We start from the raw sequence: 61,675 nt of genomic DNA, 5'->3' as shown, positions 1-61,675 counted from the left end.
CATTTGGATTGCTCCAGTAGGTATTGATCGGCTTAGGAGCTTGTCCTTGAGGAGGTTGAGGGTGATGCACAATCCACATAGGACGGGGAGGTTGAGCTCCCGGCGCCCGAGGTGAAAGAGGAGAAGGCCCCAAACGTGGACGTGAGGAGCTACCGCCCGCAGAGGTAGGAGCAGGACGCTTGTTCTTTGCTTCAAGATTCTTCATCTTGTGCTCAGCTCTAATGACAATATTCACCAAGTCATTGAAATCTTCAAACTTGGTAGTGGAAAGCTTGTCTTGTAACTCCTCAGAGAACCCATCATACAAACGTTCTTGTTTCTTGGCATCTGTGACCACTTCTTCAGGTGCATACTGGGAAAGGGTATTAAAGGAATTGACATATGCATCACATTATGACTTCCTTGAGTAAGATTCAGAAATTCCTTCTTCTTAATGTCCATTATACCCTTGGGGATATGGAAAGAGCGAAAAGCTGTGCGGAACTCTTCCCATGTGAAACGGTGATCTGCAGGGTGAGAAGCCTTAAAGTTCCGCCACCAAGCCCCAGGGGCATCATGCAGTTGATGAGCAGCAAATAAAACCTTCTCATATGGCTCACACTCAATGAGACCCAGTTTCTCTTCAATGACATTGAGCCAGAAAGCCGCATCAAGAGGATCCTTAGAGCCACGAAAGATGGGCGGGTTGGTGCGGAAGAAATCCCCAAACCTGTTCACTTGAGGCTCAGCTCTTGGGCCATGATTGCCGGCATTGCCCATTTGATTGACTATGGTCGCCATAAGTTCAGTTTGCCGGGCCAGGACGTCCACGAGGCTTGGGTGAACGGGAGAATTAGGAAGGGGAACCTCGTTGTTGCGGTTGGTATTGCCACCCGAACCATTAGCACCATCCCTTTTAGTTCCCGAACGCAACACCATCCTGTTAATAAACAAAACGGTTAGCGGTCAGGAATGAAAGTTAGAGAATGATACTCAAAGGCAGGGTGGAAAGACAATGTGTAGATAAAAATCTAACACATAACCAACACTGAAGTAGCCATTCTAAGAGAAAAACAAACAGATTTGGTCCACTAAGATTAATAAGATCCAACTAGGCAAGATCTTAACAACAGCACACTCGATTGATGCAGCACGGAATTGGAGACCAGAAGAGATAGTATGCATGCATGCAAGGTATGAATGCACATGACGTCTCCTCACATCGTGAGCACGCCTTAACGTCCTAGCACTCCCTTACGACCCGAAACAACCGCATTGCCCAGCAGCACTACAACCCACCTACTAGCACTTAGGACAATGGGTGATTCCCACCCTCTCAACCCCGGTAAAAGACTCAAAAGGTTTCCAGCAGGTGAAAGAGTGTTCCTACGCTCCCGCTACTTATGAAGACAAGAGGGGTTAAGCATATCTTAATTAAACAAGTGAAACAATAAGGGAGAGTTAGCTCTAAGACAAAGAAAGAAGGGTAGCAATTTACTTTAAGTTCAAATTTTTAACAAAAGTAAATCTTAATGCAAGTGATCCAATTTTATTTTTACCCACACCCTACTAAGCAAATTTTAGGTTCACTTTATGGAAACCTCAGCTCTGATACCCGTTGTGAGAACCGCCCAATTTGATACTATTTTAAACGAACCGCCGGTCATTATCATCCAGATGGAAGCTAACACGTGCTGGCCGGAGAGCGTGCCACGTGTTATCCCCCATCTATAGACACGAATAACCGACACGTCATCCGTCCAAAATAACATCAAATCCGGTAGTCCCGGTATGTACTCCAACATAAGTCCAGGATCCAGCATATGCACATACCGTTTACAATCAGATATGTCGCCACAGAACCATAAAGAGCAATTTTACACACTTAATATTACAAGTTCGATATAGGTGGGTTTCAAGCTTCACTTACAAGCCTTGGGCTCACGAAAGTCATATTAAACAGAAACTTAAAGTTTATTGCAATAACATGCTCTCACGGAGCTCGACTACGATAAAGACATACTAAGGTAATGATGCCTTGCTCAAGGACATCATCACAACCACAACGACCTACTCCTCCCCCGCATCTGGATCGGCGGGGTAGAAGTGGCCGAACACCACTTCCGACTCACCTGCAACTAGGTCTAGAAGCAACCTGAGTACAAAGGTACTCCGCAAGACTTACGCGATTAAATAAACAAGGATCATGCAAGGCTCAAGTAAAAGCTTTTAAAGGTAAGTAATTATTATATAAGCATGAGCTTCCTAGAATATCTCCTAGCAAAATTAATTAGTGTTGCCCGAAACCCCCAAATAATTTTAGTTGATTAAAAGAGTAACATAACATTCATTAGATCATTGACAAGACATGAATCCAAAACCAACAATACCGAAACTCTCTAAGAGGAATTCGGCGAACCAAGAGCTTGCTCATATCCGAGAGCGCGGCAATTCGAATTGTTTATAACCTTGCAAGGGTGTACTACTTTACCCACAAGACGCAAGGATCATGCGACTCACCCAACCCGCTAAAGTTGGATAAGGGGGGTACTCGCGTCAACCGTTCCCAACAAGGCTCAACCGTTGAGGGTACGCCCAGCTTGCGCGTGGAGACTTAGTTCCACCGAGGACATCTCTAAATTTCCTACACATAGTTCCACTCGGGGACCCGCTAAGCCTCCCTGCATAGCCCTTGGCCACGTATCTGGGACCGGGCCCCAATGGTTAAGTCAAAGAAGGTAATTGGCTCATTCGTACCATTATATTGGATATGTGGTAGCACAGAAAGGTGCTCAAGGCCGATGGCATCCACTCGGTCCTTAATCGATCCAAGCGAACTATGCCCATGTGACTTCATTCTCTAGGCCCTACTATTCCGCTCGAATCTCGGTACTACCACTTCACTAACAACCAAACCCAACCAGTGCAATCAAGGGTAATCGGTAAATGTGATACTCCAGCTGTTCTTTCTAGTAAGCAAGATGAGTATTCTAAGCAGAGCTAAGCATCTAGTCAAGTTAAGTAATTATCTGACTAACTAGTGACAAGGACATGGATAAACCAATCAAGGAAGGACAATGCATTAAAGTGGGTACAAGAATGCAATACGTACATAATTTATATACCCAACATTACTCGATGAGATAACTAAACTAATCAAATTAAATAGGTGCAAGGAATTATGTTTAGCTGCTTGCCTTGGTTAACTTCAGTCTCGACCACGAATGGGACTCCGGGTTCAGGCTCAACGGACTCGGTGGGCTCCACGGGTTCGACCTCCGACAGTTCGATCACTATAATGCATGAATGCGATGCAAGAATTAAGAAATGAACTAAACAACAAGCATAAATCATGGAATAAATTGAGCATGCAGAGAAAATTACAAGGAACTCTACAGCAAAAGCATTTTCCTATAATTAATCATAAATATATTAGTTTTCAGCAGTTCAAAACAAGATAAATCAGAAAAGACATGCAAACTTATCTAAACAAATCCAAGAAAATTATCTTAGATACTAGGCATGAAAACAAAGCTAATAAAACTGGTTTTACTATTTTCTCACTTTCTAACAAAAAGTTCTATATTAAACCATTTTCAGACAAAGCATAAGAAAACAAGCTAAAAATTTGATAAACAGCAAGGAAGCATGTGAACAAGTTGCACCACTGAAAACTACACCTCACAAGGAGTCTAACAAAATTTAGTTTTAAATTTTTAGAGCAATACTCAAATAACTAAGCATTAAGCTCACTTTTGCAAAACAAAACTATAGATAAATTTACAGCAAAGTAACATACAAAACAATATTTTTCCTTAGTAGATCAGAGCGATACGAACCCAACAAAATAAGTTTCATATTTTTCTGAGCTACACAAGAATTTCTATGGATTTTGCAAGATTGCAGACAAGTAAAACCTAAGAAAACCCTAGCCAAAATGCTAAACGCACCCCGCAGAGCCGGCCCAGAGGCCGACAACCGGGGTCCACGGGCCAGCGGCCCACCCAGGCCGGGTCAAGGCAATGCCGGCCTTGACCGCGGCGTGGGCGCAGCCACGGCGCGCGTGGCGCGTCGCGCGAGGCGACGGCGGCACCGGCGTGGCAGGGCCGGAGAGGGGCCAGGGGCACGCGCACAGCGTGGAGGGGACGGCGGCGATCCTTACCGGCGGCGGCGCAGGCGGGGAGCGGCGACGAGGCGGCGTCCCGGCGGCGCTGGGCGGCGGCGGGCGGAGAGCTCCGCCGGGGAGGCCCTGCGGGAGGGGAGGGAGCCGGCTGAGGAGGAGAAAGGGTCGAGGGAAAGGGGATGATGCTCCCTAAGCGAGGAATCGAGGAGAGGGTGACCGAGGGCGGCGAATCACGGCCGGCAGCGGAGCTCCAGGGGACGGTGTCAATGGCGGCCGGCGGCTCTGCTCTGCTCGAAGAAGAAGAGGTGGAGAAGGGGGAACGTGTGAGAGAGAGGAGGATAAGGCCGGCAACGGCAGCGCGGATAAGGACGCGCGAGGGAGGGCACGCGCGGCACGGCATCCAAGGATGGCCGGCGTGTGGCGTTGACGAGGCTGTGCGCGGTCGCGGAATGGGCGCGGCGTGCAGTGAACAGGGATGGCCGACACGCGGCTCGAGGATGGCCGACGGCAAGGCTGACGCGTGGCATGCCGCGATGCGTGCGCCGGCGTTCGACATCGGTGTCGTGACACACGCTTAGTTGCAAGATAAAATAAAGGGTGTTGGGTGCTCCATTGTAGGATAGAATAAAGGAAGCACTAAGACAAAACGAACATTTATCAATGTTTAATTGGTTGGTTAATTAGGTGAAGAAAGTATTCATTCATTAATTGGAGGATTCATGTATAGAATATTCGGACTAAGTTTTGGCAAGAAGCTCAAACTAGTAATGGGGAAAAGATGATAAAGTTTAAGACAAAAGTATAGAAAGAATGTCAAAAAGGGATTAATTTAGTAAATGTTTGGCATAAACCCTGAAGGAGGTGTCTGTTCTGTTATCATCATGGTCACGAATTTGTGCTTCCTCAAAACTAATTCTTTGTGCTTCTCTCTTTTTTCCCTTCTTTTTGCAGTGAGTTTTATCTTGATGTCAATTGATCACGGCATATATTGCTTTTTCTCCCAAAACTTAAAACCACCCCAAGCGAAAATATTGTTAGAAATGCATCATAGAATGTACAAGAAAAAATCAATAATTATATATGAATATACAAAGGCGAGCCCAAAAGAGGGCTTGACATGCCTCCACTAAGATTCTAGATTCCAGTGGGCTCAGGCTCAATCACATGAGTTGTCAGTTTTCTCGAATATCATCATCATGTAAAGTAGTAACATAAATCCTGGCTCCCACAGAAAAAAAAAGAGAGAGATAGAAGAAAACTGCTCCACAAGCCTAGTGGGGGCTCTGTCTCATTTGCATCTTTGTGTGGATTGTGAATAGTGTGGGAGAAGTGTGGCCACCGTAAACGATTTTATCAAATGAAAAACACAAAAGAACATGTTTTGCATTCCTTGTTTCAATTGGCGATTTTTTTTATCAAATATATGTAAATCATATACTCCCTCCGATCCCAAATATAGCTAGGTGCCTGGGTCCATCTTTGTCTTTGTGCTAAATTAAATCAAAGTTTTCCCATTGTCGGAATCAAATATAAAATTTTATATAGATTGAAAGCCAACAACTCATCAGATTTGTATTATAGAAAATTGTTAAAAAAATCTTTCACAATATATATGCGATTCATTTCATTTTAGGCAATATATGTACTTGATGACTAATGTTTGAGATTAGAGGAAGTAGCTAATTAAGGCTAGTCTTAGTGGGGTTTCATGAGGAGTTTCATGGGCATTAAATGTCATGCTATATAAGCAAATTTGCTATCATTATGAGGAGAGATGAGGAAGAATTTCATGGAATGCTAGGGGAGTTTCATCACCCATTTAGCATGTTTATCTAATTTTCAATCTTGATCATTGTGCTATGGAACTATGGAACGAGAGTACGAGACTGACCTAACAGCGTACAGCCACGCTCGTGATCAGTGTCTGGTCTTTTTCCTCACGAGTTTCTGCGTATTTCTGTATAGCTACTGGGAGTAGCTGGCACCGTCCGTCTAATTTGCACGTGCTTCCATTACTGCTCTTAATGGCCACTGCGGCCGACCGGCCGACTGACAGAGTACCTGCGCGCATGGACGACGACAGGCCACGCCGGCGTGCAGACCACGGGCACAGGAAGCAGTCGTGCACGGCGCCGCGCTGCGGGCTGCGGCTGACAGCAGGCGCGCGCAGCGAGCACCAGGTCACGCCGGCCGGTGTGAAACCTCAGACCAAAAGATCGCCGCGGCCGCAAATGTTGAAAAGGCGCCGCGACGACGTACGAGCCAGGCGGCGCCGGAATCAAAGCCGGGCGGCCGGAAGCTTTGAACAAAGCTCCAGTGAGGAGCGCGGCTGATCGAGACCGGTCGATGTTGGTGAGGCCGTGAGGGGGACGTGCCATGGCGGCGACACGGAGAGTTCAGGCGGCCTAGCAATACGGCGCCGACCAAGCTAGTACCATAGCTAGCACTGGGCACTGGCAGCAAGGAAAATTGTGCGTGGCCGCGCGCAGTCCTGTCCGCCGGCGCCGGCTAGCTGCTTTCGACTGAATACTGATCGCTGATGATGGCCGGCCCCGCCCTGAGAGCCGAAAGCTTTGAAGCTTGCATTACGAGACCCTGGACCACTGGCAACCTGCCATGAATGCATCTAAATTACATAGGAGTGATCGATGGTTAGATGAGCGAAGTGATCAATTACCGAACCTAGCTAGCTAATAACCTGGTACAAGTGCCAAAAAAGCTCGCCATGCCGGCGGCCTGTCCATGCCAATGCGCTTGTGGTGACCGGACGGGCCCCCTGCGGCTCCACGTCGACGTGAACCGGCCACTTTGGTCGGGGGTGTGGTCGTGTGGACGGGTGGTAACAGTCTAACAGATCATGGTTCCAATAATTTCTTCATAATCTTTCAAAAAATAATCTCTTCGCAATTCAATTTAACGTTACACATTTTAGTTTAAAATTATATAAAATTAGACCTCGTACCTTATCCGGCTCTTAGGTTATCTAAATTAAATTCTAAGATCATTTACCATCTCTCTACTGGTCGGTCAGTTCCGGCTACGCCTGCTAATGGGGTTGAACCCGTCCCAAATCCGCCACTATCCATATTTCAAGAGCCCTAACTACCACCCGCCCCGACCCACCCCGTCCGCCCAATGCCCCAACCCGTCCCAACCCGAAGTCACGACGAAAGATGATATACGACTTACGCGCCGATCTACCACCATAGTGCCCCAACCCGTCCGAGCTTGTCTGTGTCGTCAACCCAATCTGTTCCAACTCGTTTCATAGTGTCATTCATTTCCACCCATCCAATAGTACCCGTATTAAAATCAACCCAAAAAACCCGTCAAACCCCGCTCTATTAGCGGGAGTAGTTCCGGCAGGAATCTGGATCTCCGTTCGGCGCACGCCGTCCGTCCGACGACCAGACCGCCGGCCGGCGACGAACCGCCAGCTAGCTTTGATTTGCGCAAGAAATAAAAGCATCCGTCATCTATCATGCGGGCGTTCCGATCCGGCCGCCGAAAAGTATGTGGAACGAACGCTTAGGCTCTGTTTAGATCTTTACAGGTTTTTGCAAAAAAACCGTAAATACATTAAAGTGAAACGGAATTTTACTAATTTGAAGTATTAAATGAAGTCTATTTACAAAACTTTTTGCATGAATGGGCTGTAAATCGCGAGACGATTCTAATGAACCCACGTAATTTTGCCGGAATAATTCACGAAAGAGTTGGGAGTATCTCAAGTCTCAGAGCAAGGCTTATAACCCAGCCCGTTGCGGGCTGGGAATAGGCCACGGCATGCATCGGTGGCAGCGGTGGCAGTGGACCCATTACCAATTAATGCTATCTGTGGGTGCAGCAGTCCGCATGCAGAGAGAGCAGCTGCGACACAGTTCTCTTCGCCGGTTTGAAGCCGGCTGGGAACGGAGCGCCGGCTGTCTTCTTTTTTCTTCTCTCTCCGCCAGCGAGAACTTTTCTGCTGACATGGATTCCTCCCAACCGGTGAATAGTCCTCATAATACTTGCTCTCAACAAGCATGTCACTGTCGTGCGAATCTATGGCTCTATATCTATGCAGGTAGGGTCAGCTATATCTAGATTAAGGATGATAGGGGTATGGAGGAAGCAAGACTTCAAGAGGCTACTGCGGCCCTGGTCCCGAAAGCTCTTTGTACGTAGATATGTACTAGCAGCGGCGGGGGCATGAAGGTAAAAAAAAAAGGAGGGGATTTGCGAAATGTTAACCAACATGCAATTAGGGAAGATATATAAAAAAAAAGCTAAATATCTTAAATTTTTGAAAATTATAGCTCATCAACTCATCCTTGTGCGCTGAATTATCTATGCTACTTAGGATAGACTGGCTGCAACACATTAGGTCTTCAGAAAATTTCTATACTTGAGAAGGCCGGAGCGTGAAATGTATTTATGTGAATAGCACACGGAGTCACGTGCCTCCGGGGCCCACATGGAAGGGGGAGAGATCACAATCAGCGCGCTCTGAAGAGACAGGCCACAGGCGGGCTGCTGCTGCACGCGCCCCCCCAGCGGGCCAGCCCGCCAGCGAGCTGGGTGGCCCACACGCCATGCATGCGTAGGAGAAGTAGGCCCATGCATGTGCGGACAGCACAGCACGCTAGTCGCTAGCTTCCGCCCCACTTCACAGAGATACGTGCGTACACTTGGCCACGTCGGCTCCGTCGTACGTGTCGCCCCTAGTCTAGTCCCCCAGCCTACGCCCTACGACGTACTCGTTTTTAGACTCGTACAGTAGTATCAATGGAGAGGAGAGAGAAACTACTAGCTTGGAGAGAGAGAGAGAGAGGTGAAGGAGAGGGAGAGAGACGTGTAGCTATGCTCTTCATTCATCTTGATTTCAAACAGGATGCAACTCTTATTTTTCGAGAAGTCAGATGATTTTAAATTTAGTCAGTTTATACAAAGTAGTATTGATATTTATGTTATAAAATAAGTATCATTATATTAATTATATGATATACTTTAATCCTAACCTATTTGCAAATATAAATGCTAGTTGTTTTTATAAATTTAATTAAAATTAAAATTGTTTAACTACTTAAAAAGTGAGAGAGTTGCCTTCTTTTGAGGACGAAACGAGTTCTATATCGCACATGCAGCACTAAGGTTGCAGAGACGTATCAAACACTAGGTATGATATACACACGCACACGCTACTATCTCGGCGCGGGGTATAATGGGACATTATTATATTGAATAATGTTGAAGGTGGTCAGCGGCCTATACTGGTCACCCACCTATTTATAAATATATATAATTGTTCTTTTAGATAGACCACCACACTACTACAAAACAGGCCTTTGTTCCTGGCCATTTGTCCCGGCAGCCTTTGGGCCCGGGACAATAGGTGGCTTTTGTCCCGGGTCCAACGGCTAGCCGGGCCAGCGGGGGGGACGGGGGCCTTTTGTCCCGGTTGGAGACACCAACCGGGACAAAATGGGAGCTTTTTGTCCCGGTTGGTGGTTCCAACCGGGACAAAAGGCCCACGTAGCCTTTTGTCCCGGTTGGAACCACCAACCGGGACAAAAGTCCCCCCTTTTGTCCCGGTTCGTGCCTCCAACCGGGACAAAAGGCCTTGCGCCCCTTATCCCCTTCCCTCTCCCCCCGCCCGAGCCATTCAGCTCACTTGTTTTCTCTGTTCTTGGCTCGGGATAGAGGAGTTTTGCTCATTTCTTCACCACATTTGTGAAGATCTTTGATTCCCCGTCCATCCATCTGCTCTAAAGGTTTGGGGCTTGTTTTTCTCTTCTTCCTTGGCTTGTATAGCTCATTTCATACTTTAGAAATAGAGAAAATGTGTAGCTAGCTCATTTCTTGGACATTATTTTGCTAGCTAGATTGCATATGTAGGCGTAATTTTCTTTTAGATTTAGATGAGTATATGGATAGTAGAAATTTTTAGAATGAGTGTAGATACTTCATGTGATGTACTTGTATATATGACCATATTGTGGATAGTTGATTTTTTTATTCGTGAATGAATTAATGAAATGAGTATATTATAGAATTTTTTGTATTATGAATGGATTATTTTGACACTCTAGTGATGTATTTAATCAGGCTCACATTGAAACCATCTAGAAGCTAAAAAAATCTTTATTTCGAAACAAGTATACGTCGTTAATCTCCATCCAACGGTGATGGCACTACCTTTCAGGGATACACGATGCGCTATAAGGACGTCGCAAATCGGTTGGTCGCATCACCAGCACTTCCGATTGATAAGAAGACAGCATTTGACGCAGTCAGCATGCCGTTGTTGTACTGAGAGCATATGAACGAGCATGCTGCCTGTGCCAAGTGCTGTGCCTATTAATCGTAAATGTTGGTGCTGCGACTAGCCGATTGGTGACATCCTTGTACCGCACCGTGTCCCCCCGAAAGGCAGTGTCATCACCGCAGGGTTGAGGTTACTGACATATACATTTTCAGAAATAAAGGTTTATAATTTTGTGGAAAATAAAGGTATTTTTCAGTAAAATATGGCTTCAACAGCTGGAGGGAGTGGCGCCGGTGGGGGTGATCGTTGTCCTTCTGGAGAGAAGAGCACAACTCGAGTAGGTCGTCGGTCCAAAAAACCTAGTGCTTTTCATAGGGCAGCGCTCCGTTATTTGGAAAAAGAATATAGAGAATGCATGGCAAGGGGCGAGGAACCTCCGTTTGATCTTGAGGATTTATTGCGGCGTTACGGTTCGTCACCACCAAACTCGGAGGTTTCAGCTCCGCCATCTTATTCTGCGCCAGCAAGAAATCCGTTAGAACATTCTGCGTTCCAACGCAAGGACGGTTGAAAACCTATGTGTTGTTGACCGAATTTTTAAATTTCATGTATAGTACTCCTTTGTTAAGTTCTGTAATGGATTAAGTACCCCTTTTAATTAATCAAGATGTATGATAGATATTGCATATCTTTTAATTATTCATGTTATGTTACATTTAGTTTAATTTAGGTTTGATATATTTTATTTATTCGATACGTGTAAAGAATTCAAATCGATTTATTTAAAATGCAGATGGACCGGCAATGGATGTACAATGCTGACCGACGTTCGAAAGAATTCATTGATGGCCTGCATTATTTTTTGTCTGTGGCTGAGGCAAACAAGCAGAATGGTTTTATGTGCTGCCCGTGTGTTCATTGCAACAATAACAAGGATTACTCATCTTCAAGAATCCTACACAGCCACATTTTCGCAAATGGTTTCATGAAAAAGTATGTTTGTTGGACGAAGCACGGAGAACAGGGGGTTACCATGGAAGACAATGAAGAAGAAGATTTTGACGACCACTTTCCCGGGAATGCTGGAATCAGTGCATTCGATGACGATATTCCCATGGAAGAGCCCGAAGTAGATGTAGCAGAAAATGATCCCAGCGACGATCTGGGGCAAGCATTGCACAATGTGCAGGCAGACTGTGAGAGTGAAACGGAGAGGTTGAAGTTCCAGAAGTTGTTAGAGGACCACCATAAGTTGTTGTACCCAGATTGTCAAAATGGATTTAAGAAACTTGGCACCACCTTGGAGTTGCTGCAATGGAAGGCGACAAATGGTGTATCCGACAAGGGATTTGGTGAATTACTCAAACTTGTTAAAAAATGCTTCCTAAGGACAATGAATTGCCTGCCACAACGTATGAAGCCAAACAACTTGTTTGCCCTTTGGGACTGGAAGTGCAAAAGATACATGCATGCCCCAACGACTGCATCCTCTACCGAGGCGAGTACGAGAATTTGGATGCATGTCCCGTATGCAGTGCATTGCGTTACAAGATTAGAAAAGATGATCCTGGAGATGTCGAGGGAGAGCCTCCCCGGAAGAGAGTTCCTGCGAAGGTCATGTGGTATTTGCCTATAATACCACGTTTGAAGCGTCTGTTTAGAAATAAAGATAATGCTAAGTTGATGCGATGGCACAAAGAGGAACGCAAGAAAGACTCGATGTTGAGACACCCCGCTGATGGGTCGCAGTGGAGAAAAATAGATAGAACGTACCCTAAATTTGATTTGGATGCGAGAAACATAAGGTTCGGTTTGAGTACGGATGGCATGAATCCTTTTGGTGAGATGAGCAGTGGTCATAGCACTTGGCCTGTGACTCTTTGTCTGTACAATCTTCCACCATGGCTCTGCATGAAACGAAAGTTCATCATGATGCCAGTGCTTATCCCGGGTCCAAAGCAGCCCGGAAATGACATTGATGTGTACCTAAGACCATTGGTCGAAGAACTCTTATTGCTCTGGGGCGATGAAGGTGTACGGATGTGGGATGAATACAAACAGGAAAACTTCAACCTACGAGCATTGCTGTTCGTAACGATCAATGACTGGCCTGCTCTTAGTAACTTGTCAGGACATTCGAACAAGGGATACAAAGCATGCACACACTGTTTAGATGATACCGATAATATATGGTTGACTCACTGTAAGAAGGTTGTATACATGGGTCATCGTCGGTTTCTTCCCATCAGGCATGCGGTATGAAAGAAGGGCAAGCATTTCAAAGGCCAAGCGGACCACCGAACAAAACCGATGCACCGTAGTGGTAAAGACGTCTTCAACATGGTAAAAGATCTAGAAGTTGTTTTTGGAAAGGGATCTGGTAGCCAACCTGTTCCGAACGAAAATGGAATGGCGCCCATGTGGAAGAAGAAATCTATATTTTGGGAGCTACCATATTGGGAAGTCTTAGATGTTCGTCATGCAATTGATGTGATGCACCTCACGAAGAATTTTTGCGTCAACCTGATAGCATTCTTGGGAGTGTACGGAAAGACAAAAGATACAGTAGAAGCACGTCAAGAATTGCAACGTATGGAAGAACGAGATGCCTTACATCCATAACAGCGAGATAATGGACGACAATACTTAAGTCCTGCCAGCTATACTCTTAGCAAGGAAGAGAAAGAAACCATGTTTGACTGCTTGAGCAGTATAAAGGTTCCATCTGGATACTCATCCAATATAAAAGGAATCTTAAATTTGGCAGAGAAGAAATTTACAAATCTCAAGTCCCATGACTGCCATGTGCTTATGACCGAACTTCTTCCGGTTGTGCTGCGGGGGATTCTGCCTGATAACGTCCGGTTAACCATCGTGAAGATATGTGCCTTCCTCAACGCAGTTTCTCAGAAGATAATTGACCCGGAGAATTTGATAAAGCTGCAAAACGATGTGGTGCAATGTCTTGTTGGCTTTGAGCTGATATTTCCACCATCTTTCTTCAACATCATGACACATCTTCTAGTGCACCTTGTCAAAGAGATTGATATTCTCGGACCAGTATTTCTACACAACATGTTCCCATTCGAAAGGTTCATGGGGGTACTCAAGAAATGTGTTCGTAATAGAGCTCGTCCAGAAGGAAGCATCGCCAGTGCCTACGGAACTGAGGAGGTCATTGACTTTTGTGTTGACTTTATTGATGACCTTAAACTGATTGGAGTCCCTGAATCGCGATATGAGGGGAGACTATCTGGAAAGGGTACATTAGGAAAGAAATCTTATGTCTGCACAGATGATTTCTCATTCAAGAAAGCGCATTATACGGTTCTTCAACAATCATCCTTGGTTGACCCATATATCGAGGAACACAAGAAAATTCTGCTCTCCAATTTCCCGGAAAAGTCTGAGGCATGGATTACACGTGAGCACATGAACACTTTCTGTAGCTGGTTGCGGAAGCATCTAATGCATAACATGGATATAAGTGAACAACTGTTCTTATTGGCTAGGGGACCATCTTGGAATATCTTAACATACCAAGGGTACGAGATAAATGGAAACACATTTTATACGATAGCCCAAGATAAAAAGAGTACCAACCAAAACAGCGGTGTTCGTATGGATGCCACGGACAATAATGGAAAAAAAGACACATATTACGGCTACATTGAAGAGATATGGGAGCTGGATTACGGTCCCAATTTCAAGGTGCCTCTATTTCGTTGCCAATGGGTTAAGCTATCTGGAGGAGGGGTAACAAAAGATGAGTATGGGATGACAATAGTTGATCTCAACAATCTTGGGTATAGAGACGAGCCATTTGTCCTAGCCCAGGATGTCGCTCAGGTTTTCTACATTAAGGACATGTCCAGCAAGCCAAAGAAGGGGATCAACAAGCAAAAGGATGAGCCTAAGCGACACATAGTTCTATCAGGAAAGAGAAACATCGTTGGAGTGGAGGACAAGACAGACTTTTCAGAAGAATATAATAATTTTGTTGCCATTCCACCTTTCGAAGTAAATGCTGATCCATGCATCCTGCTAGCCAATGATGATGCTCCATACTTGCGCCGTGATCATAATCAAGGGACATTTGTGAAGAGAAAGTCTGTTACCGCTAATCCTTCATGTACTTGAATCATTTTATATTATTGTATAAAAACATAATCGCAATTCGAATACTTTTATTATATATGTACTGTACAATTATATTTTATGTGTTCTTTATATTATTTTATATATTTTTCACTTAATTACTAGACTCAATTATAATTTTCATTCAATAATGGATTACTCAACTAATTTTATTTATTTCATGAAATTACATTCACATTAACACACTATACTCTTTCACTAACACACACAATCTCACTAACACACACTATCTCTCAAACTCACACACACTACTCATTAATATCATGAAATTGCTTAATTTTATCTAAAATTCACTTTTTAAATGTTAATATCGTGATAGAATCCACTTTCTATCGAAAAGCAACAGTTTGAAAAAAAATTTCACCTAATATATTTTTGCATGGTCAAAATAACAAATATGATTTCAAAAAAGTTAGATATTTCATTGACCCAATCACTTGAATGAAAATTAATTATTTTTGTTGCGTGTATCAAGTTTATATAGAGATAAGAAATTTTGTTCCATAATTTTTGGAATCATAATTTTATTAACTGAATTAACAAATGAAAGCCAATTTTAAAAGAGAAGTTAAAAGAAACAAAAACAAACATAACATTAGGCGGGAACGAGGGAAAACGGGCCCCTTTTGTCCCGGGTGGTAGATCCACCCGGGACTAAAGGTGGGCCGCGGGCTGGGAATTTTCCCGGCCCGCCCAAAAACCCCTTTTGTCCCGGGTGAATCCACCACCCGGGACAAAAGGTCCTTTTGTCCCGGGTGGTGGATTCACCCGGGACAAAAGGGGGGGCCTTTTGTCCCGGGTGAAGCCACCACCCGGGACAAAAGGTCATTTTGTCCCGGGTGGTGGCTTCACCCGGGACAAAAGGCCCCCCCATATATTTCCTAGCTCCCTCCCTCCTTCGCCCTTCCTCCCTCCCGCCGTCCGTTCCCCTGCTCCCCCCACCGCTCGAGCTCCCCGAGCACCGCCGCGTCGACGTCGCCGCCCAGAGCCCCGCCGCGCGAGCCCACGTCACCGAGCGCCGTCGTCCCTGCGAGCGCCGCCCCCGGCCTCCACTCCGCGCGCACGCCCTCGTCGGCGGCCTCCACTGCACGCCGCCGCGCCGCCGCCCTGTTGTGTGCGTGGGTATTCTTCTGTTCTTTTACAGATCGGGAGTTCGTTTGATTTGAGTATGAATATAGTGATGTATTTTGACATGGAGAGAGTATAATTAGTATTGCTTTAATTATATGTATTTTGTCCCACAAAGAATGTATTTTTGTAAACAAATCTGCTTCCTGAAGGTTTAGAATTTTAGCAAGGGTACTGATCTATCGACTATGCGTGCAAGGATCAATTTTGTTTTTTTTTAAAGATTCGTGCAGGGATCAATAAGGGAGGAAAGAAAGAAGAGAAAATCATAACACAAGCAGAGAAGAGCTTTCTGTTGAGATTTTCTTTTTAATGTTGGTCTCCTCTCATATATTGTTTGAGCTGATTCTATCGAGTGGACCAACCCCTTAAAACATACTGAGAGTGTAGTTTCTAAATTAAAGAAACGTTGGAGAGAAAAAAATGAATGTGTAGTTCCTAAAAAAAGGTTTTTAGAGTGTATTTTTTTCATATTGTAAAGATATATGTAAATCTATAAAATTTAGGGCGTGTTTAGTTTCCAATTTTTTTTTGGGTTTGGCTACTATAATATTTTCGTTTTTATTTGGTAACTAGTGTCCAATCATGAACTAATTAGGCTCAGAAGATTCAACTCGTTATTTACAGCTAAGCTATGCAATTAGTTATTTTTTAAACTCCATTTAATACTTCATACATGTGTTAAAAATTTGATGTGACGGTGAATCTTAAAGATTTTTGAGAACTAAACATGACCTTACTATTAACACCTTCTTCAGCGGACTAGAAGGCGAGTTGTTTTCATCTCATTCTTGATGTGTCCATTTACATTATTGCCTGGCTGGGCTTCTGGTCCAAACAGTGTTGATAAGCTCTCTGCAGCATGGGATGAGGAGCCTGAGCTGTGCTCATAGCTCGCCCTGAGCCCACGTCCCCCCCGCTCCGCGTTCGCCCCAGTGTGCCTCCGGCCCTCGGCTTTGAGCCCTTCGCCTTCGGCCCTCGGCCCTCCGCCTATCCCTAGCCGCAAATTTCTGGAGTGGATTATTTAGATAATTTTTAAGGGTTTTATTTGTATTCATATTTTAGTTACGATGGACCCGCGACACACAGACGCGGAAGACGAACAGTTCCTGTTGAATATGATTGGCGAAGGTCAAGGAGATGTCGCTGAACAAGCTGATGATGGTAGCAATACCGACATATATTTGAATATGTCCGGTGATGGAATTGAGGCACCATCTATTCAGGATGACGCTGCTGCTGAACAAAGTGCTAATGTACATATCAAAACTATACTTATTTGTAGTGACAATCATATTTTCATCTGAATCTATATGAATACTATGAATGTTTTTTTATAGCCGTCTGGATCATCGTCGCAGCAGAAAAAGACGAAGCGAGGCCCAACAAAAAAACTGGAAGGGCGGTTCATTATAACGGAAGTTGGTCCAGATGGCGAACCGATCGCTCCAGAAGCTGCCGCCAAAAAATTCATAAGACAATCCGGATGTATTGTCAGGGACCACATCCCGATCAGCTTTAGGCTCTGGAAAGCTTCCAATCCAAGCGAGGAACGGGATGCGGTACCCGAAAGAGAAAAAGAATGGTGCTGGCGGGAGCTTAAGAAAAACTTCACGGTTCCAGCTGAATCCGAAGAGATATGCAAGCGCTGGACCCTGAGTAAGATGGCCGAACAACTGCGATCATTCAAGAAAATTTTGACGAAGAAATATATCAAGACCGGGACCACACCCGTATTTACCGGCGAGCTCGAAAAGCTCAGGGGTCACTGGGATGCATTTGTGGAATACAAGTCTTCAGAGCTTGGGCTTCAAAAGGTGCAGAAGGCCAAAGACAACGCCTCGAAGAAAGTGTACCATCACACTCTAGGCCAAGGAGGCTACAAGCTTGCAGTACCCAAATGGGAGAAGATGGAGCAGGATCTGCTTGACAGAGGCATCCGACCTGCGACCATGAACTGGCCTGAAAGGTCAAGGACCTGGTTTTATGGTCACGGGGGAAGCTTGGACCCAATGACTGGTGACTGCATCTATGGGCCAAACATCCAGCGAGCAGCCCAGAGACTACAGGAGGCCATACAAGCAGCGGCCGAGGGAACATTCCAGCCAGATAGAGAGAGGGACGAGCTGACTTACGCTCTTGGGAATCCAGAGCATCCGGGCCGCACAAGAGGCAAAGGCGTGGTTCCGTGGAAGTATGGGTTCAGGGATTACATTGATTCATATAGAAGCCGGCAAAGAAGAAAGAATGATGAGCGGGAGCACCTGCGAAGGCTAGAGGAACGGCTCATGTCACACGATCAAAGACTGGAGGAAGAGGTACAACGCCAAGTGGCCGTAGCAATGAGCCAGCAACAGCAAGCGCAAACGTTGCCTCCAGAGCCTAGTGTCGCAGCCGATCACCTGTCTCAGCGGAAAAGTAGCTGCGCTTCCACAGACGTCGCCGCTGCCGAGCCCACGGGGATCCAGGCCGCAGTTGAAGCGTCGGCCCCGCAGCGATTTCCAGTGGATGAGATCACCCACCGGACACCTTGTGACCTGCAGACTGCCGTTAAGAACTTAATGTTCACTGTTGCGTACGGTACCGCCATGCCAACCGAACCAGGCGACGTGTACCACGGGCAGCAAATTCCACCTAGATACACAAGAGTTGGCGTGGAGCAGGTGTGCCAGGGTTGGGAGACGCTCGAGCTTGATATTCCTGGAGGCGATGGGGAGAGGACACTAGCAGAAGCCATTCATGGCTACATCCTATGGGATAAGCGCTACATTGTCCTAAAGTCGGATGATCAAACACCAAGACCGGCATCTCAGCATGCCTCTCCAAGACCGGCATCTCCGCAAAACTCCCCAAGGGTAGCACTGTCTCGGCAAGGTTCACCGGCACATTCTCCATCACCATCATCTCATGCGCCGATGAACACTCAAGCGTCACCGTCGCCTCCATGGTCACCCCCTCCGCCGCCGGCAAAGAAGCAGAAACGGCCGCCGGCAAAGAAGGTAGCTGCACCGGCTAGGGAGCCTCCAAAGAAGAAGGAAAAGAAGAAGAAAACCAAGGAGGCTCCTATTAAACCCTGGGACATGAGCCTTGAAGAATGCGATCGGATAACTCAAGAAAGAGTTAAAGAGCACTTCAAGCCGAAGCCGAAGCCGGAGCCCGAGAAAGTGATAAATCCGATAGATTTGAAATTTTTTAAGGGAATGTGCGAAGCAAATAAGAGAAAATTCATTCCGAGAGACCCCCCTTCAGACTACGAACGCACAATTATCAAAACTACTGAGAAAAAGAAGAGACAATCAAAGTCGTCGTCGTCCGACGTTCCACAGCTCGGAGCCCAAAAGAAACAATCAATAGAGCCTCTCGTAGTGGGACAGACGACGCAAGAACAAGACTTTGTTACATTTTTGAAAGAATCAAACCTGACGGCCGCTCAGATTGCAGGGGGAGAAGATATTCCAAAGGCCGATGTGGTCGTCAAATGGACGTTTGAGATCGGCAAAACTCTTGTACCCCCCGAAGTAGTGTCTGTGCTTCCAACGCAAATGTATAAGCTGCACCAGCACTACATGCGTGCGATGGCCGATTGCATCTTCATGCAGGGCGCAAAGATTAAAGATGACGATTTCTTACGGGGGGAGGCCATTCTATGGATAAACTGGGAAGAAATTTACCAACTATTCCATCAGGAGGCCCTCGACATCTCTATGGTCGCCTTGTGGGTTCTGTAAGTATTTTACTCTCCTTACGTATTGTTTTGCATGATCTCAACATACTGATCTCTTGATTTATTCGGTATCATGTAGAATGGAGATACATACTTGCAGAAGAAAGGGATACTCTCACCTCGGCTTCATCGACCCAATTACTTGTAATTGGAGGCTTCTACGCGACAATACCGATGAGATATTCCAAATGTTGTTCAAGTACATAAGCGTTTATCACAACAAGCAAATGATATTGTTTCCTTACAACTTTGCGTGAGTGATTCCTTCCGTCTAACTCTTTCTATTCTGTAATCGAATTGTTTAAACCTTAACTACCAAGAACTGCCTCCGTATAATCTTGCAGTGAACACTGGATCCTAATTGTCATAATTCCCGAGAAGAGCCTACTCGTGGTTATGGACTCATTGAGGAGACCTCCAGAACAATACGAAAATCTTCTTAACATGATGAAAAAGTAATTCTACCACTACTCCGTCCATGACCGATAATTTGAATCACTTTGTTACTTGACTATAATTGTTCTAATCATGCACAGGGTTTGGAAAGAATTCGCTAAAAATCATCCAGGCAAATTTGACAAGGAATTGAAGATCAAGACAGATTTTCCGGTACGCGCTTGGATGATTCGTTGCACGATTCATTAGTTTTATTATATATTCATGTAAATACCTGATAATTTCTTCTCTCTTAAAGTGTATGAGGCAGAAACCAGGCACTGTATTGTGCGCATACTATGTATGCGAGAACATCCATGGTCTGGTAGGTCCTCCAAAGGGCTGGACAGATTGGGAGGAGGAAGTAAGTAAAAAAACTTGTTAATATTTGAACTCGTATTTTAATTAGTCGAAATTAATTATCCCCTTTTTCCATAGGTCGGGGAGATGCGCGATAAACTCATACCGGAGGAAAAGGTTATGGCGATTCAAGAACAATTCTCCGGATTTATTGTTGAGCAAGTCCTCGATCCAAAAGGCGAATTCTACTATGATGGAATATCTAATATTGACAATCACAGTAAATATGACAATATACGCGTATATATGTAATTAAGAACGAATATAACTATGTAAATATATATGTGTGTCTATGTATTAAATTTCTATTTATGAGTATGTATGTATGTATTAAATTTCCAAAAGGCAAATTCTACTATGTAATTAAGAACGAATATACCTATGCAAATATGATGGAGTATGTATGTATTATATATATAAGCACTCCAATAATATATATGTGTATATATATATATTTATATAATATTGGTCCTAGACATTTTCATATGTAAAGGAATTCACATGTATAGATATGTGTATACATATATATATAAGTGAATTAATTTATATATGAAAACTATCTAGGACAAATATTATATAAGTAACTATATATATATGTATATATTAGTGGAGATCATACACACTGAATTCCAATACATAAGTTTTATTGAAATGCAAAAGTATAATTGAAATAGAAAAAGAATTGAGAAAAGAAAAACATGAAAAAAAAAAGAGACCTTTTGTCCCGGTTGGTAACACCAACCGGGACAAAAGGGTGCGCCAGCCACGTGGGCGCTGGCTGCACCTTTTGTCCCGGTTGGTGTTACCAACCGGGACAAAAGGTCCTCTTTTGTCCCGGTTGCCACAACCGGGACAAAAGGGCACCCCCTTTTGTCCCGGACAGGCGTTCCCGGTTGGGAAACCGGGACAACAGCGGTTTCCCAACCGGGACAAATCAACGTTTTTGTAGTAGTGCCAGCTATTTATACTTACTAAACAAGCTATATATCTATGATGATGAAGAATTATTACTCGTGACAGGAACTCATCAGCAACTAAGTAAGCAGGTGTTACAAGTTTTTTTTTTGGAAACATGTAATTCGTCGTACATGTGTAATAAAACTCCTCATGAGTATGCGTTTAACCGTGCATGTTTCTGAAAATGACAGTAGTATGGGTCATGATGTCCTTAGATTTTTCTTTTTGAGGAAGAAAGGTCCATGTTCTCATATTAACTACTAGCGCAACGTTCTGGATTAATGGAGAAGCCATGGAAGAAGCATGTATAAACAGAAAAGGGAAATTGGGAAAAGGGAGAAAGGAACAAGAGAAAAACAAAAGGCCATGCACATCGTGGAGGAGAACAAGATTCCTGCGCAAACATTCTGTGCATATGCATATTCCGCAAAAAGAAGGTTCGGCAAAAATTGGTAGTATATGTGAGGAAGTGAGAGAATCAGGGAATGAAATGTATTTATGTGTGGTTTCCTCGAAAGAAAATGACGGTACAAAATTAAAGAGTCCCCTGGTTTATTATTATTATTCTTTATTTTGTGAGAAATTGTATTTTCACATGAGCTATTTTTTTTAAAAAAAACTTCTATGGGGCTGCTCTGTATCAATATGCAAGTCTAAGTTATCGTTCTTATAATGAAGTTTTCCACAAAGGCATTTCCTTGGGGGTTTTTGCCCACACACGCATGGAAATTCTACTGGCATAGTAGCATGAAAATGATAAATAGTGGCACATATATGCAACAAACATATGGTCCCAACTCCTAGAGATATATCATGGCAACAAATTGGTGTTTCATCCATGGCCCATGCATGCCAACGATGTTGCCATCAGCATGCATGGTACCAAGTAATCAACAAGTAGGATCTTATCCATGGACAGTATTCCTGCTATATGCATGCAATGCAAAGATAAAAAAAATATAAACATCAGGCAAAGCCCTTGAAAGGATGATCATGATAATGACGGGTATAACATCTTATCCTGCTAACAATGCATGGTAGCTTTATTCGGACAAAGTTATAACTCTTTTAAAAATTTGAAACAAATAAACATGCATGTCAAAGCACATATATGTGTTAGGCATAATTAGGAGATAGGACTTTACATGAGTTAGGCAGCAGAGAGACCAGACGTGTTGTTCAATCTTGTCTCACGTATGAACTACATTTATCCTCTCAACAAGGGAAGGGCATGATGATCAGATCAGACAGGTTAGGTGCCATTGGCAATTGTGTACGACCGACGCACACGTGTGAGACCATCTATCTCAACCTGGAGCGAGGGAGCACTATAGTGCGCCTAAAAGGCCTGGTACGCATCTTTTTTTTTTCTCCGGGTCGATAAATGATGAGTTGAAATCGATCAAGACGTGAGTCATGCCTAACCCGAAAGCTGGCCGCGTCCTGCTCCGGCTGCCTGACAGGTAGCACACACAGCAGGAACACAAAAGTCACAGGCGGCCCAAAGGAAAAAAGGGTGCTGCCAGGCCAAGAAATGTCAAATTTTGATACTTGCACCCATCATGAAAGCAAAGAAGCAAAAGAAGATCTATCCATCACCACAACATGATAACCATCATCTATCCTTTCCAAAAAAAAAAACCCTTAAAAACATGACTAGTTGGAAGAAATAACCAGAGTGTCAATATGAAACAAGCAAATTCAATTACAAAACGGGACAAAACTCGTAATCAGAACATTTTTTTAAAAAAAAGTTTCTTGTTAGATCAAGACAACATCCTTTTATATGTCATAGATGGTCGTGTGTGTGTGTGTGTGTATATATCTACATCTATTCATTGCTAGCTGGATGTGCATGCATCAAAGTTGTATTGATAGACATACCAATAAAAATACAGTTGTACCAACGAATTATTTGGCATTTAATCGATACACACGATCGACCATATGCTTCTAGAAGCATGGTATGGGTGGTGATGCTAGGTTCCTCTTCCTCCATATGTTCGTATCACATATCACATGTCGGCAGGTTAGCAAAAATCTCGTCACATGCAACTAAATCACAACATACGCATATTTTAATATTTGGCATTTCTGACTTTTGCTAATTATGTCTACGTGGCAAAGGCATGTTCATGGCACTAAGAACATGCATGCACAGTTCTCCAAGAGGATATGTGTAGCTGGAATATATCCCAGAATAAATTTGGTAATAAGAAATGGATATGACTTCAGCGTACTATATGTACAGTATTTAATTTGTGGCAACTAATTTAATTACTTGCAGATAATCATCAAGGCATCTCATGATAAATTAAGGGCTTTCCTTCACTAAACATCTATTAGTTATCAATCTGTTTTTCTCTAGATTCTCATGGCAGTACTTCAAGTGTTATCTTTTTTAGAAAAGGTACATTTGGTTGGGGTTTGGAAGATGCTACGTACTCCATTACGTAACAATACCATGACACATGTAAAATAGGCTTGACAAGGACAGATGCAGGGAACATCCTTCAGAAACAAGGGAATATATGTATAGGGGGAACTAACTGAAAACCGAGAGAGAGAGAACAAATGCCCAATGCAACAACGCATAATTAAAAGAATGATTTTGATGAGAAAAAGTCAAGATCTTTAATACCAGAAGCTACTAATTGGGAATATTCCCTTTTCCCCTTAAAGTAGTAATTTTGATTGATATACCGTGTCTCAAAACAATGTTCCTGAAGTCATCTAGTACGTGTTCATTCATTGGGTTGTGTGGTTTCTTTGTACAATCCACTACGACAGAACATATATACGAGAGAGGTTATAGCAATTCCAACCAATATATGAGCAGAGGAATAAGCTAATCATTTGGAGAGAAGAAAAACAGGTCCTGTATATTGCATCAATAAGATTACTCTCTTCTTGCTTTTGGATTAGTTTGCACAATTAATTAGTTGACACTTGAACAAATTAAAGAGATGATGAGCAACACACCAGTAAACAAGGAAGGTAGCAAGCTCTAGCAGCTAGCTAGCTAGCTCTCTAAAGTAGTGAGGATCCTCCAAGAAATGAACAAAAGAAGATCATGCATTGCGAAAAGAAAAAAAAACAAGAGAAAAATGGCCAAGAAATGCTTGTGCTTCCAGCAAAAATCACCACTGCCACTTACCCCATATTGCATGCATATTCCTCCATATATGCAGCTACTTGGTCTGATCCTCTTGCATTGCAAGTGATGGCAACTTGCATGCATGCATATCCCCCCCGGGCTATGCCAGCTGGATCACGCGTCTTTTTTATTCCTGTGGTGCTCCCCACCGTACGGCCATGCACCGCCACCGGGCGACGACGCCGTGGTCGTGGACGACGGCGTGGACGGAGCAGCGCCCGACGACGACATCGCGGCGGCCGGCGACGGCGGGTCGGGCCGGATGAGCTGCTGCGTGGAGAAGTCCAGGATCTGCGGCGCCGACGAGGGCGAGGGCGAGGGCGAGAACGGCGACGCGGCTCCGAACGGCAGGTTGACGCCGCCGCCGCCGCCGCGGGCCAGCATCATGAGCTGCGCCTGCGCCGCCTGCTGGGCCGCGGTGGCCGCCTCGGCGCTGTCACCGCCGCCGCCCCGGCCGCCGGCCTGCAGCAGCTGCGCGTACTGCATGAGGTCCGGGTACGGCACCACGGTCTGGTGCTGGTGCTGCCGGTGCGGCGGCCGGGGCGGCGGCGGTGACAGCATCACCGCCGCGCCTTGGTGGTGGTGCCGGTCCGGGACGCCGCGGGTGACGAGGAAGCCCAGGTCGGTGCGGCCCTGGACGCGCTCCGGGAAGTTGAGCTTGGCCTTGGTGCCCTTGAACCGGAGCGCCGCCTCGTCGTAGGCGATGGCGGCGTCCTCCGCCGTGTCGAAGGTGCCCAGCCACACCCGCGCCGCCTTCTTGGGGTCCCGGATCTCTGCCGCCCACTTCCCCCACGGCCGCTGCCGCACCCCTCGGTAGTGCCGCCTCCGACCTGCTGCACCCCAACACGATTAATTAGTTGTTTGTTTACTAGCTAGTAATCTGCAAATCACACACACAATCATCAGCTGCTCGATCCGTAGTACGTCGCGTTGCGTCAGAGCTAACGTATTGGTACGCCGCATAAAATATTCCTTGCCAATATAATTCAGCATAGTTATTGGCGTATCTCCGTGCTCGATACTAGAGAGAGAGAGAGAGAGTTCGTCTACTACTTTCTGGAGAGTTCATTAACAAAATTAACCGAGGGATTATGACCAGCTAGCGGGGCAATTAAGCGAGCTGCGTGCTGGTAGTTTACTGGATCCGTGGACGGACGACGTGTCACTGGTTTTGGCAGGTGCGAAGCTTCCAAGTGGCGCAATCGAGCGGAGGCCGCGCGCGTGCCATGCTTTCGCCATCGACGACAGCGGAGGCCGCACAGGACAAGCTAAGGAGGAATGCTAGTAGTAAGCTTGCTTCTTGCATCGATCGATGAGACGGATGGCTACGTACCTTGCTCCTCCTCGGCGGCAGCGGCGGCGTGGTGGTGCGGCGCTGCTTGCTGGTGGTCTCCCTGCTGGTGGCCCGGGGCGCCGCCGGCGGCGTAGAAGGCCTGCGGCGGGAGCTGGTCGGGGGAGGCGCGGATGACGTGCGCTAGCGCGGAGGCCACGGCGGTGGCGTCGTGGTCGGCGCGCGCCGAGTAGTAGTACTGCGCGTACGCCTCCGGCGACGGGCCCGCGGCGCCGGCGGGGGACGACGACGACCCTCCGCCGCCGCTGCCGCTAATAAAGGTCGCTCCTTGCAGCTGCGAGACGTGGTACTGCTCCTCGACATCCAGCTGCTCGAGCTTCGCCGGCGGCGGGGGCGGCGGCTCCTCTTCCTCCTCGTCGGCGGGTAGGGGCCTCTTGCCATGCCTCCGGGGATCCACCTTAGTCAGCTGCCGGTCGATCTGCCGCCGCCGCCTCCCGTCGCTCGGGCTGGATCGATCGATCCGCGCATGCGTCGGGGAGAGCTTGAGCTCTTGGACCTCGGAGCCTCGCGCGCGCTCGTCTCGGCAGCTGCTGGTACAGGAACGTGGCGAGCCAGCTGCTGCTGATAAGAACGCGGGGAGAGAGAGAGAGATGCGGAGAATGTCTTCTCTCTATGTTTATGTTGGCTAGTGAGAGAAAGAGAAAGAGGAAAACAAAGGCACTGTTTGGTTTCTCTATCACAACTATCACACACAATTTTCGAGAAAATAATCTCACACGCATGGAGTACTAAACGAAGTTTATTTGCAAAACCTTTTCACGGATGGGTCTAATTTTTCACGACGAATCTAATGACAGTAATTAATTGATGATTGGCTATAGTGATGCTACAGTACCATCCTCCAAAACGCGCGATCAAAGGCCTCATTAGGTTCGTCTCGCGAAGTAGCGCAGGGTTGTGGAGTTAGTTTTGTAAATTGCCTTTATTTAGTATCCCTAATTATTGGTTAAAATTTTTGTACTACTTGTGCTACTTCAAACCAAACGAGCCCAAAGTTTTTTGCACTTAGCCTATGTGTATATCTATGCGAACTTAGTTCCTTTGCGAAAAGGATAAAAAAAAAGAGTTGTCTTGGGCTTTCTCTAGGAGCATCGCTTTACTTCCGGCCTGTCGAAAAGACAAGATAGTGGCGCCTTCATACCCTCGGCGTACACCAAGTTCACATTGCCGCTGGGTTCGCCAACAATTAACCGAAAAGTGGAAACCATGATAATTTGTAGAGTTTTGTGTGGGATCGAGCATGAAAATTTGTTTTTTTCTTCATTCTTTTGTAGAGAAGAAGGGAGGAGAAATAGTATGGCTTTCATTTATTACCAACATATATATTATTTTCTTCTAAAATTCTAATATACAACGAAATAGTTGTCCGTACAAGTTCTAGAAAAAGTAGATTAAGTATAGACGCAAATGCATACACATGTGCACGCACAATGTACCTCTTATCTACGGACGCCTATCCAGGTTGAAAGTTTTGAGTGACAAAATCATCGTATACACTTCTCACTATCAAGGTACATCGGCTGGCTTTCTCTTAGGAGAGTTGGTGTTGGGTAGTTAAAAACTTTATTTCGGTTGTTTGAGTTCTTAAGTGCTGTGACTTCATTCCTACAGCTCTCTTCGGTTTGTGATGGTTGTTGAACGTTGTATTTTTGGTCTGATTCTACCATTAGGTAGATGAAGCCAGAATTTCAATCCATTATCTAAAAAAAATCAAGGTACATCAACTACCACTCAAAGCATAAATATTGTAAATTTGGGTGTAGACGTTGAGTTGGATACCGTTAGAGTGCGTGGCGAAATCCGGTCCGGCTCGCTACCCACGAGCCGACGCTCTACTAGATCTAGACTCATCGAAGCCAAACCAACCAATGAATCAGACCCTCACCTAGCTAGTCAGTTGGTTGGGCTCCGGATCTAGGCCTGGTAGGGCACCAGCTCGTGGGTATATAGGGAATCAGGTCGGTTTCCGCTGCGCACTCTAACAAATACGCGTCAATAGCTTTTACTAAGAAAATTAACCAGGTTACACTTAGTTTGCACAATAATCCATACACATTCTTCAGATTAATTAACAGAAAATGTATATAGCTTAACTTCTTCTTAGGTGTGGGTCGATGAAATAAAGGAAACCCTATATGGTTTGCAATGACATGCGGCAGGCATCTCAAAATATAAAGGCATATTTTATTTCATCAATACTCCAATCTTTTGACCATTTACTCTATTACTAAGATGCTTTTACATAAAATTGATCTTATTATGTATTCGAAAATTTACATATGAATATGATTTTGTATCACATAAAGTTACTCCCTTCATTCCACAGTTTAAGTCATCTTATTTTGTCATAGATCAAACTTTTATGTCTTGATCAAGTTTATAGAAAATTCCACCAATATCTACAACATCAAACTATTTTATTAAATCTAGAAAATAGTAACAAATATAGGTTAGTGGCCTTTTTAATATTACTTTGATTTTCACAGATTTTGTTTTCTTCGTATGGCAACAGATGAAAATAAATTGTACGCGAAAGTTATAGCTCTTGACGAGACCTAAATATAATTTTGTAATTGATAATATTTTAATTTGAAGTCCTGATACGATCCTACAAGGTCCATAACTCTAGTCTAGATCTGATTATAGCTAGACCGGGGTACGGGTTAGGTCAAAGAAAACTGGTATCTTTTCCATCGGCCCGAGCCTAGCTCCATCCGACTATCAAGCTGAATTTTCAACCCGAGCTCATCAACCCGATACGTGTCGGGTTAGGTTAAATCTTAATTTTTGTGTATAATATTCGGTCAGATTGATTTTTTTGGGATTCATGTGAAAAAGTAAGCTCATGCCCGGCCTGATTTTTGTCACGGGACGAAAATTCCGGTCCAAACCCAGCCCTCATATTAATCGGGGGAAAAAGTCTATATCAACCCCTTACCTATGGGGGTGGACTACATAACCCCCAACCTATGAAACGGTCTATATCACCCCTGAACTTTCCAAAACTGATCAAATTACCCCTAAAATAGTTTTGAAAAATCATAGTAAATCACAGAAAAATCATAAAATGAAAAATCTAATTGTATTGGACTCCAAATGAGTAGATCTACACAGTGAACATATAATATAATATGCTTTAATACATTTTTATATAGCTATGAAGAAAAATATAGATCTAAAGTTATAACAAAAAAATATATTAAAGCATACCATATTATATATTCACTTTGTAGATCTACTCATTTGGAGTCTAACACAATTAAATTTTCTATTTTATGATTTTTTGTGATTTATTATGATTTTTCAAAACTGCTTTAGGGTGTAATTTGACCGGTTTTGGAAAATTCAGGGGGTGATATAAACTGTTTCATAGGTTGGGGGATTATGTAGTCCACCCCTATAAGTGAGGGGGTGATATAGACTTTTTCCTCGGGTCGTATTTTTTTCAGGCAGGTGTTATTCATATGGATTGTAACAAAAGTATAAGTTGAAGGTGCGGTTCGGATTTTCACCACCATTAACATCTCCTTTGTTCACATGTTTTTCACGCGCAGCGTTTTTCTGGGCCATGTGCTATTGCAGTGTGCCAGACATGGATGCTTTAGCAAGCGAGATTCAGATTTCGTGGTGCATCTCATGCGCGAAAACAAGTCTAATAATTCGGCTGTCCTTTTTTTCTTTTTTCCCGATATTTTCAATATCTTACGACAATTGCTGTCGATGGAACAGTTCTGGTTGGACACTTCAGCCATACATGTGGATCGGTCAGAGAGGCGAATAATTAGATCACGACCTGGTAACGAGCCTGCAACCACCGAATGAAAGTTACAAAAAAAAGTTGCCACCTTTTATTTTCAGAATTGGCATGGGATTATATTATGTTAAATTGTGATAAATACATTTTTGGAGGTGCTAATTAGTAACATTGAACTAATTTAAATAGGCTTGGTGGAGATCCTTATGGAGATCCAAAAGTACTAAACTTTAGCACTAGTTCATCCAAACAAAAGTGCTAATAAAAGATGGGCTAAACTTTAGCCAAGGCTCAAATACTTTAGTAAGCTAAGGATATGAGTGCTAGCTAATAGGTGCTACAGTTTAGCCTCAACTTTAGCCCATCCAAACGGACCTAAGTGCAAGAATACGCAGCTAAAAATACATCACCCATGTGACATGGAGGTCCCTAAAAGACAAGAAAAAATATATATACAAATTAACACCGCGCAATTAGCTAAAGTCCTGATCTTCTTCCCCTTCGCTAATACCTGCGGTACCCTAGTGATGAGACACGTTTAAAAAAAAGGAGTGCAGTGTCGTAGTCGGGACGGCGAGTCCTCGTCCTTGTTTGTTCGTTACTCATAGTAAGCATGGACGAAGTCAATAGGCGTACATCGCCGGGAAGCGTATACACTAAACCAAGGTTTCCCAGTCAAATCGAACAATGCTAGCGTTTGTTGTTCTTGGACATAGCACGAACTGCTAGCAAGGTTTACTGTTCAGGTAGCCAGAATTTTTTTTTAAAAAAACGGCTGGTTGCACATGCATGTATCCACGACGGGCACCGAAAGTCCATCGTCTTCTTTGGCCTAACATGCGTCCGCTAGCTACACGCCATGGCGGCCAGGGTCCAAACAGAAAACAGGCCATCGAGTCGACGGCTACTCTTTTGGGTGTGGCGGCTGTCACCATCCTGAGGTCAAACCGGCCGATCGTCGCCGGTCGCCGGAGCTTCGTATTCGCCGTTGACAACCGGCGCGTGACTGTGACAGTGACAGTGACACCGACGCAGAGGCAGAGCTAGCGAAGCAACTGCAGGTTCGTTAGTTCCTGTGGTTGCTGCTCCTTTCTCACGGCTGTACATCGCTGCAGTGCGACCACACATACAAGAACCAAAAGGAAGTACTAGAGGTAGCTGTGGGTGCACGACTTTATCCAGAGGCCACCAGGTTTAAATCTCGGTACACACAGTTAATAGAAAATATTGTAAGATGGCAAAAAAAAAATAGTAATGCTCCCGTTGGGGTTGTGGAAAACTTTGTCTCTCAATCTGTTGGGCTGAAAAAAAAATGCTGATTTCGGTTGATTGAACTACCCTATCAACCTGTGCTCCCGCACGGATTAATTAGAATTAATATAAAGTTAAATCTTATAGCTTGTTACAACTAATTTCAATTTGTATCACACCTCCACGTGTGTTTGATATATATTTAATTAAATCATTTATTTGTGAATTTGTATTCTTATCTCTTCTATCACACACACGAATACAAGATGACACATATCAGGTGGATTTTTATATAAACAATACATAAATAATATACTAATAATGATAGAAATATTAATTTGGAATTTATATTGGTGTATTTTAATACTTTGTTATAATTATATAATTTAGATTCGGATTTAGATGTTACTTTTATATGCAAAATTAAGTGTTATTTGCACTATTTTTTATAATGGCATCGGTGGGTAATTTACACGAAGATTAGAGGGTTACTTTAGATTCTTAATAATGGTAGAGATGGGTAATTTAGTTACATATTTAGGGGGTTACTTCTATTTTCATAATGGCTGAGGTGAGTAATTTATCAGGAAAGATAACAGATTCAATGACTATTATGATCAGAGTTTGTTGAATTGATAACCGGATGTTTCTAATTTTTGTAAGAATTTCTCTATTTTTTAAGTGTCTACCTAGAATGCTAGATGGCTTCACGTGAAGTCTTTAAAGGAGCCTCCAATTAGTAATAGTAAGAGGTTTTTTTTTTGAGAGAGAATAAGCTGAAAGCCGAAAGCAGACTATATTTTCTTGATAAAAGGCTTCAAACAGGGCCTAACCAATGTAAATACAGTATTCCCATGTCAAACCTACAATGGACCAAAGTGAGGAATTCGGAAGCGGGGGAGGACCTTATACTACCTCTCAAACAGCACATCTAGTTAGCTCCGCATTAGATTTTTGCATATGTATGGTTTGAATTGAAGAGAATATGTGAGGAGATAAAAGTTGATTATTTACTCAGTTAGTAGTAAACATTAGTCCGTTCACATGCCTGAACACGCACGGAGTTTGTAATATCCAATTATGTCTTGAAGACCCATGCATGCATGTTGATTAATTCCAAAGCATCTCGTTCGACATGTAAGTGACGTTTAATGCAATGCATGGGTAACCTATGATCAAAGTCGATTCAGTGGTCAACCAACTCTGTTCGTTTGACTATGGCTGGTGGCTAGTGCTAATTAGTTATGAGAGATTAGTATTGCTGAATGGCTAATCGCTTGTGGCTCGTGCTGATTTGGGGTGTGTTTGGTTGGGGTTTTGGCTGTGGCTTTTGCTCCCAAAAGCCAACAGCCCAACCAAAAGGGTTGGCTGTCACCTAAAGTCACAGCCAAAAGCAGCTTTCATCTAGTACAAACTAAAAAGCACCTGGACCCCCTGCTTTTACTGACTTTTGGGTTAAAAATTTACCCACCTGTCACTGGTTATGTAGATACTGGTTCGTTCTATTCCCTTCGTCCGCTCACGTGTGCCCTCTCGCTTTGTCACCGACGAGCCCCAATCACCGGCGGCACCACGGCCTTGCTCGAGCTCGCCTTCTCCGCCGCCGTCTCCACGTGCAGGCCTCCTCCACCGGCCACCGAGTGGGCACGGTGGCCCTGCTCCGCCGCGGGACTGGGCGCGCGGCCGTGCTCGCCGGCCACCACGCGGGCACAGGGGCGCTACTCCGCCGCCACAGGAGCGGGCACGCAGCCTTGCTCGCCGGCCACCGAGCGGGCCTAGGGGGCGCTGCTCCACCACCTCAGGAGCAGGCGCGCGGCCCTGCTCCGCCGCGGGAGCGGGCGCACGGCCCAGCTCGCCGGCCACCGAGTGGCCCAGGGGCGCTGCTCCGCCGCCGCAGGAGCGGGCGTGCGGCCCCACTCCGCCGCCTTAGTCCCTGCTCCCGGCAGCGGCTCGATTCGGCAGCGGCGCAAGTCGATTCGGCAGCGGTGGCCGGCGTGGAGGAACGGTGACGGATCCGGCGTGGAGCAAAAGGGCCACGGCGGCCGGTGTGGAGGAGCGGCGACGGGTTCGACGCCGAGCAAGGGGGAGTCAGGCTTGGCTCGGCTTGTTTGCCAGCTCGAGCTGGCTCTTTTTAGCTTGCGAGCCGGCTTGAAAAAAATGACAGCCATCAGCAATGAACCCGTGAGCCAGAGCCACAACAAGCTTTTCAGCGGCGGTGGTGCAGCAGGAACATGCGGGCGTACTTGGTCTTCATCCATGGCCACGGGGAGGGGTGTTCAGCCGGCCGGGGTCCCGAACAGCCACGCAGCCCCACATCGCCACGGCACTCGCCGTCGTGTACACCAAATCCGGGCAGATCTCCTACGCACGCAGGGTGTTTGACGAGATGCCGCACAAAGGACCTCGTCCTCTTCAACACCATGGTTGCCTGCTATGCTGCGCACGGGCTCGCGCTCCACGCCTGGTCCCTCTTCATCCCCATGCGCAGGTGCTGCCCGGACCTCGCCGGGTACGGGTTCACCTTCATCGCCTACCTACTGCGCCCTCCGCGCCAGTCCGATGATGCCGAGCTGTTGCTCAGGTTGGAGCCTTGGAGGCGCTGGCGCACGGCCTCGTGCTCAGGCTAGGCCACCTCATGGATGTGGTGGTGGGCTAGGGAGGAGTCGAGGGTTGGGCGGGCGTTTGACCGGCGGCCAGTGGGGTGATGGGCGGCGATGGGAAAATCGAGAGGGAGGAGGGAGATTGGGACTCGGGAGGCTGGCAGGCAGGGGGCGACAAGAAATTGGGAGGGAGCAGGGGAATCGTGAGTCACGACGGAGAAACAGGGGCGAGCGGCGGCTGTTGGGCTGATGGGCCAAGTCCTGTTGGGCTGCTTTGGCTCTAGCCGTGGCTCGTTTTGGCTCACGAGCTACTCGCGAGCCGGCTCGAGCTGGATCGTTAACATACCGAGCTAAAATCTTAGCTTGGCTTGGTAACATTTTTAAACAAGCCGAGCCGAGCCGAGCCACTAATAAGCCAAGCCGAGCGAGCTATCGAGCCACGAGTTTTTCGTCCAGCCTTAATGCTATGTAGGCAAAAGTGATGACATGGCATGTAATTTAAGAAGGAAGAGAAGAATAGAGTTTTACGGTGATGAAACTTGGTGTGCACAATTAACAAAAGCCATGAAACTAGAATGAAACTCCATTGAGAGGATTTGAGTTTCATCTACACATATTCATCATAAACTTCTATTGGTTATATGGCATATTTGATCATTACTAACAATCAACAATTAAATTTGACAGTTTATCTATGAAGCTGTGCAATGAAACTATAATTAAGGGAGGTAGTTTTATTCCAGTATCAAATTACATGGCACTCTTGGTAATTGTGCAATGACACTGTGCATTGAGACTAGCCTAAGACTCATCAACAGTTGGTAACCGTGCATATATGATTTCATCTAGATGAAATCCATTTCATCTCTCTCCTCATTAATCTAGTACCACATCATCTAAAATGGTCAAATGACACCCTATTTAATGTGCATAAAACTCTCATGAAGCCACCACTAGGAATGACCTACCCATCTCAGTGCATAGTTTCATGTCATGATTACCAAGACTGAGAATTACGTAACTGTGCCGACTAAGTTTTATCGGGATAAATCTCCTTTTCCATTTCATGAAACTCCCTCTATCTCTCCTTCTCATGTTAGTAAACTTGATAATGTGCTATAGAATTTAATGTCTTTCCATTGAGACTGGCATCCGTATAATGCATATAGGGCCCATGACCAATCTGGATTCAATGGTCCACTATGTCATCCGGCCGTATTGCAAGTCGCCGGAGCTCACACTAATCACTGAGAACCAATGCGTATACGAGACACCGAGAGAGAAAACCAAGAGTTGTATAACGCACCTTATTCACAGCAAGTTTATGAAAAAGACCACTCATCATGTGTGGTCGCTAATGCGAAACATGCCACCTCCACAAGCGACCGCACAAAAATACAACCCAATAAGGGTGCAAAGTCTCCTAGTGTTTGAAGTTAGAAATTGGATCGTCCAAGTCACTCTCCAACATTGGTTAACCTTGCATTGCACCTATCGGAAGATTGGGACAACCAACATCCACATATAAACCACCTCAAGTAATCAATATCCAACGAAAGGACCTATAGCCTATTGGTAACAGGAGTCTCGATAGCGCCTCATGTACTGGCTGCGACTCTCTGTGGGAGTGAATAATTTAGGATTTATCATCGTTGTGCTTTAAGTGGTAGGAGACATTACCGATAGCGAGGCGTCTGTGGTGATTTTGTCAATCTCGAGAATTTATCGGTTCAGTCTTTAAATATACTCATAGGGGATAGAATTGTGCTCCTGCATTCATAGGGATGTGCATACGTGCGTTGTGAGTGTCTGAATTGTACTATGTAATCTTAAAAAAGTAATCAATAGTGGAGGGGATAGAAAGTCTATTTTTTCTTTATCGCTAAAAGAAATATAAACAATGGTGGCCGTTTTTTAAGGTTATTGTTATCGCCATAAATTAACAGAGTAATTAATGGGCCGCAAGCGAGTTGGGCTTAAAGCAGAAATCAAAGAAGGCTTGTGAATCGGCTCCTGCGTGAGCATTTGGGCCATATGGGCTATGTATCCTTAGATTTAGTTCAGATTGAGTTAGAGATAGAGTCTGATATGGACACATTAGTTTAGATTGTTTTCCAAGTCTCTGGACTATAAATATGTACCCTATGATATTTGTAAAAGAAGAACATCATCACGTTTCGAAAACAACAACTCTCGGCGCACCGCCACCCCTAATTCTAGGGTTTCATCCAAGTAAGCGTCATGCTGCCCTGATCGCTTCTTGCGATCAGGGCAGCTTTTTTCTTGCTTTTACCTTGGTATTACTCGTACTGAAGCCTTTTTGATGGCGAGTAGTGCTAGTTATCCTGATTTTCGTAGCATGACTTTTAGTAGATCTACCATGCTTTTGTTGCTTATCATCTACGAACACCACGTCATCTTTGTGCGATCATGTTTTAATCTTATACTAATTCTTGCTGTATGGAATTAGTCGCGTAGAGATGACACCCTGCTTCTTTTTCATCTAGTAGATCCGATCTGTTATGGTTTGTTCTTATTTCATAAGAATTGGCGTAATATCTGCTAGGTTAGGCCTTACAAACGGGTTGGATGATCCGGCGACGTATTAGATGCTTTGCTTTGATCTTAATAGGGATTGATCCGGGAATCGGCTTTCGCTTATTCTTAGGCCTCTTTTCTGGTTAAGGTTTGGTTATCTATTACGCTTGTTAGGCCTAATTACGTGTAGGATGTTCCGATCTAGCAGTGAAGCTTTTACCGTCGTGGATTAGATTAGTTAGATTTAATTGAAGCAATTTTTGTAGTTATTTGCTTTATCCATTACCATCTGGATATGCAGATCCAATCTGACACCGGGACACGATCGGCTCTTTAAAGCCGATGCAAGAGTCGTCCCGGGGAGCCGACCACGGCTCGGACTTATGTTTGCACGTGTTTGTGTATGCAGCCAAAACGTCGCAAGCACGTTCGCACCTTACTGATCGGGTATAGGTCAGGTGGCACGCCCTGCGTCTTAGAAAGCCGCAGCGCGTGCTAGGATTGCGGGCCGTTGACGAGGGAGCAGTGCCTGCCAGCGCCCTGGCGACCTCCCGGCTCTACGTGTTGCCTGTTGCTACTCGCCGGTGGGTTTTGACCGACAACAGTTATACAGTACAACTTTGACGCTCGCAACTCACACACACTTATCCTATAAACACACATACGCAAACCCTACCTCTATGAGCATCTTCGAAGATTAAGCCGACAAATTTTCGAGATTAATGAAGTCACACATGCGCCACACTATCTACCACATGTGCTTCTCTATCTACCACCGGAAGCACAACAATATTAAATACTAGAATATTCGTTCCCACATGGAGTCGAATCCAGAACCTGAGGTGCTTCCGAGACTCTTGTAATCACTAGTCTAGACCCTTTCACATTGAGCTAGGATGACAAGCCGAATGCATGCTTAAGAAACACACATTCAGACAAGATCCATAATAAGGCCTCGTTTGGTTTTTAAGTAGTTGTCACATTGAATGTTCGGATGTCAATTCAAATGTTCGTATGCCAACTTAATATTAAACTAATTGCATAACTTGCAATTAGAACTCTAGACGAATCTATTAAGTATAATTAATGTATGATTACCGGATGATTATTGTAGCAAGTGGTGGTCAAATTATAGACTAATTAGGCTTAGTAGATTCGTCTCGTGATTAAATCACCACTCATGAAATTAGTTTGGCAATAAGTTTATGTTTAGTACTCCTAATTGGTGTTTAAATATGCGATATGACGGGACTTATGACTGAAACTGAAAAAAAACCAAGTCTGACCTGAATGTAAATGCATTGGAACTAGAAAAGCAAAATCTAGTTAAACATTTGATTAGCTCCATGCCCTTCTCAATGCAATTATTTTTTTAATACTTGATATTGACTTAATTAGATGGATTTTAGTATAATCACAAACAGTCTTTGTGAGACAAAATTTAAAAGCTAAACGAGCAGTTTTTGCGGGACAAACGGAGTAGTTACTAGTTAGTACTAGTCAGCCTCCTGCCTGAGCAGCGCGCAGGTGAGGCTGCTGCAGTCAACGGTTCTGCGTCGAGAACCGACACGACGACGACGACTGACGGCCGCCATGCTGCCGGTCAAAGAGGATCGATCAGAGCAGGCGGCCAATGGACGACGCAACAGGGACGGAAGAAGGAACCGTGGCCAATCACTTTCCGGCGGTCAAATTAGGATGATGGATCAAGCGCTTCAACATGACCGGCCACCATCGTGAACTTGGATCTCCATAAATTCCCTCAACTAAGAATACATACACTTCTGGACACGCGTAGTCAATGTTTTGGAACTTTGACGATCAGTGCACACTTTGTGTTTGGGCTTGACATAAGTAAATGACATATGCAGATTTATGTCTTTTACAATTCTTTTTATCCGATATAGTTTCTCTAGTAATAGGAAAAGATGTGTGGGAGCCGATCCATTGACACATTTCGAGGAGTTGATGCCTTGACCGGTCTCAATAGACATTTTATGGAAGGTTTTATAATATTAAATATCATCAATTTTGTTGACATGACAATAAGAAAGAATGATATTGTTTCGTGGGATATGAGGAGAGTTTCATCACCATAAAATTTATTTGGTATAGTTAACTAGTTTTCATTCTTGGTAACTATATCATGAAATTGTACACTATAACTGGGCGTTATTTATTCGTTTTTTTTACACCGCCTAGACATATGTTTAATGTTTTGAATGTGGATGGACTCCATCTATTTCAAAATACATGTCGCTTTAGTTTCTTTTCCTAATTTGAAACTTTACTTACTTTGACCTCATGCATGTGCCTTCTACACCCTAAATGCAGCGGCGCCTCACTAATTAGTAATTAGTGACATCTTTTTACTGAATGTGATTAGTAATACAGTAGTTTTTATCAGTTCGGTCAGTAATTTGACAGCTGGGTATAGAATGACCGTTACACCCAAGGTGTAGAATATCGCTGCTGAATTTTAACTAAGTTTATAGATAAGTATGTATATAAACATATACAACATCAAATTAGTCCTATTTGTTCCAATATAAAATATGGCCTGATAGTGTATTTATTTGGTATAGTACTACATGTTAGTACATTTTCCTGTAAACTTGGTCATATTAGAGAAGTTTGACTTAGAACAGGATATTTTGATATGGACTTATGGGGTAATTGATGTCGGCAAGAACGGCTTATTCTAGCCACCCTTCATTATAGCGTCAATGCTAGGCCTTGTTTGCGACTACAGAATTTCAGAATGATTTTTGTTAGTTCTGTTTAGCTGCTGCAAAATCCCTGACCTTTGCAGTTACAATTATTGATCTGTACTAGTACAAACTTCCATCTTCTCCTTACATGTAAAGAAAAAAGAAAAATCTATTGGGGAAAAGTAAATAAAGAACCCGATGATCATTCAATGCATATACAAGTGTTTTGTCAACAGCTTTGACTAATATAATTGAGCTTGTCGCAGTATCTTGACTGGGTCAATTCCTCACCTGTACTCAGGGGTTGAAAACCCTTAAAAACTGATTAGACCACATGGTTGAAGATGCGACTACAGACCGATCGATATAATTTGCCATTGCTAATTATTAAGAGCTAGCTAGCGGACTGGTTTTCTTCTCATTTATATATGCACTCGAAGCAAGAAGACGAAACTGACGACAAATACTAAGGTCATGTTTGGGACAGCGACCGCCAGACGCGCTTCGCTTATATGCCAACGCGGACAAAACGTCGCTTCTCTGATTCTCCCTGCGCAGTTCAATCCTCCGCGTTTTGTGTTGGGTGCGATCGGGGAACGCGCATCTGACGCGAACTGTTTGGCGTGATTATTTCTGCGTTTCGCGTTTAAACGCCGCGAACGTTGTCCCAAACGGGCCCTAAGACGTAGTTGGGCTGTCCTCCAATCGTTTACAGATGTAGTTGGGAAGAAGATACCGCATCGAAAATTAAATGCCTGGTCAAAGATAATGGGCCTAGCCAGCAGGGATCATTTGGAGAGAGAAGAATAATTTAGAGCAAATATAATGGGCCTAGTCAGCCGGCGATTCAGCCAACCACGTCAGCTTTCATCCGAGTTTGAGGAGCGAGAAAGGAGGACGGGCGTCTCGCGAGTCGCTAGCTCGCGGCCGCAGAACCGAGGCGGAGACGCTCGCTCCCAGCCCGTCCTCGGCGATTCAGCTGGCGATTTCTTTCTCCACTCGTTCTCTTGCTCCGCCCGCATTAAGTGCTTGCTATTAAATGCAATGATTTTCTTAGCCAACCCAACAGCAACTCTATTATACGGGCTAGCTGTGTTGTTCGACTGAATGTGTGACGTGGCTGTTGCATTCCGCCGGCCGCTGGCTAAACCATTAGCCCTGTTCTTAGAGGGGTTTTTTCTGACTTGGAGAACCTGCAGGCGAGTGCATGGCGACTGATTGAAGCTTCGCTTTTTTTTAAAGCACCCAAGAGCACTGGGAATCATGTAAGAATTCAATTGAGCATTCACACTGACCGCGCGCTCAACACAGATGAGCTGGCGAGAAATCCGAAAACATACCTATCGGGGCTTACACACAAACACCCACACTCACACCACAGGAGCCTCAGCACCCCTCTGTGAAACACCCACACTCACACCACAGGAGCCTCAGCACCCCTCTGAGAAAATTTCCCTGTGCGACACCCGACACGTCCCAGGGATCGAATCCGGCCGGGCGGCTCCACGACGGCAGCGCTTCCCATCGCGCTACCAGCGCGTTCGCACTTCGCTTCTTTCAGTTGGCGAGACGACAGGCCACTCAGCTACAGTTCGCAAGTGGCGTCTAGATAAACACAGAGATGATGCACGACGCAAATGTCAGCCGCTTGTGAGGGAGTGTGGGACTGTCCCATCTCTGACCAGCAGGCGATGGAGCGAGAAGATTGACCTGACCACTACTTCACTCCATCACATTGGTTAATTACATGCTTGCTGGTCAAGTGGTCAGAGCTAGAGAGCTATCCTTCCAAGCAAACCTAGAGTGTGTTTAGTTGTTGAAAAAGATTGGGTTTTGATACGGTAGTATATTTCATTATTGGCAAATAACATCTAATTATGAATTAATTAGATTTAAAAGATTCATCTCATACTAACTAATTAGACTATATAATTAATTATTTTTTAACTGCATTTAATATTTCATGCATGCGTACCAAGATTCGAAGGTTAGGCACGCAGTGCCACGTCGGCCAGTCCACCGGTACACGTGCGCGGCAGCTTGGGCTATTCCCTCAGGATGACGCCGCCGGACTCTCTCTGACATGTGTCGTTCGTCGTCGTCTCTATCCATGTTCGGATACCATGGATGATGCAGGCCGTTCTTATCCGGAAAGCTCCGATCCTGCTGCTAAAGAGTGCGTCGTTCCCTGTCCGCTAGCTCCTGCAAAGGCGTGCCACCCACGTCCCCACGCTCGATCGAGCTAGAGTGTGTGATCTGCTTCTTCATCTGAGTCGATCAGTCAGCCAGCGCCTTTATTACTTACTGTGCTTTGTTGCAAACTAGCTTTGCGACTTGCTTGATGAGTTGCTGCTGTCGTCGGCCGGCCTTATCGTCGTCGCCGCCGATCTTCGTTCTTCGTCGTCGTCGTCCGTGCTGCCTCCCTTGCGTGCACATTTGCATTACTTTCGGTCTCGTGGGAAGATTTTCGATCATCGCAGAGACACGTGTCGATCGCAGAGCCGCGCTGCTCCGAGATCTTCGATGTGCTCTGCTGTGAGATAAAACTAAGTGTATATAAACTTTTCATGATGAAATTAAATTACTAGGAATATATAGAGATGTATATTGTTTTAAAAAATCAACATCATACTGCCGGATTATGCATAGCAGAAGGGGAACATATCATATGCAAACCAATCTCTCCGTGCAAACCATGCAAACTCTAATCTGGACCACAAGATCAACATCCAAGTGGCATAGGAGATTGGATAATTTTACAATTAACCGCCCGCCCTTGGATTGGTTAATCACATTTTTGAAAATCTCCCCTCCCACTCCCTCTGCGCCCCCCTTGGATGTTGATCTGGTGGTCCAGATTAGAGTCTGCACTATTTGCACAGAGAGATAGATTTGCATTTATATGTTCTATAACATCCTGGGTGTTAATCACCCTTGTTGGAACTAAGCATACGAATATATCATCATTAGCACTAATTATGCATACGCAAAACATAAAATCTTCTAGCATTTTAACACATAAGATTACCGGTTCAAGTATGGAAAAAAAAATGTTTTAAAGTTCCGAATAACAAAAGTTTGAATTTTTGTTTGGTTTTGAAATTTTCTTGCAATTGCAAATTCACAAAAATTTGAACAAACTTTACCCAAATTGGAGCTTACACATGAGCCCACCCTGTCATCCTCTTCCATCCCCTTCCTGTGCTGCACAGGGCACGGTATGGGGGGAGGCGTCTCCCGAAGCTCCGAGCGTGGCTGTCGTGGAGGCTCTTCTCGTTTCCCGGCCAGCGACGTCGCCAAATCGTCCACGGCACGGCGCTCGCTCACTGCCTCGCCTCTCCCACGCGCGTGCATCGCCGTGGCCGCCACGGCCACGAGCCGAGTTCGCCGCCGCCGCCTAGGCCACGCCAGCCTCCCCTGCTCGCCCCGCCTCCCTGCGCCGCGACAGCGCCTATGCGCCACAGGCCACCACGCAGCACCGCCGCCGCCGGCGCCTCCATGGCCGCCGCCCCTTGGCTCACCGTCGAGACCCCTCCTCCGCCCTCCCTCGCCCCCAAACGACCCGGGAAATCGTTTCCCCTCGCCTCGGTGTAGCTCCCTGGCCCGCTCGCCGCCGCCCCGGGCCACCGAAGTGCCGTGTTGGCGCTCCTTAAGTACCTATTTTATCCCTTGTTTATCCTTGATAATGGCATGAATTTAATATCAAAATCACTAACTGTCCTAACTCCGGCCTAATTATTGGTCATTTTCACATTTGCACACATATTTTGGTGGAACTTCGTTTTTGCAGGTTTTTGGCATATTTTGGAGCATGAAATGATGAGGCCCGTGATCAAGCGCTAACACGGAGAAAGACGAAGGCCAAAACCCATGTTGATTCGAAGCACATTCATGCACATCCATCCTCCAAGAGAGCCCAAAGGACCAAGCCCGCGAAGATGAGATCAAGATACTTCGGCATTAAGCAAAGCAAATGAAGATTTAAGGAGATTCTCAAAAAAATGAAGATTTAAGGAATAATTCCCTATCCTATCCTTTCCTCGAAGATATCTCCAAGATAACGACGTCCAAAGGGGTGCAATCGTGAAGGACATAAACTCTATAAAATGCGAGGAGTCTACACGCGAAAGATGAGACCGAGACGGGCCCGAAAGAGGGTAGGCCGGCCGGCCTAGGCCCATGAGCCGGCCGGCCTAGCCCGTTTCCGAGGCGGTTCAGCCTCCCCTTCAACCGGTGGCTTCCTCGGCTCATAAATAGCTCGCACCTTATTCAACTCGGGGCATCCATCCACCCAGAACTCGACGAAAACCTAGGGCCAAGACCGGAGGGAGACGACGGCCGCCGTAAGTCTTCGAAGTTGTCTAGAATATGGCTTAGGCTGCCCCTAGCCGCCATGGCCTCGCTACGTGGTTGTGCCATGGCGGAGTTCTTGAGCTAATTGGATTCATCGATGGTGTGCACACAGCGGTGATGATCCAAACACATCTATTATGTGAGTAATGATAATCATGTCTTCCGAATCTATTAGCGATCATGTCTCTCCTTTTTTATTTCGTTGTTGCCTTGGGTGCGCTTATTCCTAGATCTATTCTCGAGATAGATTGCATGGGGTGTTCTTGTAGCTATGGTGGCTAGGAGTTCATACCGGATCTATCCAAGGGGGTTCGACACGTCTAGCGTGCTTCGGGGTGCTTTTGTCCAAAGGGAGCGTCGTGATAGGGCGTGGCCTGAGTAGAAGGGTTCCCGAGGGGTTGGATTGGAGGTTTTGATTTAAAGATGCTATTGATTGAGATGCACGACTTATTTGCTCGTTAGCTTGAACTACAACTAGATGACGATAGGCCTAGTCATATCTTCGGTTTTGCTATGGTTATGCCTACGTTCATGGATGAGATCAACCTTTACACAACACTCATATCTATCAAAGGTTTACTCTTTATGTGCAATTCATGCTTCATGTTAGGATAGATCCGTTAGATTAGATGGAAAACCTTATGTAGTTCTTTATCGATCCACGGATTGATAAACCTTGGGGGAGTACTCTAAGGGAAAAGCTACCACGATCCGTGCGCTTGCGGTATATAAATTGGGGCGCTAAGGAGCGTCAACATGTCGCTGCCGGCGAGCTACATTGCCATTAGCGCCGCCGCCCATGGCCTCCACGATGAACTCCTCCCTCCGCCCCTCCACTGGTCAAATTGACCTTCCTGCGAGCTTCCTCACCTTCCACCAAACCTCCCCAGCCCGGTCCTGCCGCTCCTCCCACACCGGAGCGCCACCACCGCCGAGCCACACCGCCGCCGCCGCCATTGTCACGCCGACGAGCCGCCTCCGACCACCCCAGGCCCCACCAAGGACACCTAGAGGTAGCTCTCGACGCCCACATCCTCCTCTGCCCCGGGCCCTCGCCGCCGGCGAGCCCCCTCGCCGGGAAACGGCGGCGCCACCGCCTCCTCTGTTTTGGCCGGCCAAGGACCCGATGGCAAGAATCAAATGTTCCAGGGGTCTATCTGCGAAAGTTCTTTTCCTTTTTAGTTTCAAAAGCAATGAATTTGTAAAATCAATAGAAAATAGCAAAAAAATGATAAAAATACAAACTAAAATTTGTTGGATTCCTTGTTCTAAGATCTACAACTTTCCTTACAGGTTGACCATTAATTTCTAAATAGTTTTTGCTCTAGTTTAAATGTTAGTTTAAGTAGCTATAAATTTTAAAAATGCATAGTAAATCATGGAAAAAATCATAAAAAGTAACATAAAGATGTTTTGGAATACTTGTAAGTAGATCCACATATTAGATATAAAATCTTATATGCTTTAGTAGAAAAATATTGCTTTAGATATTTATCTATGTTTGTTAGGGTTAAATTCATACCCATAGCTATGTTGCTCCTTTTGCTATAAAATTGTTATGGTAGGTTAGTCATGTGATACATGTGATGTGGTAAAAGTTTCAGATTTATTAGTGCACATGTGCATGATTTATTGATTTAACTTATTTAGTGCTTAATATATAGTTTATAAATAATAGAAGTGTGTAAAAATAGACAAGGTGTTTCCACTGCCATTGTATGGTGTTGTTATGTCTTCTAAGTAATTAATTTGGCTGTGTGTTTAAAAAAAATAGTAATATATAGGTTTATCTTGCTCTCACATGCTTAATTGACATTAAAACTTGTTTTGGTTGTGATAATTAATTTATAAAATCTGAGAATGTAATTTTTGTACAATACCCATGTTTTGATAATATCTACAACACATAAAAATCTCAGCTCCGAACTCTATAGTTGCAACATCACCATATTATATATATATATATATATATATATATATATATATAGGTTTTATTACATCAAAGGTTAATGAATGTTTAATAGTCAATGAGCATATGTATATTCTTGTGATGTTAAATTAAATTACCTAGAGTATCTTATAACTTTATTATATGTCTGTTAGTTAACTTAATTGAGTTAAGGTGTAGTCTTCTGTACTTGATATTTCCAATTGTTTCGATGTATGACCTTAGGATCTTGATTCGGCTTATGAGAGCTAAGCTTCCAGGAGATGTCTAACAAAATCATGGAACACTTTTATTACCTCTAACCTGCTGATTGTATGAAGTGCTTGTGTGTTAAGCTAGTGTAGGGTTGATGCAACTAGTGATATGCACCTCTCTGTATGATGTTTATACCTGCTCTCTAGTTATGCAAACTTCTTTATAAGTGCTTTATGCATCATGTGTCGCCACTCATTACATTCATACATATGCAATGTTGCATTTCATTTAGGTACGATAGATGAACCACGTGAATGACGTATTATTGGAACCGAACACGAAGACGATGTTTGGTGGACATATCCAGAAGAGGCAAAGAACCAGGAGTACATGCTTGGACCGGAATACTCGCCAAGCGAGTGTCATCTAACAAACACTGACCTAGTGTTAATCCCAGGCAAGCCACGGTGCATAACATACTATTTTAAATTATGAATTATTATACGTGTATTACTTGTGCATTACGTTTTTAGGAGTTGTCTGGAACTTTAGTTGCATGATCCCTAAGTTTCCTTGGTCTAATACTAGTATGGTTAGGTCGATAGCACTGCTAAGCTTAAATACATCTCGGTAGAAGACGGGTGGTTTCTTGTCACCCGCGAGATATAGGATATTTTAGAAGTCGAGTAATTGCCGGTCACTCGCGAGATATATAATTATCTTTATATTTCAGTATACGAGATATGGAATGCAATATGGAAATGAATGGAAATTTGAGACCGGACGGGGAATGATTATGATATGTAGGTATGGCAACAGGACAGGGTTCCTGGTGTCTAGCCCCGTCTGTGTCGGTTGAGGACCGTTCCGTTGTTGGCCCTGCTGATCATGTTTGAATTGTACTAACCGCATGCCGGGAGTAGGAGATAGTCGAAATCGGTAAGCCTAGTATTGCCTCATTTCGAAAGTACAGAACTTCATCACCACCCCTTAGGGCGAGTCGGGTAGTCACTGAGAATTGGGATGCATGTATTTACTTTTGGTGGTTTCTCGTTGAGCCCGGCTGACTATATGTAGGTGGGGCGGTTCTGTAGTTCGAGGCGGGGAGGGGAATGGTTGGCTCGTATAGTCCGACGGGGCATATGCGTGCCGTGTTGGTTAGGTCCACCTTGCAAGGTTAAATCGAATCGATTCACCGTCAGTCGCTCTCGGACATGAGCACCTTGATCTCCGAGTTACATCGTAGTAATAATGAGATGGAACATAAATGATATATGATGTTGATTACCCTGAATTGTTATTTAATACTCTACCATGTTTGCTCTAGATATGCAAATACTAGTTGATGGCTAAGCTATATAGAAACCTGAGCTAAAATATTGAAAGTAATGATCCACTCTTAGATGCTTTTTGGCGAAACAAACCCACCAGCCAGAAGTTTTGCATGTCTAGATAATGGGCTAAGTATACCCATAGACGGGTAAGTTTTGCTGAGTATTAGTATACTCAGGATTTGTTGTTGAATTGTTTTCAGGTAGCTGCTGCAGGATGAAGCTAACTGGGATTCACATCGGTGGGCTCGATGTGATGTCCTCGCACCGTCGTAGTTATTGCTTTATTTTATTTCATTTGATTTCCAATAAAAATTTGTCCCAGGTTAGACTCTCTCCCTTCCGCTTCTATCATTTCTTATGTTAATTCTAAATTAAAAGTTGTTTTGTAAACAATTTAATATTAATTATTATTTTTGTGAAATTGTATCATGCTGGTACCGTCTGCGCTCGCCGTCGTGCGAGATTTCTGGTGTGTTTCGATCGGCCTGTGGGTTGGAAACAGACCGTCAAGTTACGTCTAATTAAACTAATGCGCTTGATGTGTTCAAATGATGACTATTACGCTTAATTAGTCGATTTAATTTGGTGGTTCTGTCACATGTTCTCTAGCAGAAGCTATAAACATAGAAAGCTAAAACAACCTATATTTTGGAGGAACGGGGAGTATTTATTTCCCTATCGCAAGCGAAAGCAACGCGAATCCGATTGCTTTACGCGATCTCCTTCTCTAAGATATGGAGACGGTCTTTGGTCCCCTCGAGACAGCAAGAAGGAGCAAAAAGGATATACACACTTGGTCACAGTCCATACCTTCTTGTTTCAGCTGTTCCCCTCCTCCGTTTTCCTAGCAATCAAAAGTACCCAACACCAAACCCTACCGTCGCCTTCTACACCACATAGCTCAAAACACTACGAAAATCAAACGGATCGTGCAAGCGAAAGGGGCAGCCGAAAGATCTCAGCTTTACTTCCTGGTCAAACAAAAAGTTTTGTGATGCGTCTAGCTATTTCCTCCTTGCTGCCCTCGCTCTCATGGCTTCCAGCGATCCGGACACCAACCGGTCAATGGCACCACAGGTATTTACTCCAGAAACAGACTAAATCACCGTGTGACACTAAACAAAACGCGCGCACTGGTTGATTGATCTGATTGGCAGCAGGGGCCACAGCAACAGATGCTCCGTATCTTTTGCTGACAGCGACCCAAAAATAGAGAGTGATTTCTTAACCTGCCTGCAAGAGTGTTCATGCTGCCTCTGCTGTGGCGTTTGAACATGACAGGAGCATGGGAGGAGAAAGGATGGGAATCTTTGAACGGGCGAATAGAACCATACAGCTGCCGACTGCAGCAAACGTCAACAGATGCATGCATCTATTGTGTTGTGTCGTAGGAGCAAGGGAACTGAGAGCCAGCTTTATAGTATAGGTCACCGCCTAACTGAACTGTTCCTGCAGGTTACCTGATCTATCACCTCAGGTTTGTGTTGCTCATCACTTTCTGCTTTCTTGAGCCGTCCTCTGCACTCGAGAACTGCAGCTAAATGGCTGAAAATGGAAACTCTCTGCTGCAAAAGAATTCTCAAATTGGTGTGCGCAAATTATGAAATCTCCGGTGGTTTGAATATTTGATGAATCCACTTTCAATCAAGAAACGTAATTTGTCAAACTCCGGTGGAAGTACGAACGCGAACGCGAAGATGGTAAACAAAGGCTCTACATGGGCTCGAATTAGGGAGATAAACGGGCTTTGTTTCCCAAATGCCCACAGTGTGACTGGACTGCTAAAGTCTTTCTCTAAAATGGGCTCAAATCAGCAACAGCAATGGGCTTTGTGCCCCAAGCCCACCACAGGCACACTGCAACCGGATGTGTGCTTCATCCGTTCCAAATTATATGCAACTTCAGTTTTGTCCTAAGTTAAATACTAGATCATTAGAAAAATACATTAATATGTATACTATCAAATAAATATATTATCAAGACATATTTCATGATATTATTTGACGACGAAAGTACGGACAAAGCAAAAGTGAATGTAGGATTTGATGAAAATATATGGACAAAGTTAAACCTCGTAGAGGAACATCATCACCACCTGAGCACCGTTCTTTTTTGCGTGAAACCTAACTACGGGGGAACTTCACCTCAGCATATATTTTAGAATTTATATAGAAAAGGATGAAGAAAAGGAAAAAAAAGAGATGATATCAATCTTAAACATTTTTTTCTTGCCATTGGGAAATTGATGGTCCAAGGCCCTCCTTGATCCTGTGCACATGGAGGGCAGCTTGCTCAATCTCACGACCCAAAGATGACAGCTGAGATTCAGACCTACCATTCCACATTTTTGAAATTCGCCAGCTTGCGATTATGAAGATTTCCATGAAAAGGGGTGATCTAAGGACAAATATATACAAAAAATCACATGCCTCCTTTTTATTTCAAAACGATTTCGGCATGCGAGCAAATCCCATCTCTGAGCCGAGAGACGAATTCAGCTTTCTTGTCTTCCATCAACCATGAAGGGCATGCAATGCCTCCCTGCCGGCCCAGCTTATTTACCTCTAGCAAAGCACGGTGTCGAATTAAGAGGAGGGTTTTCAGAGCCCCGCATGAACTCAATAAAAGCCTAATCAGTGCGATTTGATCTTTCGTCCCTTCAAATCTATCCATCACAATCTGCCTCAGGAAAGTGTGCTGAAAATCATCTGCAGAGTCGTCATGGAAAGTACCCGTGTCCCATTCTTCTGATGTCCCCGATGACAATGCAAAAAACTGCAAGTGGCATGTGAAGTTCCATGTAAATGAGCAGCAATATGGGCAGCAACTAGGGAGTAGATCAGATCAGTAGAAACTTATACGTGGATGTGAAGCTTCTCCAAGCATGTTGCAACTTCCAGTAACTTTGCCAGTAATTTCTTGATCCGATGGAGCGGCCACACCCTTGGAAGGTCTATCAGTAACTTCTTGAGATTCTCAAATCTACTCGGCAAAGAGGTGGGATGAACCCAAAACTTGCAACAAAAGAATTATTGTTAGTCCCAATCGTTTTCTTTTCCATCATGATAATTTGATGAAACAAGAGAGTTTGTATACAAAAAACAAACATGATATGGGTTAAGTAGTAGCAGTAGGGTCAACAGAATCAGTATAATTCTCCATATAAGAGAACACTAGCTATATATGCCCGTGCGTTGCTACGGTCAAATATTATTTAAATGTATTGTAGTGGTACAGTCGTGGATGTAATTAAGTAAAAATGTGATCCGAACAATCGCCACCGCCTCTTTACTCCACTGTTCTGTAGCACCTTTTTACTCTCTGCACAACTATGTCATAGCTCCTTTGTAAGACCACTCAATATTATTTTATAAGTTTTGTGTGTTAATATTTGATAAGGATCGGAGTACTGTACAAACCTTAGTTTGGTATGGCATGAGCTGGACCTGGTGACCATATATGGGATGTACACACGTGGTATGCCCTATATATATGCCTTTAATGTATCGATGGACGGACGACACAAATGATATCTTATTCATCAAAAAGTAGTCTAATTTATTTGTACCACATCTATGAAGTACATTATTTTTAAATTATTTCATAACCTTAATTTGTTTGGCTCATAATTTAAGCTTATTTCAACTCATGTAAGTTAACCCTAACACGTATAGTCCCAAATCTATCCCAATTTCCTATGTACTCTACGTCTCTACCAGATGGACAGGCCGCCACCGGTCTGCTTCACAGCGCAGAGTAGTGTTCAACAAGGTAGCATTCCGCGCCCGCCTAGGCGCGCATAGTCGTTGGGCGGAGGGGTTCCGCCTCGCCTAGGGGGTAGGCAGTGCCCCCATGTCGACAGCAAAGGGCGGGCGGGCTGGGGCGTCGGGCAATGGCGGTGGAGGCTCGAACGTCAGCTGCTGCGACGGCGTGGATGTCGGCCCGTGGCGACGGCAGAGAAGGAGGCAGGGATGACCGCGGGAGAGAGGTAGAACGGGTGGCGGCGGAGGAGGAAGATGAGGCTGGGGCATTGGCCCGTGCCGGCGAGAGCAAGAGCGAGGGAGACGTCATGGCAGCAGCGAAGGAGGCGGGGGGCAAGCGGGCGGCGGCGGCCTGGGCGGCAGAGGAGGCGCGGGTGGGTGGGTATAACACCCGAGTGTTAAAAACTGGGCTTAACTGATTAATTGGTGACCTGAGTTAATTCGTCGCAAATCAAGTCGAAAACTCTGCTCAAACTCAGTTTCATTTTCTGGAGTCCGGGGAAACCGGAACCTCCGGAATTTGGACCCGGAACTTCAAAAAATATCCGGATACTCCGGGTATTAAACCGGAAACTCCGGATTAACCCGGATACTCCGGGTATTTTTCCGGATACTCCGGACCTGAAGCTCCATATCACGTGTTTTTAGCCTTCTGACTGTTTCCATATGTTAAAATACCGTTCACTTCAGCTCTCTCTCTCTCTCCCTCACGAGCCCTCCTTCAGCTCTCTCTCTCCCTCACTAGTCCTCCTTTCTCCCTAAGCCCTAGACCCCAAGATCTTCCATTTCAAGTTGATTCCAAGGCAAAGGGAACCTCTATCGGCGTGGAGAATCATCCTTTCCATTCATTCCTCCTTGGGGTGGCTTCATTTCAACTTGAGAAGGTACCCAAGCTAGGGCTAAATGGAATGATCGTTCTAGGATGTTTTAAGTGATTCTGTTTGGGTCAATCATCTTCTTATGAATCATTCTACTAGGGTCTAGGAGGGTTTCGATTTTTGTGAGTTGATTTTGCCTCAATCGAAACTTCAATTTTGGGGACGAAAGCAGTGTGAAATCCGGAAACTCCGGGTGTAAGTCCGGATACTCCGGAAAACTTCCACATCCGGAAACTCCGGGTATTAATCCGGATATTCCGATTTTTGCAGGGTTATGAACGTCGGGTTGTTCGGTTAGCAGTATTTGTGATCGGTTAAGATTTATTTAAAAGTTTCAAATTATATTGCATACATTCTCATATCATATGCATACGTATAGACGCCGCCGCTGAAGGAGTCGTGCACGAAGTGGTTGCGGAGCCACAGGAGCCGCAGGGGCAAGCCCCGCAGCAGGAGGATCGTGGGGAGCAGGCCCAAGGCTCATCTCACCCTAGTGTTGAGCAGCAGACGCAAGGCAAGCCCCGGTGCATGTCCTATTAATTTTAAATTATGATTCACTATGTATATGTTTTATCTATTACTTGTGCATTACATATTAGGAATTGATTGGAACCCTAGCTGCATGATCCCTAGGTTTCCTTGAGTTTTTACTAGTATGTCTAGGTCAATAGCGGTGTCAGGCTAAATAAGACCGGTAGAAGTCGGGTGACTACGTGTCACTCGCGAGACACAGGAAACTTTAGAAGCCGAGTAATTGCCGGCTACTCGCGAGATACATTATTATCTTTATACTTCAGTATTTGAGAAATGGATTGAAATGGATATGGAGATGTGAGACCGGGCGGGGATGATGATATTAGGTTTGGCAGCAGGACAGGGTTCCTGGGTGTCTTAGCCCCGCCCGTGTCGATTAAGGACCGGTCGTTGTGGCAGTGTTGATCGGGGATTAAACAGTACTAACCGCATACCGGGAGTAGGAGGTAGTCGAAACCGGTAAGCCGAGTACTGCTTTGCTTCGAAAGTACAGGAACCCGCACCCAACTCCTGGGGCTAGTCGAGTAGTCGCGGAGAATTGAGATGCATATGTTTACTTTTGGTGGTCTCACATTGAGCTCGGCTGACCATATGTCGTTGGGCTGGTTCCTGTAGTTCGAGGCGGGGAGGGGAAAGGTTGGTGCGTGGAGTCCGACGGGGCTTTTGCGTGCCGTGTTGGTTAGGTCCACCTTGCAAGGTTAAATCGGATCGATTCGCCGTGTCTCGCGGATATGAGGGCCTTGATCTCTTTGTCACCTCGTAGCAAATGTGTTAGGGTATTAGAGATATAAAAATGGATACTATTCTGAATCTTAAATTGGATGCTCCAACATGTGTGTAGATAGGCAAACATTAGTGAGAGTCTATGTATATAAAATATGCGGCTAAAACATTAAAAGTAAGGATACACCTCTAGTTGCTATTTCTGCAAAATAACCACCAGCCAAAAGCCTTGCATGTCTAGTTATGTGGGCTAAGTTATACCCACTGGTCGGGTAAGTCTTGCTGAGTATTAGAATACTCAGGGTTTGTTGCCACATTTATTATTACAGGACACCCGGATGTCGACTTCTGCCCCTGTTGTGTCAAGTTCATCCGCTGAGATGCAGAGGGGTGGCGGGTCGAGGAGCGGGACCCTTAGGTTAGGGCGCTGTTGAGTTGTACACTTGTGGGCTAAGTGTGCAGTCTTTCTGTTTTGCGTAGACCGGTCTGAACTGGTGACAGTTAGAATAGATGTAGGATCTTTTGGTTTCGAACTTCAGACCATCTATCGTAAAGGTTTGTAAATTAATCTCATATATTTGAACTCGGTTGGTAAAACTTATTGTTTCGTTTTCATTGAGTTTATATTTTCAAGTAATATGCCGTGCTTGTACCATCTGCGCCCATTTTCGCGTGGGACTACCGGTGATGTTTCGATCGGGATATGGGTTGAGGAAGGATTCGTCAAATTAAGCCGTTAAGCTAATGAGCCCGATGTGTTCAAATGACGGTCATTACGTTTAATTAGAGTTTTAATTTGGCGGTTCCGTCACAGTGGGTGGGTGGGCGGTGGCGATTAGGGCAAAGGAAGCGTCGGGTAGAGGAGAAAGAGGTGGGGAGTCGAATGGATAATGTGTAGTGAGGTGGGTGGGAGTTAAGACCTGGGCTGGACTGGTTTAGTGGGCTTTCCATCCAGCTTTAGGCCCACTGGTCTTCAGCTTTCCCTCTTTTTAAGATATAATTATGCAACATATGCTACCGCCTAGCAAAACGTCTAGCAACACCTAGGCTCTAGGCGATGGGTCACCGTCTAGAAACCGCCTAGCGCCTTGCCGAACATTGGCGCAGAGACACCTCTTTTTTTCCAACAACCGGGGGGGGGGATCCCCACTTACCAAAATTTCATTGCTCGATAGATCATCTGGGATACCAGATGGAGATTACAACGATCTCAGCCGAGGGGCGAGAAAGACGAGAGACTAGAGACGGGAGAGGAAATAGGATTTCCACCTATCAAAGTCAAACCGGAGTTTCTTATAGCGGCACCCATACATCTCCATGTCCTTGATCAATCGACGAAGGATATCAGTGTGGCTAGAAGCTTGCTTGTCGAAGATGACGGCGTTCCATGCTTTCCAGATGTGCCAGAGAAGGAGTAGCATCACATCCGCCTGAACAGTGTCTAGCAGTTGGAGTTCGCAACCCAGGAGCCAGGGGTGTCGGTGCACATCATCGCCGATAGCGATGCCTAGATGATCCCAAACTGCACGAGCGCACGGACAGTGAAGGAAGAGGTGGTCAGCCGTTTCAAGGATCCCAGGGCAGCTCTCGCAGTGTGACTCTTTAGGTTTGCTCATATTGCGGTAGAGCATGTGAGCACGAGTGTTCAGACGTTCATGGTGGACGAGCCAGCCAAAGAACCAAACCTTGGACGGTAACTTGGTGTTCCAGAAGCGGGCGGCGTCAGGGTCGGCTGGATCAGTGGCGTGGACAGCTCGATAAGCAGAGCTAGAACTGAGAATTTCTTGTGGGGAATGAGTCAGAAAACGGCGATCAGGCTCCTCACTAAGGTGAAAAAGGCCCAGGCAGTCCAAAAGCACCTGTTTTTCAGCAGCACCCGCGCGAGTTAGCCTGGGACGAAGTAGAGAAGCAAGGGGGTGTTCCAAAGTAGCACTAACTGAGTGGTCTTGGAAGATGCAATGAGAAAAGAGCGCAGGGAAAGTTTCCGCAAGCGGCACACCGAGCAGCCATTTGTCATGCCAAAAAGAAGTATGGAGACCATTGCCGACCTGGACAGAAGTAAGTTGCCGATACAGGGGAAGTTCATTGGAGAGGAGTTTAGCTAGATAGGAGAGGTCAGGGCCCTGGTTCCCAAGCAGCGAAGAGTGAGTCAGGAACCAGATTTTCAAAGGAAGGGGAGTCGGATCAAGGAGTCGGTGCACGAACTTCACAAGGAGGCTGTGGTTCTGATCCGACAGATTTTTGACCCCAAGGCCACCACAATCTTTGCTGCAGCACACCTTGTCCCAGGCAAGAAGGCATTTGGAACCATGACATTTGTCCTCACCCGTCCACAAAAAGGCCCGCCGCCTAGCATCAAGGATCTCAATAATAGTTTTTGGAAGGAGGAGTGAGGACATGTAATATATAGGCAAACTCCCAAGAACGGCATTAACAAGAACCAGCCTACCCCCAATGCTAAGCTATGTTACACGGATACTGGTACGGGTATCGGATATAATACGTATCGGATACGTGGATACTCATTTTCCCAAAAAACACTGATACGGGGATACGGCTAGGATAATTAATAATTATATATAAATATCACATAGATATTCAGCAAGTGAGATTTTACTCTTGAGTAACTTCCCCTATACTCAGATGTGCAATACTTGCATGTCCATATAACATTACCTCTATAACTAGCCTTCTCTAAAAGCACAAATGATTCCACAAGGGGTTCTTCAGTTGCTGCTCATCTAGTTCTATTGCAGTAAGTTCATCATTTTGTATCATCTCTTACTACCAAAACAGCATTTGGGTGAGCTGATTACTGCTTTGGGTTGTATCCCATCTGGCCAAAAAGTATCGGATACGCGTATCCAAGCAAATACGTATCTGTTTTTTCAGAATACGGCTAGAAACGTATCCGAGGCGTATCCGGGGCGTATCCGTATCCGATACGTATCGGATACGGATACGCCACCTCCTAGAAGTATCCGCGTAATAGAGGTGCTAAGGATGTGCGCCTTCCATCCAGCCAAGTACTTGTCAACCGAGGCGATCAGAGGTTGGAAGTCAACGACCCGGAGTTTGTGTGGGGAGATGGGGAGGCCAAGGTAAGTTTGAGGAAAGGAGGATTGTGCGCACCCGAGGGCAGTGGCCATTGCAGAAGCAACCTGGTCAGAGACGTTCATTGGGACGAACGTAGACTTATGGAAGTTGATGTATAAGCCGGTGGCGAGAGAGAAATCATCCAGGATGGTTTTCAAGGTGCACATGGAAGCAACATCCCCACGCACAAGAATGAGAGTGTCGTCGGCGTATTGTAGGACAGGACACGGGAGGGAGGCGCAGAGACACCTCTCCTCTCTTTCTCTATTCTTTCTTCTACTGACGAAATGAAGCGGCAGCAGCTCCTTCTTCTCCCTGTTTTCACCGAGCAGATGCGTTGATTTAGGTGCGTTGGTGATCTGGATTTGAGTGCCACCGCACGCACATCGACCTACGCAAGAATCATGTGCATGGCAGGCACGGTTCAAGCATCTGGATTTGGATCCGGTCTGTTCTTTTCGCATCGCGCGCCTGTTCGGGATTCGGTCAGCGTCCTCCTGAGCTTGGAGGATTCCCGATGGACATGGCCTAGCCTGACGATATTCGGCTGGTTTCAAAACCGCCAAGCGCACAAGCTTCGGATTGGCAACGACACCAATGTCCAAACGGGATAGGTTCACCTTAACTTGGGTCCACCATGACGGACCAATAGTTAAAGCACCATAGAAACAGTCCGCTTTTTATAAATAGGTAAATGTTTGTGTGTGTGGGCATACTTAACGTCTTCATGAATCATGAAGACTCAGTTTGAACTTTGAACTAAATGGGTGACATTCAGAATAATGCATAAAAGAATTTCATCAACTGTGCTTAAACTTCTAAAGAAAGTCACAAACGTAAATCCAGAGCCCTGCCTAGAGGGCCCATGAGGGTGCATATACCATGAAGGCCGGCTATGTTGTAGAATGAAGTTGGAGACATCTTACAACTAAAATGCTTTGTTAATGAGTCGAAAAATGTCAACGGGAGCATGTCAAAAAGGAAAATGAGATTGGAATTACATAGAAAGTTGGCCTTGTGATGAAAAATGAAAAGAATACAAGTTAATGAAAAGGCCAAACCAATTCACTCATTTATGAGGAGATTTTCAGGAAACTGTCGAATTAAGATTTAAGATCAGTTAAAAAAGTTTTGCAATTATGGTTCTCTACATGATAGGGATGATGAGCAACTCCATTAAAAAACAGTAAGAATATTTCATAACCTATCTCAGCATGTTTAACTGATTCTTAGTAATCTCACTGTATTAATGTCATTTTGGTATTGTAAAATGTCCCAGCTTGCTGACTGTTGTAGTGCTATCCTGTTATTTACTTAACCTTTTATATTGGTAACTATCTTTTTTTTTGCCAAAATAAACCTTGGTATGCTTGATCGTTTGCTTAATTACTAGCAAAGTCAGCATAAATTTCTCAGCTTTATTCAGGTTTCCATACTAGTGGTTGGCACCCTGTTCAGCCAAAAAATAAATTACATCATTTTGGACGACCGCATGATCACCAACACACATCTTTTTACCACAAGAATGCAAGATACTAATATATATTTTGAAAATAACAAAGATCTATATTTTGAAAATATATTGCAAGTACAAATATATCCACACCTAAAAGAAGACTCTTTGTGATTGAAAGGAGTAAACTCTATATGTAGGTTGCTTATTTAGGTTTGTGTAGGTTCACATTGAGATATAGAGAGCCCGTTTGGTGTGGCTTCACCGGCTTCAGCTCCTCCTGACATATGCACCGAGCACCGTAGCGGTAATGTAGCAAAACCTCCTTCTCTCTCTCTCTCCAGCCTAAAATGAAGTAGAAAAAAGGAGAAGCTGGTGGAACCAGAAATTGTGGCTCCTTCAGCTCATGCTCGCTACGGTGGAGAAGGTGGAGCCAGGCAAGCTGCACGAAACGGGGCCATAATTGTACCCATACCAGATCGTCCACCAACATCTTTGTTCAGCACTTCAGCTTCAATCCCATGAACTCTCTACTATTAGGTGTCTGAGGCTTAACTGCGTAACTAAACTTATGGTAAAACAATTCAGGAAATCGGATGGGATGATTGAACCATTGTTTTGATCCGAACTTTGCAAGGAGCAAAGTTAAGGGGACATGAGCCAAGCAGTTTGAAAATATTAAAATGTTCTTATTTTCTTGAGGACTTACCTGTGGAGGATCCCGGAAGCGTAATTCCAGCACTTCGACCTTTGGAAGGCTCAGGAAGAAGGATGCTAGCTTCTTCTCGGATACCCAGCTGTAACGATCCCAGTCTCTCAGCTCCACGAACCAGAGGCTCGCCGTGCCACCACCATAAATCTGTGGCGGCACGCCGTGCCACACCATGGTCGCGAACCTCGGAGCGATCCCCACAGTAAGGGACGAGAGCACATTGCACCTCTCGACGACCAGCCTCTCCAGGCTCAGAGCGCTGACGAGCCTGAGATCTTCGAAGCTGCAGATCTCCAAGATCAGCTCACGGAGCTTCGACGACGGCGGCAGATCCACCACGAACGGGGCGGAGCCGGCGACGTAGCACGACACGAGGCGCAGGAACACGAGTTCCCGGCACGACAGCACGAGGTCGTTGAAGTAGGATCGCGGGAAGTCGGCCTTGACACGCGGCGTGATCTCGACGGTGAGCCTCGTCAGGACGGGGAACAGCAGCCCGTAGCCGCGCCCGCTCTGCGCCAGGCAGTTCGATCTTGACGTGCAGGGTCCCGACGCGGCTCGCCGTCAGCAGCGCCCGGACGGGCTCCGGGTCCGGGAACACGTGCGCGGGCTGCTTGGTCTCGTCCCCGCCCGCCGCCGCGCCGCGCGGGAAGGCGTAGACGGCCAGGCGCTCAAGGGAGGGCCAGCGGAAGGCGGAAGCGAGGCACTCCGCCATGGCGCTCCCGGCGGCGCCGTCGTGGTCCTCCGGCGGCGGCGGCGCGAGGAAGAACTCGAGCCTGAGGGACCTAGCGGCCGGGTAGCGCTCGGGGGAGCGGAGGAAGCGGGCGAGCCCGCGCACGTAGGCCTCCATGGCGCGGTCCTCGCAGGTGGCGATCTGCCGGGCGAGCGCCCACCGCGCGTCCTCGTCGCCGCCGGAGCGCAGGAAGCGGGCGAGCCCTCCACGCACGTAGGCCTCCATGGCGCGGTCCTCGCAGGTGGCGACCTGCCGGGCGAGCGCCCACCGCGCGTCCTCGTCGCCGCCGGAGCGCAGGAAGCGGGCGAGCCCTCCACGCACGTAGGCCTCCATGGCGCGGTCCTCGCAGGTGGCGACCTGCCGGGCGAGCGCCCACCGCGCGTCCTCGTCGCCTCCGGTCCGCGCGTTGCGGTAGCGGTGCAAGGTCCCCGCGTGCCCCGGCGGGAGGTGGTCGCGCCGCCGCCAGCGCCGTGAGAGCGCGGACGTGGACACCGCGGCGCGGGAGTCGCCGACGCGGGCGAGGATGGCGATGAGGATCTCGTCGGGGAGGGCGCAGAGCAGGTCGGCGCGGTCGCCCCCGCAGGACCGGTCGTGGCGGCGGGGCAACTCCCCCCCCCCCCCCCCCCCCCCGTAAGGATGCAGCTGTATTAAACTATAGGAGAACAGCACATCTCCGTCCTATTACAGAAATGACCCTTAGAAAATACTCCCTCCGTTCGGAAATGATCTACATATTTTGACTAGAGAAAGTCAAACTTTATAAACTTTGACTAATAATTAGTTAAATTATATGTATAATTAGTTTATAAAATTTATGTCAATACATATGTATTCAAAGAGGTTTTGAGATGACATTGAGTTATTCGTAATTGACATTATATTCTAAGAGTGATTAATAAGTCAAACTTTACTTCGAATGACTTTCTCTAGTCAAAATATGTATATCATTTCCGAACGGAGGGAGTAGAAAATTATAGACGCAACACCAGATTCCAGGGTCTTCACGCCTTCTTCGTAAAGCCGGCATCTGCACCAACGAACGACGAAGTCCATAACGTGGAGACCACATAGGAGGGCTTACTGGTAGGCAATGAAGCCAAGTAAATGGCCTCCCAAGCACATCGGCCATCTCCGCAACCAGTGAAGACCGGCATGAAATCAGGCGCCACCGGCAAACCGACGAGCACCGCGGAAGGAATGCTCATTAGCGTGCGGCGGGGCAACTTGGGTTTGTGATCCATCGCCGTGATTAGCGTCGGGCGATCCGATCCGCCGTGTTGTTAGGTTTTGAGGGTTCCGATGTGAAGCGGGCAGGCAGCTTGATCGGTCTTGCTGTGCCTGTGCCGTTGATCGTCCTTCCGTGTCCTCATCCAACGATTGAGAAAAAGTTAAATCTCATAATCACTCTAGTTGTAGCTGGTGGCTGGTGCTGATTTGTTATGAGAGAACAGTACTGCTAGTTGGTTGGTCGCTGGTGCTGACTTAGTATGAGAGACAAACACTGCTGGCTAGTTGGCTAACAAGCCAAGCAAATAAAGTGTCATAATCTTAACAATTGTCTATAGAAGTCACATGAATAAATTATAACTTTCTAAAGTTCAAAAGTTGCAAAGAGAAAAGAATACCAATAAAAGAGGTTTGCAAATCACCAGAGGCTATCCGTGCGGGCCATTCTAATTTACGAGCGACCTAAGTTACAATTCGTATGGGCGATTTTTTGACCGTTTTTTCTTTTTAGTAATTTTTTGTCGTTTTCTGATAAAAATTATTCAGAAAAAATTAAGGGAAAAAATCAAGAGGCAAGAAAATTTTGGAAGAAAAAAATTTAAGAAACAAACTTAAAAAAATGGCAAGAAAATTTTTACATTCAAAACAAAAAAAGCTCAAATAATTTTTTTTTTGCATTCAAAATAAAAGAAAAGCTCAGACAAAAACTTTTGCATCCAAAATAAAAAAAATCAGATGAAAAATTTTGTAGAAAAATTTGCAAAAAAAGGAAAAAAATTACTTACCGGCGAGCCGCCACACCGCCTTCCCGCTCCCCCCCCCCCGAGAAAATCGAGGGGAGAGACCGGAGGGAGGCAGGAGCTGCGGCGGCGGAGGCCGCGGTGGAGCCAAAGGCACCTCCGCCGGAGAAAATGGAAGGGGGAGAGGAAGGAGAAAAGAAAAGGAGAGATCGGGAAGAGTGAGTGAGAAGGAAGTGAAGTTGAATCGACTGTGAGGTTGGGAACTCATGGTCGACTGTAGAATCAGGATTGTGTATCAGTGCAAAACTATAACAGAATACCTGTTGCTCTGGAATGCTGTCAACGGCTTCGCACTGCAGCCTGAAGTCGAGGACAGAATCATCTGAGGCGCTGGTCTGTAGATGGGCAACTCGGCCAAATCTGCCTACAAACAATGCGCTCGCTGCATGTGGGCTCCGTGCACCTCGATGGTCACAAACTGATTTGGGGAACTTGGGCTCAGGTGAGGATTTTCCTCTGGCTTTCCTTGCGGCGGCACTGGACACTGGACAGCAGATCGACGCCACCGCCATGAACTTGATGATGCTAGTCCAACCTAAAGCAAATACTTTCATTAATCTTAAGTGAAAGAAAAGAAAACTTTAAAAGGGCTCAAAACAGAGGTTTCTTTATTCGCGTTTACCCCTCCTCGCCTAGCACGCATCCTTACAAATACCTAAAGGGGGGAAAAAAACACTAACAGGCCACCAGTAAAACATTAGGTTACATCTTACTACCATTGAGAATTTGTGCATTCTACCATCAAGGATTAATGCAAAGTCCTCACTGCCAGTGCTCAACGCGAAGTCCTAACGCACAAGTAGAATTTGACGCAACTAAGATCATTAATCTTGAAAAAATGGTTGTCATGAACGGGATAACACGCATGCATTTGGCCGTCTTCACGGCGTGGCGACCTCGCTCACCAGACCCATCCAAAAAAAACCCTAATCCAACCTGACATGATCAATATATAGATTATGGATTAGGTTCGGGCTGAAATTTATAACCCGATGGAAGAAATCGAGCCGAGCACAGCTCGATTTTTTTAACCAAAACATGGAAAAACTGACCCGAACCGACCCAAAAATTGTATATATAGAGCTCTTTTACAAGAAAAATTTTACTATGATTGAAAAAAATATGAGCTGTCCATCTGATAAAATCCTACGGTGATGAAGATAGAAAATACCTAGGATAATGTACTTGGTACTTCCAAAATGTGGGACCGAATACTAATTTAATTTAATTTTATACATACTTTCCATATATCAACGACTAGAAAAAAGTTCAACGTAAAAGTCCTGAAAGTATCCATTGGCACTTTTACAATCATGGTAAAAGGAGCTCTTTTATTTGGGAACATATCTAGTGGAAACCGCAACTTTCATAAAAATCCGTACAAACCACGGCAAAAAAATCGTCTAAATTTACAAAAAAAATCATACATGTAGATGATATGATAATACATAACCT

The 61,675-nt window shown here is 45.3% G+C and overlaps 2 protein-coding genes across 2 annotated transcripts; both read right to left on the bottom strand.

Annotated features, from left to right (window-relative positions):
• Nucleotides 1-23,976: 23,976 nt before the first annotated feature.
• Nucleotides 23,977-43,783, bottom strand: LOC120681078 (SH3 and multiple ankyrin repeat domains protein 1-like). The gene is made up of 3 exons (XM_039962622.1): nucleotides 43,697-43,783; nucleotides 25,602-26,229; nucleotides 23,977-25,098 (listed from the first exon to the last, which is right to left on the bottom strand). Exons 1-3 carry the CDS (start codon nucleotides 43,781-43,783, stop codon nucleotides 24,383-24,385), a joined length of 1,431 nt encoding a protein of 476 aa, XP_039818556.1. The 3' UTR covers nucleotides 23,977-24,382.
• Nucleotides 43,784-48,516: 4,733 nt separating this feature from the next.
• Nucleotides 48,517-58,456, bottom strand: LOC120680597. Its single transcript, XM_039962095.1, has 3 exons — nucleotides 57,458-58,456; nucleotides 49,165-49,317; nucleotides 48,517-49,078 (listed from the first exon to the last, which is right to left on the bottom strand). Exon 1 carries the CDS (start codon nucleotides 58,416-58,418, stop codon nucleotides 57,765-57,767), a length of 654 nt encoding a protein of 217 aa, XP_039818029.1. The 5' UTR covers nucleotides 58,419-58,456; the 3' UTR covers nucleotides 48,517-49,078; nucleotides 49,165-49,317; nucleotides 57,458-57,764.
• Between the last annotated feature and the right edge of the window lie 3,219 nt (nucleotides 58,457-61,675).

This window comes from Panicum virgatum, chromosome 7N (assembly GCF_016808335.1).
Source record: "Panicum virgatum strain AP13 chromosome 7N, P.virgatum_v5, whole genome shotgun sequence".
Lineage (NCBI taxonomy): Eukaryota > Viridiplantae > Streptophyta > Magnoliopsida > Poales > Poaceae > Panicum > Panicum virgatum.
The sequence above is the reverse complement of the archived record's forward strand: the minus strand, read 5'-3'. Positions and strand labels throughout refer to the sequence as shown.

Coding starts and splice junctions, on each gene's coding strand:
- LOC120681078 (XM_039962622.1), bottom strand. CDS start 43,783: ATGGCGGCGGCGGCGGTGTGGCTCGGCGGTGGTGGCGCTCCGGTGTGG. Junction 26,230..43,696: donor CTGGGGAGGTTTGGTGGAAG/GTGAGGAAGCTC, acceptor ACATAAACATAG/AGAGAAGACATTCTCCGCAT. Junction 25,099..25,601: donor TGCCGCCGAGGAGGAGCAAG/GTACGTAGCCAT, acceptor GGGGTGCAGCAG/GTCGGAGGCGGCACTACCGA.
- LOC120680597 (XM_039962095.1), bottom strand. CDS start 58,418: ATGGAGGCCTACGTGCGTGGAGGGCTCGCCCGCTTCCTGCGCTCCGGC.